The sequence below is a fragment of the Clytia hemisphaerica genome, unplaced genomic scaffold (assembly GCF_902728285.1).
Source record: "Clytia hemisphaerica strain Z4C2 unplaced genomic scaffold, Clytia hemisphaerica genome assembly, whole genome shotgun sequence".
Lineage (NCBI taxonomy): Eukaryota > Metazoa > Cnidaria > Hydrozoa > Leptothecata > Clytiidae > Clytia > Clytia hemisphaerica.
Window position 1 is genome coordinate 620103 of NW_027104471.1, and position 72089 is coordinate 692191.

The 72089-nt window shown below is 35.0% G+C and overlaps 3 protein-coding genes and 1 long non-coding RNA gene across 5 annotated transcripts; 3 read left to right on the top strand and 1 right to left on the bottom strand.

The window, feature by feature from the left end:
- Nucleotides 1-7173: 7173 nt before the first annotated feature.
- Nucleotides 7174-7712, bottom strand: LOC136821200 (uncharacterized). Its single transcript, XR_010848706.1, has 2 exons — nucleotides 7620-7712; nucleotides 7174-7211 (listed from the first exon to the last, which is right to left on the bottom strand). It is a non-coding gene; the product is annotated as an uncharacterized lncRNA (long non-coding RNA).
- A 5630-nt stretch (nucleotides 7713-13342) lies between these two features.
- LOC136821290 (protein FAM47E-like) lies at nucleotides 13343-32577 on the top strand. 2 transcript variants are annotated; one of them, XM_067077522.1, is made up of 14 exons: nucleotides 13343-13477; nucleotides 17743-17878; nucleotides 18361-18470; nucleotides 18949-19060; nucleotides 20523-20588; nucleotides 21175-21237; nucleotides 21454-21503; nucleotides 22339-22432; nucleotides 24560-24616; nucleotides 25319-25387; nucleotides 26511-26621; nucleotides 27092-27253; nucleotides 27925-28002; nucleotides 31922-32577. In XM_067077522.1, exons 1-14 carry the CDS (start codon nucleotides 13401-13403, stop codon nucleotides 32033-32035), a joined length of 1299 nt encoding a protein of 432 aa, XP_066933623.1. In that variant the 5' UTR covers nucleotides 13343-13400; the 3' UTR covers nucleotides 32036-32577. The 2 variants fall into 2 exon arrangements, with proteins under 2 accessions (XP_066933623.1, XP_066933624.1); XM_067077523.1 differs by having other exon boundaries at nucleotides 24563-24616; nucleotides 31922-32137.
- Nucleotides 15512-16579, top strand: LOC136821171 (ADP-ribosylation factor-like protein 3). The gene has a single exon (XM_067077402.1). It carries the CDS (start codon nucleotides 15607-15609, stop codon nucleotides 16231-16233), a length of 627 nt encoding a protein of 208 aa, XP_066933503.1. The 5' UTR covers nucleotides 15512-15606; the 3' UTR covers nucleotides 16234-16579.
- An 8179-nt stretch (nucleotides 32578-40756) lies between the features above and the next one.
- Nucleotides 40757-49254, top strand: LOC136821248 (paired box protein Pax-6-like). The gene is made up of 5 exons (XM_067077477.1): nucleotides 40757-40829; nucleotides 44198-44536; nucleotides 45175-45714; nucleotides 46176-46876; nucleotides 48608-49254. The coding sequence occupies exons 1-5, from the start codon at nucleotides 40811-40813 to the stop codon at nucleotides 48818-48820; spliced, it is 1812 nt and encodes a 603-aa protein (XP_066933578.1). The 5' UTR covers nucleotides 40757-40810; the 3' UTR covers nucleotides 48821-49254.
- The last annotated feature ends 22835 nt before the right edge of the window (nucleotides 49255-72089 follow it).

Genomic DNA, 72089 nt, shown 5'->3' on the forward strand with positions numbered 1-72089 from the left:
GAAATATGAATATTATGAGTTGTTTGAAATCGTTTATCCATAAAGTTCTGTAAAGAAAAGGTAAAGCAATGATTTTGGACCATTTCAGGTGGTTTCCGGACCAAAAAAGGCGAAAAAACCCGGAAAATTACCATTCAGGGTTCCCAGCGGTCAGGGAAAACCTGGAAAACCTGGAAAAAGTAGCTTTTTTGGAAAAAGTCAGGGAAAACCTGGAAAAGTCAGGGAAAATTTAGAAAAAGTAGTGAAAGTCAGGGAAAAGTCAGGGAACTTTTTTTGGAATAGTCAGGGAAAGTCAGGGAATTCCAAAATCAGTCAACTCCAAATTACAAATGATAATTGAAATGATATTATCCTTTTCATCTTTCATTTTTGCAGGTATTTTATCAGCCAGTAAGTATTGGTGTATTGTAAGCTCTGTGATATTTATTTATTCCACAGTTCTGACAGTTTGTTTTACTTATCTCTTCATTAGTTTCTTTTTATTTCGTTTTAGTGGTAGAAAAATGATCCGGGGGGGGGGGGGCACTCAAGGTAAATGACCCCCCCTACCAGACGTTCGGCCCTTAAGGGTAGGTTTTTCATAGTTCAGGAAGGGTAGGAAATTACAAAACTGCACTGAACTGGACTGTAAGGGTAGGAAATTGTTTTAAAGGCCAATTTTTGGTAAAATTGGCACAAAATTGGTCAATTTTGGAGGGGAAAAAATTTCACATTTTCTTGGGAAAATTGCAAAAAAATTTTTGCCCTTTGAAAAAGTGCACTGTAAGGGTATGATTTTTCATGGGAAATTCACTGCACTCTAAGAGTTCGCTTTTAGATAGAAGCCCAATTTTGAAGAAAATCTTTTTAGAAAGGAGGAAAGAGGAAAGTTTTTCATTCAAATGATAGCACGTTATCTTTACATACATACGACGGTACCCCTTTTGTATCCTGGTTTTAGTGGAGTTTTAGTAGACTCACTTTTTAAAAAATATATGTATTGAAATTTTGTTAAGTTTTATTTTTTTATCTCAATATGGTGTTTTTCAAAATACCGTTGGGGTGAACGGTCAGGGAAAAAGACCCAATATTCTGCTCTGGTCAGGGAAAAAGGCACCTTGGTCAATCTAAAAGTCATGGAAAAGGGCCTTTTTTTGGAAAAAGTCAGGGAAAAATATTTCTCTTAAGTGCTGGGAACCCTGCCATTTTTGACCCATTTTAGTCTTATTTTCAAATTTAATCCCTGTGAAGTACGAATATTATGAGTTGTGTGAAATCGTTAATCTATAACACTCAATAGTGAATGGGTTAAGAGATGATTTAGGATTATTTCAGGTGGTTTCCGGACCCAAAAAAGTCGGGAAAAAACAAAATAGCCATTTTTGATTTTTTTAGCTTAGATAATGTTTTAGCTCAATATTAGGTATAAGTGCAGCTAAATAATCTTCATAATGTATTTTTAAAGAATAGGGATGATTTAGTCCCAGAAAAGCAATTCTAGAAGGTCCTAAAATCTTCACAAGCCTAAGGGCACATTCATAACCAAACTGAAAACAGCGGCAGTCAAAACCAAAGGAGGTCAGCGAGCAAAGCACTATCTTTGGCAAAATTGCAGTAATTCAGCAGACACAATCACCCGACCTGAAAGAAGTTTTCCACTATCCGTTGGGACCAGTACCTTAGTCTTTATCGAGCAGTACTGGTGAGCTGGTCAAAACCAACAAAGCCACATTCATGCACGAATCGAAAAAGAAACAACACCTCAACAAGTGCACCCGAAGCCATATTCAACAATCATTGACGGAATAGCACTTGTTAGGAAGCAAAAAACCAAGGGCAAGACGTACCAACAGTTTGCAGATGAAATGATGTAGTCCATCATCGAACACAACCCTGCATCCCAAAGAATGATATAGTTTGCGATGTATATTTGGACTCATCTATCAAGAATGCTGAAAGAGTTCAACGTGCTGTTGGTAAACTGCAATTCAAAAAGATCATTGGAAGTCAGTTGATCAAACAATAGGGTGCCTTCCTGTTGAGTAGCAACAACAAAAAAGCTTTGATCGAGTACCTTGTCAAGTAATGGGACCAATATGATATAGGCGATCGAATCATTTACGTTGCATACGAAGGCATATGTGTAAAAGCTGATGTCCAATCTCACAGCTGAAAATGTGCCAGAGCTATCATGCAACCATGAAGAGGCCGACACCCGCATGCTTCTTCATGCTAACCACATGAGTCAAGCTGGATTCGGGAACATCATCATACATACTCAGGATACAGATGTTTTCTTGATTACCATCGCAGCATCGACAGAAATTCAGGCGAACATGTTCATCCAAACAGGGACAAAGGAAAAAGCCCGAACAATCTCCATTCAGAGAATAAGATCCTCCCTGAAGAAACGTTTCCCTGATCAAGACCTAGATCTCCCAAGTCAAGCTCCTCTAGGAATTCACGCTTTCACTGGCTGCGATACAGGTAGCGTCTTTACTGGTAAAGGAAAGACCAAACCATTCAAATTAATGGCGAAGAAGAAAGAGTATGTGGAACTATTTTCACGCTTGGGAGAAAGGAAATATGCACGAAAACATCCAAAAGTTTGTTTGCGACATGTACGGTCATGCCGAGGATAGCAGCACTGATGACGTCAGGTATAAGCTCTATACAGCAAAGCTGAGGCGAAATCCCTACCCCCTGCTCCGATAGCTTGAAGCTTCATACAATGAGACCAGCTTATCAAATTTACGTATGGAGATCGTGTTTGAAGAATCGTAAAAATTTACCACATCCTGCTAACTTTGGTGGGGGGAGGTTCATGGTTGGCGGAGGAGCGGAATCGGCTCTTTTTTCGGACGGAGTGGCGGAATTTGGCGAATATTTAGACGGAATTACGGAAATTGGGTTCTCTGACGGAGACGGAAAATTAGACAATTTTAGTGCGGAAAAACGGAATTTATCAAAAAAATTTGCGGAATTTCGGAATTGGTAAAAAATATTCAAAATTTGCGGAATTTTCGACAGAAATATTGAATTTCAAAGGAATTTTCGGTGCCGGAATTTTGGTTCAATTTAAGACGGTTTGACGGAAATTGGAGAAAAATTGGCGGAATTACGGAATCGGGTACCCCCTGAAACCCCCCCTTTGGTTGGAAAGAAGATGACGATGGTAATCTTGAGATAAGATGGAATACTGTTCTTCCAGTTCAGAAGAAATCTTGGAACTGATGTTTTGTAGCTGCACGAAGCAGGTGTAGCTGGAAAGTGCCCTTGCATTGACAACGGTCTTTTCTGCGCAGACGCTTGCAAGAAGAAGAATTGCGATAACTTCCCTGACGAAGATATTATCGATCTGAATGAGTATGTTGATGAGGAGGGTTTTGATGAAAATAATGAAGACTTTGGATTTTTTTGAGCCCCTTTGAAGTTTTAGTCGAGGGTTTAATGAACTGATTTAATGTAGAACTGTTGTATAATTTGAAATAGTTTACTACGAATCAAACACATCATTGAAGGGGTTAACTGGAAATCATATGAAAAAATGCCAACATTCGCATTTTAGATATTTTAATTACAAAATTGAGGCAACAAAGTGTTAAAAATAGCTATTTTCCGGGGTTTTTCCGCTTCATTGTGTCCGGAAATGGAGTAAAATCGTTGCTTTACCTTTTCTTTACAGAACTTTATGGATAAACGATTTAACACAACTCATAATATTCGTATTTCAGGGATTAAATTTGAAAGTAAGGCTAAAATGGGTCAAAAATGGCCATTTTCCGGGTTTTTTTCGCATTGTTTGGGTCCGGAAACCACCTGAAATAGTCCTAAATCATCTCTTAACCCATTCACTATTGAGTGTTATAGATTAACGATTTCACACAACTCATAATATTCGTACTTCACAGGGATTAAATTTGAAAATAAGACTAAAATGGGTCAAAAATGGCAATTTTCCGGGTTTTTCGCCTTTTTTGGTCCGGAAACCACCTGAAATGGTCCAAAATCATTGCTTTACCTTTTCTTTACAGAACTTTATGGATAAACGATTTCACACAACTCATAATATTCATATTTCAGGGACCAAATATGAAAGTAAGACTAAAATGGGTCAAAAATGGCCATTTTCCGGAGTTTTTCGCCGTTTTTTGGTCCGGACACCCCAAGTCGAACCCAAACCTACCATTTTTCTCGTATTTCTAATATATTTATGTAAAGAAACCCAAATAACACTGTTTAGAGATGAAATGTGATAATTAACTAAGGAAATAATTCCAAAAAATGCAAACAATGGCTAAAATTCCGGTTTTTCGGTAATTTTCTCCGGTACAAACCCCCTAGAAAATTATTTTTCAATTTTTTTTTCAGTTTAAAAAAAATTAGTATATTAGGAGTAATTCTTGAAAATTTGGTGCATTTTTGAACATTATTGACCGAGATTTACTATTTTAAAGATGACATGGTAATTTCATTTCCTAAGGAAATCCAAGCAAATATGAAAATTTAGCGTTTACCACCCCCTAAAAAAGTTGAAAATTTCGGTCAAAAGCTGTAAGTTTGAAAAAAGCACCCTGATTTTTCTTAAAATATAGTACTTAAGGCTTCCGAAAATCATAGTTAGGCTTCCTCCGTCGAGTGAGCCCCAAAAAGTGTCTAGCTCATGGGCTATTCCACCTTTTAGCGAGTTTAGTTCGATTTTCCTTTGAGTTCAAGCTGCAAAAATATCTTTATAATGTTTCGATGTTTTTCCATTCGATGTAATTTTTACTTAGAAAGGACGTGAGAATTTCGGTACGGTTTGCCTTTTAATTACCTTAAATTTCCATTTGATGAGATAGGGATATGAAGGCCAAGTAGAAATAAAGAGCATTGAGAAATGGGAACTTTCATCGGGTAAAATTTTGACAGGCTCGGAGATGCTTCGGTCGAGGGCTTGAAAAGGCTGAAAGATGCTTATAACGATACTAACGGTGTATTTTACCTTTTTCATAGTCCTCCTGGTAGATTTCAAAACTTCACCGAGACAGGGGTGTATAAGTCTTACATTTTACTTTAAGGAGACGGGGGTGTATAAATGTTAACTATTCCCAGGTTTACAGATGTTTTTTTCTGTCTATAAACTTTCGCGAATGGCCCTTAAAGAATTTTCAAAAAATGCCGTGGCGAAGGAATTTGTCCGCGCAGCCATACTTTCGATTTTCAGATGCGGAACATACGAAACTTAGAATACGGGCATTGTGAGATAACAATGGTCAGAACCCTGATTTGCCACTCCCTGCTATTACTAGGTCTCCAGTGGTCTAGATTGGATGAATCACAACAATTCTTCTCTCGTGCTATTTTCTTTTTTTCTTTTTCTTTTCAGTCATTTTCATTTATTATGGGAACACAATTGCAATATCATTTATCCAGATGATACGTATATTTTCCACATTTTCCACTGTCGTAATATCAGAATGATACACATTCGTTGGTGAAGGCAAGAATCTGGAAACCTTCTGGGGAATACCTATGTGTCAGAGATCCGGTGGAATTTTCATCCACACTGAAGGAAAAAGCTCCACCGGGGCGGCATTGAGACAGTGGTGCGTGTGCGCGAGAGAATGAAAAGAACGCCCAGAAAGAAAAGAAAGACCAACGAGTACAGTCTCTATTCTATTATAACCTTGATTGTAATGATTCGTGACCTCATTTTTAATTTTCGCCACTTTTTTCCTGTTTTATGTATTTCGTAACGTATATTATTTTATGAATTGTTAAATTTAATAAAAAAGGTGGTTCTTATTTTCTTCTTCACGACTCTCAAGCATCACGCTCTCCCTGAACAGCTCATAATGGTAACAATCGGTAACTAAATAAAGAAGAAAAATTTAATAGTATTATCATTCATATGACTATTAGAAGATCAATGGTACTGTAGATTTTTTAGGCTTGAAACTATAGGCAAATTGACAGTCGCTCCAAAGTCGGTAGATAAACTGCCGTTACGTGACAGAACAACGTACACTAATGATGAGAAGCACAAAAAAACAATCTAGATTTCAACATAGATAGATAATTGCTTAACTAACAATTTAACTTACACTGTCTCGGACACTTCTGAGTTAGGAGAGCGTCCGCACTGATTGTGATATTGACAAATCGTCTCCGCTTCATTTGATCCGTTTTTCCTGAATAAAAAGAAAGTAAAAACATTATTTGAACTTGAACTTTCAAAGTATGAAATCCCGGCTTGTCAGTCGCTTTTGTTAGCAGTGAAGCAAGTAAGTCTAATCTTTGGGAAGAGAATACGGATATGAATTTGATGCAGGGGTGTATTTGGGATTGTTAGGTATCACTGAATAGTATTCTATATGATATAAAAAAGATTGAATGGGTGGAATTTCTTTCAATGGGCACAATCCTTATTAAATCAAAGACTTTGATTACATTTAAAGAATGAAGAATCTTGTAAAGAAAAAATGAAAGCCTCGTTCATCTTCATTCCCCCCGTTTTCACTTTAAAGTTGAAATTGGCGTATTTGCCTGACACGTTCTAGCTCATTTGCACAGGGTCGGGAAAACCCCTTGGGGTATGTGCCACCCTTAAAGGTACCTTTTTTGGGTAAAGTCCCGGTAAGGGTCGGAAAATTCACAAAATTTTCCTTTGTTTTCTCCTTTTTAGTCCCGTTAAGGGTTTGAGGGTCGAATATCGGGCGGCACCCCCCCCCCTCGCCAGATCGCAACCCTAGTATCCTCCCCCGGGGGGAAACCCATTAAGGATTTGCCTGACTGCCAAATATAGTCTATCTAAAATAGATGCAAATGTATGCCAAATTCATTCCATAAGTCATTTTGACATTAAGTTTTTCGAATACAGTCGCCTGGTATTCAACTTTTATAGCTTAAAAAGTCACTCACGCATTAAATGTAATGTGCCGTTTTTAATTCTCCTTTGGGAAAACGAAACCTGTTATGCCGGTTACGATTGATTCGTTTTTTATACTACTTAATTGACAAGGAATTTACGATGTTCTCTACCGTTTTGACTTTCTCGACGTCACGACTAGGTGTAAGTACTTTCGTTTACATAATGAAAACACACGGGTTTTACCAAGCTGCTAGAGGAAAAGAAGTTATGATTAAAAGGAGTTCTTTATATACCTACCGTTTTTCTACTGAGTTTCCTTATGAAAACCAAATTTTTACCTACCGTTTTTTTACGCTCTCCCCCGTAATTTCCACGATCACTAAAATCAAAGAAAATTGTTTGAACGCGTGCGCAGTCGACACTACTAAACGGTGTATTAGGAATTTTTTTCTTCCTAATTAGGAATATATATATTGATTCCTAATATTAGGAATACTAGTAAAAGTAAGAATAATTAGGAATACTAGTAAAAGTAAGAATAATTAGGAATAGTAGTAAAAGTAAGAAAAATGTTCCTAATTTGGCTAAAGGTAATGACTGGCTATTTACCTGTTTTTCCGGCTTTTTTTGGGGTGGGAAAATGAATCTTAGGGGCAGAGTTTTAAGAAGTTGCAAATTTTCCTTGAGGGCAACCATGACATGCTCTGCAAATTGGCCTTTAACTGCTACTAAAGTCACTTGAAAGAAATTTATCCAAGAAATAATTTGAAATAAAAAAACCGCTTACAAATCACAAGTTTCAAAAAGTTTTATCGATGAAATTTTGACTCTTTCTGTCTGGTTTCCATGTTTCCATGAAAATTTTTGCCAGCGTGTTTCCTCGACCTGAGTCAGAGTGTATGAAATAGCCATTTTCGAAACTATCAGTTCAGTCAGGTTCAGTACGTTTTAGTTCAAAGCAAGGCTGATTAAATGAGCTCCCTTTCGACTATTTTTTTAGTAGAACCAGAGAAAATAAGGGATAAATAATTAAAGATTTATTTTTCCAAATAATATATTCAAACTTTATTTATTCACTTCATGTATTATCATTTGCCTTTTTTTCTATATTGATGGAAGGGTGGGAACTAAGGTAACATTTAGGAGACGCCCACCCTAGCAACACGATGTTTATTGGAATGGTCATAGCCTGGAACAACTGGAGTATTTAGAATTATAGAGGGAACCAGAGGGTACAGTCGACAATAAAACTCTGGTACTGTTGTACTACTACCTTCTTTTATCAAACAGCCTAAATTGTGTACTACTTTATTTAAGGTAAAGCAAGGTAGGGTAGATGGCTGGATCGGAGAAAAGGTTTAGATCTATTCTGAAAGATTTTATAGATTTTGGGGCTTTTGCTAATTTGCTTTTCATTCATCTTTTGAAATTTTTATTGTTATTGTTATTGTTTATGGCCTATTTCACTACTCTTAGGTTCCAAATAAATGGGGGGGGTTCAAATAAACGGGGGGGGGGGGGTTAGAAATTTCTAGATTTCAAAAAAACGGGGGGTGGGGGCCACTTTAGGCGTAGAAACTTTCGCAAGCCGAAACTTTTGCGATTTTCGCGAATTTTGGCCCTTTTCGCGAAAGTAAATGTCTTTAAAAATTCTAGGAAAGGCCATTCGCGAAAGTTTATGCTCGTGAAAAATTCTTGACGGAATAGAAAATCTGTAAAACTTCAAACTTTGAATAAAATGTAACTTTTATGGCACTTTTTAGCCTGTTAAAAGAATAATAAGTCAAAGGACAAATGTTTCAAGCCAACCGAAGAAGTATTTGTGTCTCTATTCCATTTTTTCATGTGAAAATTCTCAATTTTACGTCTTGATCGCGAAAGTTTATGCTCGCGAAAAATATTTTTCCGTTAAATTCGCGAAAGTAAATGTCGTGAATTTCGCGATTTTTCGTCCTCGCGAAAGTTTCTGCTCGCGAAAGTTTGTACGCCTAAAGTAATTGCCGGGGGGGTTGGAAATTGTACTTCTGAAACCCAAAAATAAGGTAAAAATAGGCTAATAAAATCAGGCTATTTAGAGCAAAATAAGGGGCCAAGCCTTTAAAAGGCTTGGAAAGGCTTAAAAATTGGCGAAAATTGGTCAAAATGGGAAAAAATAACCTCCTTTGGGTACCACCGTGGACGGCTGCTGGAGGTCCCGGCCGGGATTCCGGGGAGTTTGATCGGTGCCCACTGGTCAGGGGGGATGTGAGGGTACACGCCTGCACCGGTGGGGGTCCTTCAAAGTTCCTCAAAGCGTTGTTAAAAGCCGGCAAAAATTGGAAAATTGGGAAAAATGACCTCATTTGGGTACCACCGTGGACGGCCCCTGGGGGTCCCGGCCGGGGTTCCGGGGAGTTTGATTGGTGCCCACTGGTCATGGGGATGTGAGGGTACACGCCTGCACCAGCAGGGGTGCCTTAAAGTGTTGTCAAAGGCCGGCAAAAAGTGTGATCGAATTACACGCAAGTAGAGCGGCCTTCAGTTGCTTGGGTTTTCTCAAATTTTTATTTGATTAAACTTGACAAAGTTCAATTAAGTTCGATTAATGTAATCGAACTAATCGAACTGTCAATATCTCTTTAAAAAAAGTTTGATTAAGTTCGATTTCAGTAATCGAACCTAATCGAACTTTGTATTTTGAGAAATTTGTGAGTATTCGATTAAAGTTCGACAACCGAACTTAGTCGAACATTAATCGGCCAACAAAGTTCGATTAAGTTTGACAAAGTTCGATTAAAAATACCGTTCGATTGGTTCGATTAATTTCGTCTGGATAAAAGGAAGTTCATTCTATGATGGCCTATCTTGAAGTGAAGGTGGTTGAACAAAATTTTTTTGGCATATTGATGTAACTGATTGAGTGGATATTATGTCAATAAGTGGAAGTACTTCAATTTGTGAATGAAGCGTCTTTACGCCACATAGAACAAAAAAAAAGAAGCAAAGAAGAAAGGAATTACCCATAGCCACCACTTTGCAACCATGGAGGCAGGGAATTGCGATTTTATGGAAATGTGGGAATCCTCATATACAGACAGTACTAATCGAACGTTTGATTGTGATCGAAGTAATCAATAATGATCGATAATAATCTAAGGTGATCAGTGACTACCTACCGTGAGTGGTCCTAAATCCGACAGCCCTGCCTAAATCCGATGGGGTCTTTCAAAGATACAAACTAAAATAAAAACAAACTTTTTGCTGTGACGCAATGAAGATACCAAAGTGTCAACTAAACTGAGAGATTTGATACACTGAACCATAATTGAACCAAAACATTAATTTCTTCTTATACAAAACATAATTTTTTATTAAAAAATTGTTTTTTAAAAACGTTTTAAACACGAGCAACGGATTCAGAATAATAGAGGTAATTATTTTTACAACTCGCACATTTTTTATCACATCAGCCCTGCCTAAATCTGACCCCCCAAATAACTACTATGAAAAAAATGCTGCAAAATGCTGTTTACAAAAATTTCCTCTCCAAGTTGAGTAATAAACTATTGCAAGAACTCTGGAAAAAAAACATCTAACAAAATGACTATAATGTCAAGATGTTAATTAATGTGATCAATAAAATGTGAGTTGTAAAAATAATTACCTCTATTATTCTGAATCCATTGCTCGTTGGATCTTGTAAAAACTCCAAGGCATCTCTCCTGAAGTTGTTAAAAAGTTATATGTCATTTTATCTTAACAATTTCGTAAACTATGTCACAAGGAGCGCTGACTTTTAGTTTTATGACTTGTTCTCACTCGTTTGGTTTCCGTAATAAAAAGAAAGTCATTACATTATTACATTATTGTGAACTTTGGACATATAAATATGCTTAAAATTGAGGTACTTCCATTCCCACGTGTGAATTTTGTGAATTGAAAAAACTTTGTGAATGTGAAAATCCACTTTTTGATTGCCTGAATGTGTTAAAACACCTTTCCCGTAATTTGTAAAACTAATGTGCGCGCATTATTTTGATGCTCTCCACTATTTGGTTTCTGGAGGTAAACAAACCTGTTTTTGCCTGCGTTTCCTTAGGGAAAATTGTTTTTTTTAGCTTTTCTTAAGTTCTGTTGAACAAAGTCCCCTCAAATTTTAGTATGTTCAATCTATTCATGATATTATACCTCCATGAAAATCTTTTGCCAAAAGAAGATCGCTATCGAAAGTTATTTCAGCTGAAAACCCACTTTCCCTAACCCCTCGCAGGCAAAAATGCGTTCGTTTACCTCCCAAATAATTTAATACACAACAGTGGAGCACACATTTTCCCAAGCCATTTCTGAGAAGTTTGAATTACGGGAAAGGTGTATCAGCATTCTTTTTCCACCCTTTATTGTATATATATGTGCAAACTTCCAGATTTTCAAATGTTTCCCTGATTTTTCAAGAAACCAAAAAAAATTAAAAATTGAGTTTGTATAGCATGAGACTCAAAGGAAAATTTACATGATTGTTGAATTTTGAAAAAGGAAATGCACAAATGTTTGAAATTTGGGTCTGCTGGGTGTCATTACATATAGGAATAGGGTCAGAAATGATGGCTCTGATGAAAAGATCATTTTCTAATATTAAAGAAAGCAAAGGAATATTTTTATTAACCAGGCAATGTCAATCAAACTGTTCGATTAGTACCGAACTAATCGAACTTAATCAAACGATAGGTGTTCTATTACCAAACCTAATTGAACAGTCATCGAACCGAGAAATTCCGGTAAAGTTCGATTAGTTTGATTGATGTTCGATGTGTTTGTTTTACGGTTTTCGTTAACAAATCATTCTCGAAGCGCATAAACAACTCTTTTCTGATAATCCAATGATTGCTGAGGATTGTTTACTGATGCGCTAGCAATACCTTGAACCATTTGAGCTACAAGAACACTGATCAAACTTAATCAAACTTTTATCGAACTGAAGATTTTCTGGTAAAGTTCAGGTTTGGTAATCGAACACCTATCGTTCGATTTCGTTCGATGAAATTGCTGGATGGTTTGATTACGAAATTCGGTTCGATAGGGTTATGTTGACATCGCCTCTGGCATTAAGCTTATTTTTGGACCTACCTGGAGGTCCTATAAATTAACCTTTGTCCGTCCGTCCGTCCGTCTGTTACCAGCTTTTCTCGAGATTGGCTCATTAGTTTTTTCTGATTTTTGGCACAAAGATGCAAAATGACAATACCTAAAATGTGACGGACCCAATTTTCGAAAAACATTTTTTTCCGGCCGAAAATGCCGGAAATATGCCGGAAAAACCGGTTTTTTGACATTTTCTCGAATTTTGATCCTTAGTTTTTTCTGATTTTTTGCAGAAAGATATGCGTATTCGCAATGCTCAAAACATGACAGAGTTCGATTTTTTGAGAAAATTTTTTTTCCGGCCGAAAATGCCGGAAATATGCCGGAAATCGCCGATTTTACAGATTTTCATTGGGCTCTTTCCTAACATTTCTTTATTTTTTCTCCAAAAATAAACATCATTGATAGCAATTCCCACCATCAATCATGATTTGATTGTCAATAAAACTGATTTTTTTCTCAAAGAAGAAAATGTCACTGTAGAGCGCGATGGTTTGAGTTTTCTAGAAACCTTATTTATTAAGCTGTATATTTTTCTGAAAGTGGATTGTTTTTATAAAGAAAAGCGTTTAATAGTTTTATTTTTTAGCTTTTTCAATAGGGTTGATAATTTCTCCCAATAGACATGCTTTCATTATATATTTTTTATTTTGTCCAGTCATGTCTTATGTGTTTCATTGTTTCAATGTTCATTGATTAGTTTTGATAACCAGGTAGGTCCATAAAAGTATCACTTGTTTTCTCTAAGAAATTTTGCCCTGTTAAAGAATAACGAAATTTGATTGACTGTGTTTTCAACTGGAGAAGGGAAATTCAAACTTGGATAGCCAAAAGTTATATTTGTTTTGCCATCAGTATACCTAAAGGGGGTTAATTTTTGTGAGAAGTTATTTTTGCGAGGCAATATTTTTGCAAAATAGTATAATTTTAAGCAAGATGATGCCTTTTTTTACTATTTTCTTTCAAATTTCTTAGGTTTTTTGACATTTTAAGAGACAAACCTGGAAAAACTAAGAAAGATTAATTTTCGCAAGGATATGGATCTCCAGGCTACAAAAAATACAGGAATGAAAAAGCTGTGTTGAATTTATTTAGAAAATATGCAAAACATGCAAATTTATGTACACAAAGATTACAAAAGCTAACAAGAAAGCATTTTATAAAGAAAATATAACACTTTATGGATAGTAACAATAAAAGTTCAAATTTTACCATTTCAAAAGAAATACTTTAAAATAACATTAACGACCTTTAACAATTTGTCCTTTTATTAAAAGACATATACCATGTTCTGTTTACATTTAATTTTGTTGTTGAAATATCCATAATACATAAAGGCTGCCTACCATCTGTCAGTGCAATTTATTAGTTTATTTGCTTATTTTTACAGAGGAGATACTTTAATATACAAGATGTAGAGGATTGTTTGTGACTGCTAAATCAGTCAAAAATGGCTGAAAATAAATATGAAATGTTGGTTCGGCCAAGGAGACTTGATAGTAACTTCAAAATACAACAACAGCCTTGGTAATTCTGCTAATATCATTAATTTACTTTTTATTGACTCTCACTCTCAAGTGCAAACATATTCCCATGGTTGTTAATTTTTTTAAATATTTTCAATTGTGAAAAGTAATAGCCTCATTTTATTTTAAGTAGGCTGTTTTGTTCTATATCTACCTTTTTTTCGATTCATGAATACCATACATTTCAAATATTGGCCAAGGCTAAGCAAAAACTAAGCTTCGTTGTTGCATTGAACAAGGGCAACATTTTCACTAGACCCACATTTTCACTAGACCCCTCACTATCTGGTCATTATTGTATTCATAACCATTTCCTTTAGCTTTGTTTGAAGTTTTTATTGATAATTACTGCTTCATGAAACTAACCAGTTAAAAATTAAATCGATAGTCTCTAAAGTACTAACTATTCAGGAAAGGGATTTAAAATTTTGGTAAAAAAAAGTGAATTCAAAAGCTCTAACAAAACCTCTATATTGTTGTTTATCAATGTAGATCAATTTGGTTAAATTATTTAAATTAATAAAATTTAGGATTTGATTGATTATGACTACAGCAAATTCTAACATCACAACAGCAGAACAGCTATGTATCATTGTCAAAATTGTATTGTGAAATTATAAATTCATCAGGTTTATCTGCTGCTTCATTCAAGTGTTAAAAGCAAACTTTAATTTTAAAATGAATCAACTTATATAGTAAATTTTAAAGATATCATTATCAATGAATTTTTTCGACAGTGTGGTGGCTACCCAACCTCTTTCCCTGCACATTATCCGCTTTTTGATGCTTATATTGATAACCAGATAATACCCTGGCATTGTCTATTTTTTAACGTTTAAGATAGCGTAGTTCAATTAAACAAAACATCAGATTACATTAATTGTTCTTCTATTTTGAAGCCCTTGCACTGCAGTGTAACTTTGTAACGTCCGATTTTTTATGACGTATTGTTTTAAGAAGTTCCCCCGAACTCGCCATTGAGTTTAAAGCCAGAAGGGCTATATTAGAATCTCTAACCTTTCCCAGGCAAGAAAAAGTGAAGCGACTTATAAATAATTCCTATCCAGAACACGCCTATAACACACAGATGAGATGGTCATTTGAAGTAATAAGAATGACGCGTTCTTTAGAAAAAGTAACAAAATTGTTTTATACTTGTTAAACGACCAACCAAATCAAATAAGAGCTTGTAAAAACTTTATCTTGTCCCAGAACGCGCCGTAATCATGAGGACGGATTGTATCTAGCGGTTTCTTTGTTTTTGAGGACTGCATTTTTTTAAATCTAGCGATTGATTTTTACTTTCAATCCAGCATTTTTGTAAAGCCGCACATTGGTGTTCTGGATGGGAAAAGTGGCTTCATTTCCCATCCAGGAGTCTAGAGTCCAGCCCTTCAGGCTTGGAAGTCACTAGAACTCGAATCAGCCTACACCAGGGTATTCTCTGGCGTCAGTAACATAAATAAAGCCTGGAATACATGGGGACGAGGTTAAGGGCTACCTCCATACATTTTTCGAAAAAACTAAGTTATAGTGAACTTATAAAAACGATTCTTTGATTTAAAAAAAGCTCCAAAATCACCTGCACTGGTCCTTTTTCTTGACTGATCTATTTTGGGATGAGATAATGATGTAATTTTAATATCTGGGCTTCTCTAATCTAATTTAACTTTCTATTGCCTTAAGGTAAGAAATTTTGGCAGGAATTTAATTTGGTGGATGGTCGAAAAAGTTTTTTTCAGAGGGAATCAATTTGATTTAGCAGATGGCTTGAAAAATTGAACTTGACAGGAAATTGATTTGGCAGATGAAGGATATTTTTGGCCAAAAAAACCCTATTGAATAGAAAAACATGTTTTAATGCCTGAAATAGCACACATTTGGGGAATGAATACAAAAATTCAAATTTTGTGGGGAATTTAATTTTGCAGATGGCAGGAAAAATTAAATTTGGTGGGAACTTAAGATTTTCTTTCTGCCGAAATTTCTTCCCTTAAAGTACTTTTTCCTTATAATTATAAAAAGAATCTTAATCTTTAAAATTACTTTTTATTGTAGGTGTAACATATTTATTAAAATCAAATAAACAAACAAAGATAATACCAACAAATAAAGTATCAAATACGTAAAATGTCTGGTAGATGTCTTCAATGTCAATTATGCTGTGCTGTATCTCGGATACTATGCTATCAGTTTTGTTGTTGTTGTATGCATGAGAAAACAGATCCAAAACAAGAAATTGATATTTTGATGTTGGGTCATCAAAATGTTGGTAAAACCCATCTGTTGGCAACTTTATGCAATGAAGCCACTGATGAAATTGAGTCTACTAATGGGTTTTCTATGAAAGATATCGTGCTAGAAAAAACTATTTTGCATGTCAAAGAGCTTGGTGGCTCACCTAAGATTATTCCCTATTGGGAACACTACTTCAGTACAAAACAGTCTGGTATAATTTATATCATTGATGGCAAAACTTTAGAGAAGAAACAAAAATGTGATGAAAATTGTGATACACTGAAGAAAATTTTATCCAATCATAATCTTCAAAATATACCGTTGATTGTCTTTGTCAGTAAGCTTGAATCAAACACCACAGAATCTTTAGAAGAGATTACAGCAATTTTAGAATTAAAAGACATTTGTAATGAACCAAAAAGAGACTTTCTTGTGGAATTTGCTTTTGATACAGATCATACACGAGTAGCTCTTGAACGTTTTGTGAGTTTGATTGTTGGTACAGGAGAGGATGAATGATTTTAAACCATAATATGTCAATGGCAAAGTTCTCAATGAAAATAATCTAACCAAGTCATTCCCAATAATTACTTGTTGTTAAAGACACCGAAATATGAACAACATAAATAAAATAAAACATAAATATTGAGATTCATTAAAAACACTATTAGCTGCTGTATCCATGCTGAGGAAGGAGCTATGCTTTGTTTCTTTTTGTAATTCTTAGATTGGACTATTCCAGAAAATGTTTGTACACCCCGGGTGGAGGATATTATTGTCCGGGGTAGCGAAAAATCATCAAAATTTGCCTTGTTCAGGGGTAATTTACTCTTAGGTGCCAAATAAACGGGGGGTTCGAATAAACGGGGGGGGGGTTGGAAAAATTTTTCAAATCAAATAAACGGGGGGGGCTAATTACCGGGGGGTTGGAAAATGGACTTTCAAAAACCCTAAAAAGGGTCAAAATAGACTAAATTTAGGCTTTTTAGAGTAAAACAAGAAACTTTCCTTTTGGGAGCTGGGAATTTTTTCAAAAATTAATAAACGGGGGGGTCCTAATAACGTCCGGGGGGGGTTTGGAAAAAAACCGAAAAATTAACAAGCGGGGGGGCCCGTTTATTTGGCACCTAAGCAGACCTAAGAGTAGGTTGTCCGGGGGTAAAGCCCATTGTCCGGGGGCCAAAAGTCACTTTGTCCGGAGGGTAAATCACTGAAAATTGTTATATCCTCCACCCCCCCCCCATGTATAAATTTTTTCTGAAAGAGCCCATTAACTCATTTTTTAGCCTTACCTTGCGAGGATTGCTTTATTGAAAGCCTTAATGTATAATATATATATTCAACATTTTTAGTAGGAGATGTTTTTCTCATTCAAAAAATATTTAGTAACTTTTTATTTTCTGCATTCAAAATAATATGATACAACACATCCACTTTATAGACCTACCTTTCCGTCAAAATTTTCCATGCATTTTTTGGCTTTACAAAATTGTCTTTGTGACCAAAGCAAAAGATAACTAAATATAATTTTGGGGACAAGATCCTCGATATAGTTTTTTAATAGTAATGATTAGCGGGGGGGGGGGTTAGAAGACTTAATATTATATTTTGAACGACTCAAACCCCTCCCCATTATTTCTTACCCTATAATAACACCACCTAACCCAAGTAGATTTAAACCTCTTCCTTCTTAGCCTACAGTAGATACTAGCATATCAAGATATTATGGATACTATATAACCACATGTAACTACTCCTTATAATGAATTTAACAAGTATTGTTTTTACTGATTACAATTTTGGCATTATTACTGAGGTTAAGCATACCAGGATAATCACGACGACGGACGAAAAATGTAATAGGCTAGTGAAAATACGAAATTTGATTGGTTGAAACTCACTAGCCTGTTAAATTTTCGTTCGTCGTCGTGATTTTACCGATATAATTAACTTCACTATTGTACACATTTTAGCAACAAAATTAACTAATCATTCATTCGTGCAAATTCTTTTGATAATATATTATAGGTACAAAGAGAGGTTGACTGGCAAATACGAGAAAAAGCCAACCTTGTTGACTTCATCATGGACTTTCGTCAAAGATGGAATGGATGATTTTCGAAATGGTATCATACCAAAGCTAGACTCTTCAATTGTTCTGAAGGTGAGTAGAGTTTTGCTTCCCATGTGGCAGGGGGGTAGTGTTGATTGATTTTAATTACAAAGATTACTGAAATTTGTTATGCTTTACTGTACAATTTCCGACCATGGCTGTCATTGACTTTTTTGCAGGAGTCTTTTTTGCTAGGGTCTGATTTTCACTGTGTTGAGCTGTAATCCAACGGTTTGTGAATGTCTCTTTGAACGGACAAACCTTGTCATGTCATGGGAGGGGATTTATGTACCATTTCTCTGATATTAGAGTAGTATGGAAGAGTATACCAGTCAATGTACCTCAAATGGATTAATTTTCGCGTGGACTAAATTTCGCGAATCACCTTTCGTCTCTTTTTCACCGTATTTTTTTTCATTTAGGGGTTTTGGGCAAGATTCTGGTTTTAAATTTTTGTGCAAGGACTTTTTTCGCGAAAACGGCCAAAATTCGCGAAAATAGCGAAAATTAATCGTTCTTTTGTTTTGTTTTAGGGCAGTAAAGGAATTCAACCTAGCATATTTGGTTCAAGTTCATCAGTGAACAAATTACAAAATCAAGAACTATTGAAACACTTGTCGAAAAAGGAAGCTGCGTATACCAGGTAAATGCTGATCCATACATAAGAACTAGCTTCTTACTTTTAAAGAGCTTCTTTAGAATAAGATTTGAGTTGAAAAACATAACCACACGCTCCACATATCTATGATGTATATCCTTCTTGTTTTTTTATTGTGTTATTTTGATAAACTGATTTGCTGAGAAAGAAGACGGGTTTCTGTGAATATCAGTCTTTATTATGACAAGGATGAATGTATCAGAATAAACTTAACGTTGGCCCTCAATATTATACAAATCTTATCGTTCCACTCGAATATAACAACTGTGCTGTATCAACCTTAAACTCCTTGGTCTACGGTAATGCTAATGCTAATGCATGATGTTAGCTTTAAAGCAAGTTTTCCTGCTGAAACGTTTTTGAGGTCGTAAAGAAATAAAATTAAGGTCCCTTCCGGTAAGGTTCCTTAGTTAATGTTAATAAACAACTTTCGCCTTATTTGAAAATATATTTTTTTCTTCAGAACATTACCAAGTCAGCAACGTAAACAGAAGAAAGTGAACGAAGTTGAACAGAAACTGTTAGCTCATCCTTTAGCTTTGTATCCGCACATCGAAGATTCAGTACCTCCTGATGTAAGTTTCAAAAAACACTTGTTTTGGCTTCTAAAGGCCGGTCTCCACTTGCGCGCGCTTAGATCGCACTTCTTCAAGCAATGCTTCCACGCTATTGGTCAAAAGGGAAATGAAGCAATTCCATTGGCGTGATCTGACATAACGGTTGAAAAAAGTTGAAATGTGTTCAACTTTTTTTTCGAGCGCCCGCTACATTTTTATGACGTAATCTTTTTTCCAAGCAAAAAGGATTGAAGCCAAAAAGTGCGATCGCAGCCACTGACCTTTATATAAAGGTCAGTGATCGCATTGCGCGCAAAGTGGAGACCGCCGGCCTTAACTAAGCAAAACTGTCTGAATGAGTTTGACCTCTTGTGATGATCCTTATGCCTTTTTGGTATTACTCAGTAATCAACACATACGACCTCATAAATTGCGATCATACACATATAAACTCTAACGTCACAAGTTGATTAGTTTTGTGTTTAGATCACTGACCTTTATATACCCTGGCTTATATCCGCCATCTGTGATCGTAGTTTTCTTAAAAACTTCTTCGCAAAGAAGCCATTGCTTCGTTAAAAATTAACGTCTAATGGCGCTACATAATCGAAAATTCTTAAGGAAAAGAAGATCTAGAGCTCTCGATGTATGGTACTCACGTTTTAAAAAAAGTGGCGTTTAACAGTAGTCGCACGCGTCTAGTGTTAAACGCACGTGACTAGTGATAAACGCCACTGTTTTAAATACGTGAGTACCAAGCTAACGATCAAAGATTTTGCTTAGCCGATATTGAGAAACTTTGTCCAGGGTATATTAAAGGTCAATGGTTTAGATGGTTGGAATGACGTCAAAATGCAATGGGTCAATGCAATGGCTTCAGAAGTTTTACATCAGTTAATCCTAGTAAACTCGAACACAATCCCTTTTATGCTGCTTTTGATAAGACCATGTTCAGACGTTACGGTTCCGTTCCGTTTCGAAACGGTTACGAAACAAGTGTGAACGTCAAAATTCGAAACGTCAAAAATGAAGACGTTACAAAGCAAAACAGATCGAAACGGTTTCGCTCTTCTTTTTTCATCGGAACGGAACTGCTCCGTTTTCTTGCTTCGAAACGTTCAGAAACCAATATGAACACACTCGATCCTTAACAAAAATCATACCGGAGCGAAACGGAACAGTAACGTGTGAACATGGTCTAAAAGAGTTGATAGGAGGTAGCCATCATTTGCTCAAAATCATTGTAAGTTTTTAATGTGGCATAACAGGCATATTTCCACATTCCAGGTTTTTCTGCTACCGGATAACGCTAGTAAAAACTCGATTTTTTAAACTCAGACACGTCTAACTGCTTTTCATCGTGCCTCCGGCACATTTATAACTCAATCTTCATCTCAAAAACGGTGGCAGCCTCAAATTCTGGAAATTTCTTGATTCAGGATGTCTAAATATAATCACACTTACTGATTCCTCGTTACAGCTTTTCGAAGAGATTGTTGATTTGCTTGACCCATCAATGACTCTGGCTAATGACATGTCCGACCAAGTAAGAAAGTGTTTTGAATAGTTTTGAAGTTGTGCTATTAATCTATTAGGCCGTGGTCAGTGGATGGTTAAATGTTCAAAAATAAAGAAAAAATTCAAAATCTCTGTGACCAAGCTTTGGCAATTGATGGAAAACAGGGAATTTCCCCACAATCTGCATAATTTATGCAAAATTAAACACCTTTTTTGACCACAAAATATGCCCATAACTTTTGATCTAGAGAAGTTGGGCCTTGATGTAATATATTTTTTGCTCAGTTTGAAGAGCTCTATCGCGTGGTATAGGTCTTTTTTTAATATTAAGACCCCTCAAAAATCATTTCAGGCCTTGCAATTTTGCCTGGAAAAGAAAAAATTGAAAATTACGCAGAAACTGCGGGTCAGCACCCTCAAATTGACCAAAATCAATTCTAAAAGCTTGGTCACGGACATTTTGAAAAAAAAGTGAAACGTTTTGGTGGCACTGGCCATGGCCTATATTATGTAAAACATTGAGATGTGAAATTTAGAAGGAATAGCTTTTTTATGCTGTTACAGAAGAAAGTTTTAACCTTCGCAAATTATATTGAAATTTTCACGTCTTACAGGGAAGCGAATCAAGTGTAGATGGACTGTCAAACCTGAACAGTAATGAACAAAATTTGAAAGAGGTATTTATAAATTTTTCATTCCATACCTAACTTAAACAGATTCAAAGAGATAACTTTATGATCCTGAATCATGATAATTAATTTAAAAAATGTACCTCTTAAAAAACGAGTATATCCGGTCTATCTAATTTGGCAAATGCTATGGTTTAATATATATTTTAAAGTTGTTTTTTGTTAAATCAGTAAATGGGAGGATTTCTACTAAATTTCTTTCAGATCAACATCAACGCAAAGGCTCAAGCAACCCCTTCATCAGTTGATAATAGGTAAATGGTAATCATAGTATTGATCTATGTCGTTCAGTTGGTTTTTTACCAGCAGCTTTAGATGCTACACACTTAGTTTTATATATAGACGCTGGAGGCAGTTTCTCAATAGCGATGTAATTGCATCGAGAACGATATGCAATAATAGCAAATACTGAGATGTTTTAGACCATGTTCAGACGTTACGGTTCCGTTCCGAAACGAAACGAAACGAAACGAAACGAAACGGTTCCGAAACCAGTGAAAACGTCAAAATTCGAAACGTCAAAAAAGAAGACGTTATAAAGCAAAACAGATCGAAACGGTTTTGCTCCACTTTTTTCATCGGAACGGAACTACTCCATTTTCTTGCTTCGAAACGTTCCGAAACCAATATGAACACACTCGATCCCTAACGAAAATCATACCGGAGCGAAACGGAACAGTAACGTGTGAACATGGTCTTAGCGTCTTTTGACCAGATTTGACGTTAATTTTTTACACTACAATGGCTTCTTTGCGGGTAAAACTCAAAGTTTACCGATATAGATCAATATAAACTAGACATTTCTCGTCAAAACTTTAGAACAAACCTAAATCTATCTGAGCAAAAGCGTAGCCAGGGAGGAGGAATTCTAACCTTTTTTTGAAATTTTTAAAAACCAATTTTATTATTGTTGTAGTGAATTTAACGCTGCATTATGGGACTGATGAGAGCGCCCTGTATAGTCTTTTATTATCACTGAAACCCGAGATCATGCTAAATATACTTCTTGGTCAAACAAAGATTTCGTGTACTTTGATGAAATGGACACATAATAATGGGCCATCCAATTGAATGCTTTTTATGTTTTAGCTATTCCAATGCTTTTCGAAGGCTACCCAATAAGAAAACACTAAATAACGAAGAAGATGAACGAAATTCAAGAAAGAAAGGAAAACAAACGCAGGTATCATCATACAAAGGGTCATTCCATTTTGTATTACAGCTATTTTTATTGTTTTGCGATTTCCTGTGTTAAAATCTGCGTATAGCCATTTCCTTTTCTGATTATAATTATTTGAAGCTTAGAAAATCAGAAATCGAAGTGTTGTCATTTAAATCATGGCGGGAAATCCACAATGGTGGATTTGAAAACCACCCAGGCTAAAGTTTAATATTTTTCACTTTGTATATAGGCTTATCATTGTATCAATCGATCGGAAATTCGATACTGGTCATTTTTGATATATATATATATAGTATGAAAATATAAATGTTTTCTCCTGTCAGATCTACAAACAACAAAGAGTGGCCGAATTCTTTTTCCTCTTAGAGAGACGATGTTACGATGAAAGGGTAATTAGTCCTCTCTGGGTCCCTCTGTCTTTATCCTGGCTTGGGACAGGCTGACTGGCATTTAAGACAGTCAGGCGACATTACCCCGGCGGCCTGTACAAGATGACAACAAACTCCAGGTAGACTGACAGGAGAAGAAAACAAAAAATGAATCAACAAAGGTGTAAACACCTTAGACTCCTTTGGAGCCGACTGCACTAGACACCAGGCAGGGGACATCCTCGCACATCCTGATGTACTAGGCAAATATATATAGTATGAAAATTTAAATGTTTTCTCCTGTCAGATCTACAAACAACAAAGAGTGGCCGAATTCTTTTTCCTCTTAGAGAGACGATGTTACAATGAAAGGGTAATTAGTCCTCTCTGGGTCCCTCTGTCTTTATCCTGGCTTGGGACAGGCTAACTGGCATTTAAGACAGTCAGGCGACATTTCTTTTTCCTCTTAGAGAGACGATGTTACAATGAAAGGGTAATTAGTCCTCTCTGGGTCCCTCTGTCTTTATCCTGGCTTGGGACAGGCTGACTGGCATTTAAGACAGTCAGGCGACATTTTATATATTTTATATATATATCTAGAAATTTACTTATCTTAAGATACAGTATGAAGCACTTTTGTTTTCTCTGATTTCCTGCACAAAAATAATCTTAAAGTTACACATCGATTAGAGTTCCATCGCCTGTTATGGAACACTATATTTTTGGCTATGGCTAAAGAATAAAAAATATAAAAGATTTTTGCCCATCTGCTAAAGCAATTCTCCTCGTAGTTCGAGAAAACTGCATTTTAAATTAGTTTCATTTTGTTGATTGAGGGCCATGCTTGTTATTTGCTATATTTGAATCACAGCTTGTCATTTTCGGTTCGTTCCCAAATCCTGATTTATGGCCTATTATGCGTAGGGATTTTGTAGCATCTGGCATATTTTAATTTTGCTGTCAATCATTTTTTGTGTTCTTTTATTGTTGTTTTTCATGCGAGGGAATTTATCTTTTATTTCAAGTAGGTAGTAGTCTAGCAAGCTAGACGATTAATTCAGACATATTAGAAATAAAGCAAAAAAGTAAATTCTAGTCGTCTAGAAACCTTTGTGCACTAACTCCAAACAAAAAAAAGTGTCAATATCGCAATTAAAATTTTTTCCCGCTCAAAAAAAATTCTTGAAAATAAAATGTGTGTGGATTTGTGTGTTAAAAATGTTTCATTTGAGTTGATTTTATTTTGAGAGTTTGTTGTTGCTTAATAAATTGTTTTCTCGCTACGCAAGTTTCTGCGTAGGTAGGCCCGGTATCTATAAGGCTGGAACACCGGATTCTTCCAGTCGTTTATACAAACTAAATCCCGTATCATTATTTGTGTTTATTATTAGTATTACATGCATTATAAACGACTCCAGTCTAAGTAGGTAGCAGTAAATACCCTTGAAAATTTATTCCCCCTTTGGCATTTGTGCATAGTAATGGGAGGAGGGGAGTCAAATTTTAGGAAAATCATTTCAGAGCATTTTTAACCCCCCCCCCTTTTTTCATTTGAAGATTTGTTGTCCAAGAAATGCAAAACCTTCACAAAGACCACGCCCAATTCTTGTCTGAATTTATTCTACCTCTGACAGTTCCTCAGACTGCTAGGTCTTTTTAGATTATCATCCCCAAACCAAGAGGTCCCCAACCAAGATCTCGAAACTTAAAGTTTAAAATACAGTGTATCAAAATATTAATTTTCTTCTTTTTGTTTTAGCAGTTAACTAAAATCGAAACCGTGACTAAAGAGTTTTGTGGGTGGATCCGTGATTTGGTAAATATTATTATTTCTTCTTTAAATAATTTTATTAACCAACCCTCTGTGTAGATTCATCTCGTTCTCAAGCAAACCAAAGTTTGTTCATTCATATCTTTCTAACAAATTTGATTAAATTTATTGCTCGCACCTTTACTTACAACTTATTACATTGAAAAATCTTCAAAAGTACTTTTGATTTTCTCCAAATTATTTTTAAAGATTACTTTTTATTGTTGCCCCTTTACGGTTTTGAAAGCCTTTTAAGACGTTAATACTCGCGGCCCAATATTTCAGTGAATACCTGGATACTTATAATCACACACTTTACTAATGGACCGTAACTGAATAAATTACCCATTGGTTCCTTGAAGGGTGTGTCTGTTAGAAAAAAAAATCTTACACAGGCCATTTCCCTAATATCAGTTTGGGTCCTGAGATAAATGAATATATATGTCCAACAAAACTATCATTGGTTATGCTATACTAACACTCCTCTGCTTTCCCTTAATTTTCACGCCCCCCCCCCCAGCAGGCACACAACGTTGTTTCAACGTTTATCTAACGTTCACAACGTCCATATAACGTTACATGAACGTTGAAACAACGTTGTGTGCCTGCTGGGGCTGTTATCTTGACGGTGTTACGAATAAGAATCGTATAATCTACTCTAAATATTTATTTCAAAGTTATATTTTCTTTACATTTCAAATTTTGTAGGGCGGAGACACAAACAATATTGAAGAAGCTACAATTAAGAATTTATTTGCAACAGGCTACGAAAGCAAAGTAATGAATGTTCTTTTATTTACGCATTCTCATTTTCCCTCTACTTTTTTCTCATGGGTATTATTTAGACAAATCCCAATTACGTAACTTATCTTTGCCTGCCTTAAAGGTTTTATTTTTACATAAGTGTTCCCGTTTCATATCAGACACATATTTCATATCAGGACAGTGTCTGCCTATTGTTATATTCTGCTGATATAAGCAAAAAATGTCTTTCTTTTCTTTTTTCTGACCAATCTTGCTCCACACCCGTGTTAATCCAATGTGAAAAAGCTTGTGAATTAAAAATGATGAGTAAGCAAACGATATCACTCCTATTTATAAAACAAACCTTTAAGATGTCTCTCGCGAGGTCACTCATTTTATCTTGAATCCGAGAGTTCTTATAAATTGTCAACTTTTTTTATGAATTTTATCAAACAATAACCTACGCGGATTAGCCTCACTGTTAAAAATTTCTGAAATATAAGAAAAGCTTTCTCGAAAAGTAACTCGAGGACTAACAAAGGACATATAGTTTTTTCAAATACTTACATAACTTTGCGGGATTCAGGTAATTGACATTTTACTGAACTTTTTTTCCGATGCTTTTTCGGGAATATACTTTCAGGTAAAAAATGCTGTGACAAATTCGCAGTCCTTCTTTAGAATAAAAAAAAATTTGGGGGGACCCCTCAAATGTGATTGATATTCGCTTGGTCTTCTACCAGTGTACACGAAAACTTTTTAAGTCTTTGGTGTTTAAAATAGTTTTAGAATCTGCAAAGTCTTATATAGAATGTTCTTAGATTTTTGTTTAATTCCTTAAAACCTTTTTTTTTGTAATTTTAATGACGATTTCGTCCGCTTTTTTGGACTTTCTGGGACACTTGGGGATTCATCGTAAACTTTTTGCTGTAGATGAATATCACCTGAAGTAAAGTGAATTTAATGTGGACTAAATATAAATTGTTGTTGAACATTAATTAGAGAGTGCTCCATACTGTGTAGAGCGAATTCAAACATCGTACGTACAAAATCTTTAGCCAAATTGAAAGGAGTTGTGTGATTATTTTGTCAAAACAAAAATTTCATGTTTCGAAATAATTTGATGTTTTCATTATATTTGTTTTCGTTGACCCAGCCAGCACTTTCAGTACCTGTACACGTTGTGGAATTGACAAGTGTCCCTGCTGAATTGCGTCTTGAAGATAAAGAAGACCGCAAGGAGGAAAACATTCTTCCTGCAATCAAAGTAAGATTATTTTTCATAATATCATTTAGACTGGATCCGTTTATTATCCATGTTATACATAGTTATATGGGTGTTTTATGATAATACGATCATTATTACGGGATAACATCAGTCTATTATGGGATAACATAAGTCAAAAACCTTATTTGCAACCCTATTTTTCGTCAAAAGTAGATAATTCTCACCTAGTTGTAGTAGGTCAAGGAAGGTCCCCAAAACGTTATATGTAATATAAACCCCGTTTATCACAGTGGAATTCCACTAGAAAAATATCATATATGGTCAAAATATCGTCCCCAAATAAATCTATACTATTGTGCTATACATACACGGAAATATCAATCTCCATCGAATTTCACTCAGTTATTTTTACCCCCACAAGCTGAAAAATACTACCTGGTCTGTGAGAAGGACAATGTAATATGCGCAAATGATTTTAAAATGCCCTATTTTCCTTACTGAATCTTCAGAAGAAAGCAGATTACACGCCAAGTTGGGTGAAAGTGAAGTACGGTGCTTGGTATCTTGATCCAAAAACCTGGAAAGCCAGAGAAGCAGATAAACCTCTTCGCGATCCACGTGAAATCAACGAGAAACAAATGACTGATGCTAAAAAGAAAACCAAAACATTGGTAATTATACACGCTTTTTTATAAGAATAGTGTACTTTGGCTGAGGGTGAGCATTATTCTTATTTTTCTATTGTTCTAAACAATAGGCCTATTGTTCTAACTCTGAATTCTCACCCTGATATTCTTATAGAAGTTATTCTTTTAAAAAAAAGCGTGTAGTGGTATTTCGAAACTGTTCATGTTGTGACAGACTTTTCAGATGATATGTATCACGTTGAACGTGGTAGATACTAATAAAACCTCGGAATACCTTATGTCGCTTATAAAACACCTCAAGTATTACACGCGGGTAAAAAGAGTGCGATAATGTATTAATGCGAAAGGAAGTGTTTTTGAAAAAATCCCTTAGCTCAAATCGTGTTAGACCCTTAGACCCTTTCGTATCAGACACATTTTTCATACCAGGACAGTGTCTGCCTATTGTTATATTGTGCTGAATAAACAAAGAAATGTTTTTCTTTTCCTCTTTCTGACCAATCTTGCTTCACATCTGTGTCAATTCAATGTGAAAAAGCTTGTAAATTAAAATTGATGAGTAAGCAAACGATACTACTCTTGTTTAAAAACAAAACCTTTAACACGAAATGGGTCGATTCACGTTAATAACATGACTAGTAAATTTTGTGTAGTAACTACTTTTTTTCTAAGTATCTTCCCATTGCTTTTAACAGGACAAAACATTGACAATGCTACACGGTGCCCAAGCTTTCAAGGAATTCGTTGAGTCCAAAGGAACAAGAAAACCTGAGGTATATGGAAAGATAATCTCCTGTATGCAAAAATACCAGTGGCGTTGTGGCAGGGGGGCGGGAGCTTTTTTGAAGGGGCGCCGAAGAGCAATGGGTGCCAAAAGAGATTTTTTAAACGCCCAATCTTAAAAATCATATTTTATGCGCCTTAAATTGCGCCCCAGGACCAATCCTACTGAGATAATTTTAAATTACTTGCAATATTTTTCGCTCGCAATAAAGTTAATTGGTAACTTCTTTGCAATCTAGCTAATTTACAAGTTTTTTTGTGTACAATATAGCATTATTAAATGAAAATCTAACTGCGCCCCACGACGAATTTGCTGACAACAATATTGAAATCATGAAACATCAATTTTTCGCTCGCTTCGCTCGCATTACACATTGTTTCTTTCTTTTCAATAAATTTGTTGTAAAGATTTTTGAAACAGAAGAAAAAAATCAAGGTGGCCAGTGTACAATGCATACTGTAAAATCTCCTAATATTCTCAAGAACCCAAAAAAAATTTTTGAATTAAAAAAAAGATTTTAATTTTTGGACCTACCTCCGGGTACCCCGGTGGATGTCCTTTAAATTAACCCATGTTCGTTCGTTCGTTCGTCTGTTACCAGCTTTTCTCGGGATTGGCTCATTACTTTTTTCTGTTTTTTGGCACAATGATGCAAAATGATGATTCCTAAAAAGTGACGGAGCCCGATTTTCGAAAAAAAAAATTTGGGGGCAAATTTTGGCCAAAAACTACCTAAAAATAGGGTTTTTTGGATTTTGTGCAAAATCCTGTAGTGGTTTTTCCCAGAAAATTCTTATTCGCCTTAAAAAACGGATTTTCGTATTTTTGGGAAATTCTTTTAACCAAATAAGAAAATATAGCTTTTCTCAATGTTGACTCATAATTTTTTTCTGATTTTTTGCACAATGATGCAAAATGGCAATGCCCAAAATGTGACGGAGCCAGATTTTTAAGGATTTGTAATTGTAGTTTCTTGTCATTTTTCCAAACTGAGGCTGGGCATGTTCTTAAGATGTTCTTAATTTTTCGACGAATTTCAGCCTATATGTTCTTATAAACTAGGTTCTAATAAAAAAAAAACGTGTATTCAACACACAAGCTTTATTTTTCCATTCTGAATTTTTGTACAATTATTGTCACTCTTTTCTTATTTTCATCTGATGTTAATCATTAGGTAGGTCCATTCAGCATGTTGCTTGTTTTTTTCTTGTTTTTTTTATCTTTGTTTTTTTGAAAATCAAAAAATTATCGTTAAATTTCTCTGAATTTTGAAAAACTTCGAGATAAAATTGCACAAAATTCTTATTTCGTCTATCTTTTTCACTTCGTATATTATTTAGTACACAAAATACAAAATAGGCGGGCCTTACGATTTTAGGGAAAATGGTAGAATCTCTAAGGACTTTCTTAACATAAGATTTTCTTCTTCCGAACAGTTTTATTAATAAGGGCCTACACAGGAAACATTTTAATCAACTTAGAATTGAACCTCCCTCTTTAATAATATGTGTGAAAATTTTTTTGGGCAAATTTGGGCCAAAAACTGCTTAAAAATAGGTTTTTTGGGCCTGAATGGTTTAAGTGATTTTCGTATTTGGGGAAATTCCTTTTTACCATTTTACATTACACGTTTTTTTTTTTATTAGAACACCTAAAATTTGGCTGAGCCTGGATGTGCTTATTTTTTTTAGCAATTTTCAGCCTAAAATGTTCTTAAATGCGTTCTTAATTTTTCAGACTACTCTAAATCGATACAATGTCTAATATGATACAAAATAAAGAGCACTTAAATTTGGCAAAATTTTGACAATATTTGACTCTCGAATTTTGAAGATCCACCCCTAAATTCGGTTAAAACTGCTTAAAAAGAGGAAAAAATTGTAGTTTCTTGTCATTTTTCCAAACTGAGGCTGGGCATGTTCTTAAGATGTTCTTAATTTTTCGACGAATTTCAGCCTATATGTTCTTATAAACTAGGTTCTAATAAAAAAAAAACGTGTATTCAACACACAAGCTTTATTTTTCCATTCTGAATTTTTGTACAATTATTGTCACTCTTTTCTTACTTTCATCTGATGTTAATCATTAGGTAGGTCCATTCAGCATGTTGCTTGTTTTTTTCTTGTTTTTTTTATCTTTGTTTTTTTGAAAATCAAAAAATTATCGTTAAATTTCTCTGAATTTTGAAAAACTTCGAGATAAAATTGCACAAAATTCTTATTTCATCTATCTTTTTCACTTCGTATATTATTTAGTACACAAAATACAAAATAGGCGGGCCTTACAATTTTAGGGAAAATGGTAGAATCTCTAAGGACTTTCTTAACATAAGATTTTCTTCTTCCGAACAGTTTTATTAATAAGGGCCTACACAGGAAACATTTTAATCAACTTAGAATTGAACCTCCCTCTTTAATAATATGTGTGGAGCAATTACAGTTTCTTTTTAGGTTTTCCCTTTTTTCATGGTCTATCCTTTTTCTTGTTCCCTTGCAATCGATTTGATTCTTGAAAATTTAATGATTATTATATTATTATTGATGGTTCATCATAAAAGGAACCCGCTGATTGGGCACTAATTAGGGTATAATTACCCAAACGAAAGACTTTGCTTGGTGAAAAGTTTAAGACAGAATTTATAGAAAGGGCAATTATCTGGCGGCAAAATTAGTTTGATCAATATGATGATTGTAATTATATACAATTTTATGCTTTGGTTGGTTATGGACCAAAAACTTCAGATAATTTATTAGCTATTCCTTTTTCTTTTATGATGTGAGACTAAAGAATGATTGATTTGCGCGGCTAAATCTGTTTGATCTAGATAATCGATGATGTGCGCAAGAGAAGATTATGTATTTTCCTTTCTGCATCATTTTCATTGTAAAGTACCTTCCTTTTATTGAATGTACAGTAAGACCAAAAACCGCTTTGTATTTTGAAAGTACAGTAGAGGCGAACCTCTTTTTCTCTAATGATTTTACTCGTCCTTTCAGTGACAATGCCTTATAAACTTTACTCCATAGCTCGGAATTTCCTTAACTCGAACAAATTTGTGTCCCTCGTACGTGTTCGAGTTACGCAACTGTATATTTTGAAAGTATTTATCGAAAACCTTATGGCTCACCAACAACAGTTTGATAGTGTTAGTTAAACCTTCATGATTGCTTCATTTATATTCGATTATTATCTGTCACTTTTCACCTAGCAATCACAAAATAATTCCCATTTTAAACTTATAAGCAAGTACACGTTTTGTTTATAAGAACAAACTTTATAAAAACATAAGGCTTCGATGGCCAAAATGTTAAGATTATTTTAAGAACATTTTATGGCTTTGTGGTCTAAAAACACCCTTTTTCTTAGAAAAATGGCCAAAATACGTACAAAATTGTCAAAATAAGAACATGCTAAGAACATTTTTAGGCTTAACACTCAAAAAGTTAAGAACATCCGAAAGCTTCAAAACTTTGATGTTCTTATAATAAAACGGGTACAGCTCCTTAATAAACAAGCTCAGATTTACTTACATTAGAAAAAAGTCCTACTCTTGAAGGAGTTGTTTTTTTTAATTGGGCTTTATTCTATCTTTTATTCGGAAATTTATTTTCGTTTGTCAGAAATTTCGAAGTAAGCTATGAATTAGGCAATGACCTTATAAGTTTATGCTTCTTTAAAGAAAGTTTGAAACTTCCCTGTTCTGTTTTTTTTCGATTTTTTACCGACCTCTAGGGCCCCCACCCCGTTTATTAATTTTATTAAATATTTCTAAAAGAAAAGTCCCATGCGTTGCTATAGCAGAAGATTATAGTCTGCATTTTACTATATTTCAGTATATTCAGACTGCAGACTCTCCCGTTTAGTATCTAAGGCATTTTCATCATTGCAGTTTGTGTTATTTATTTTAGTTTTTGGAAAACGTTGTGACAACCATAGATCGGGATAGCATGGAACCAAGTACAATGGCTACCTCCAAGGCCACCAACAACCAAAACCGAGTAAAGGGGCCCGAAAACAAGTAATTTATTTTTTTAAAGATGGTTATTTTGAATTTATAAGGCGAGACCAAATTAATTTGTTGTTCTACGGACAGATCGTTAGAAAAATAAGGGTCGGTCGGTCGGCAAAATAAGAATAAATTTTTCATTTATCAGGGTTGGTATGGTACGGAGAAATTTTTCCAAAAAGTATCTAATTCAAAAATTCACTTTAATTTTTATCTTTGATGAAGATCGTACTAAAATTTTATTGTATGGAATGCTTTTTATGATTTTTCAATTTCTTGAATTAATTTTCATCTTTATTCAAGTTAAATTCCTACAATTAACTAGTGTTTAAAATATATTGTAGTGGAAATTCGATATTATTATTTTTTTGATTTTAGCAAAAATAGGGTCGGTCGGGCCCGTAGAACAACAAATTAAATTGGTCTCGCCTAATGTAACATTTTAAATGATGTGCTAGTTATCTTTATTTTATTATCTTTTTAATTTGTAAATATATCACTTGAAATGTCCTTCGATTATTCTGGTACTAAATATAACATAATGTGTTTCTTTTAAAACTATAATTCGTAAGTTTATAGGCTATGTTTCCACAAAACTAGCCAACACTATTTACAAGTATTTTTATAAGAAAAAAAATATATAAGAACGAACATAAGGCTTCAACGGCCAAAATACAAACAAGTTAAGAACACTTTAAGGCTTTTGCGGACTCCAAAACACCCGATCTTTGTGGAAATAGCACAAAAATACTCACGAAATGGCGAAAATGAAAACATTTTTAGAACATTTTTTGGCTTTGAACCCAAACTTAATTCAAAGACTTTGAAAATGATGGACCATCAATGGTTGGACGTTTTTATAAAAACCGTGTAAAGGGGGTAATGTCATTTTTTCAATTTGCACGTAGGCAGTAACGCCATTGAAATCAAAGCACCGAAGGCTACACTTAAAATTTTAGGATGCGGGAAATGAAGCCACTAATTTCCCATCTAAAAGTCCCCCAACCTGCGTGGTTTTCACACAAACGCCAGATTGAAAGTAAAACCCATTGCAAGATTTCAAAATATATACTACTTTAAAAAAAAAAGTCTTCGATCATTCTAAGTACGGCGCAAAGCAAAAGGTTTTGTTTTTACTTGCTCGAGAAAGATCGAAGATTATCCTCTCTAAGCCCCTAAACTCAATAAGTAAAGCTTCCATTAGGGCATAGACTGATGGAATAAAGTGGAAAGATCGAGGGTTCAAATTATTTTCGGGTATATATCACTCAAAGGAATCGCTAGATTCAATCCGTGATCAAAAATACTTTTTCTCACTTTTTCTTGCCTGAGAAAGGTTAAAAGTTAGATTCTAGCCCTTCGGGCTAATACTTCATTGCTGGAGGTGCACGCAGTCTATGTGATGGCCTGTGATTTGGTATGGTGTATTTAATTTAAACATCTCCTTCAAAAGGCTGCATCAAGGAAAACGTGTCAAAAAGAGAAAAATTAACTAGAGAGAAGAAATAGCAAGAAATTGTTTTGAGCAAAATAATAATGAAAACTTAACCATGAAATCAAAAGTGTGAGTTACACAGATGTACAATTCACATACTCATGCATCGTTTTGGCCCCATTTACAGAGCTTCGTCAAAAAAGGAAACCGATTAACTTTTTTAATTCATATAAATGACGTACATACGGCAAAAACAAAATTCTTCGTTCAGTATTACGTAAGTCTCTCAAAGGGTCCCAAAACATTAAAATTTACCTCTCAAAGGGTCACGGTTTTCTAAAATTTTGACTAAATTTTTGGAAAAATCTGGAAAGATTTCGATCTCAAAGGGGCTAAAAATGTGATTGATTTTCGATATTTGGCTACTACAACCCGTACGTCACCTCGCTCGCAGACCTAAGTATCCCCCACCACGCCTTTAATTTCTTCAGCCACCAACTTCATGTTATCTAAGCGTCTTGTAAACAAAAATTTTGAACCTCTATAAAACCATTATTGTGTTTCAAAATAAAGGCTTGAAACAATCTATACCCAATTTGCTGGAAATCTTGCACATAAACACTTTATTTAAGTTCATTTAAATCAAACCGCAACCGAATGAGTGAGAATCATAGTCAAAAAATTTAGTTTTTTTTCATTTTATAAAGTATGTTCTTCTGAAAAAAAAAGCGTGTAGAGCTTGCTTAATTGTCCTCAACCGAGATCTCGTGACAAATTTGAAAGTTTTTGATGCGTTGTTCTTTTTTAGAGCATTTGCATCAATTTTGGAATCATAATGGTACTAGAACCTATCAAGCTGTCTAAATATCATTTCTAATTGTGAAGAAAAAACCAAAAAGCCTAGAAAACGTCAAAATTCGATAAATAAATTTTTTATTGACATGCTAAAAAAGCTATAATAAGCAAATGCTTAATCAAAAACAATAGTGCGGTTCGTCAAAATAGAAAAAAACAATGAAAATTACGGGTGCTTAGGAATAACGATTTATTTTGAAAATTCGTAGTTTTATTTTTCCGACTGTCTGTAAATATTTGCCCGTAAATAAGATGAAAGTTCACTATCAAAAACTACAGAAGAGCGAAATGAGTTGTCTGGGGTTTACTGGCTGGTTACACTCAACTAATTGGTGTCTTTCTGCACTTTGTATAGCCCGGGGTTAAAGCTTAAAGCTTTTTTTATAGACTGGATGGCGCGATTAAGTCACCCGGTAATACGCTTTTGCTTACAGTCCGCCAGATTTTAGTTGATTTTGGAAGGTAAAAAACGTTATGAAGCAATGTTTTTATTTGGGAATAAGGGATTGCAAATCTGTTATTGATGTTAAACAAACTTTGTTTCTCATTTTTGATTATAGTATATCGAATCCAAGTAGTTTTATTGTTATTTGGATTTTAAAGATTTTCTCTCAAAATGGCGACCTCACCAAACGCTCCTAGTCTACTTTACTGGACTCAGCGTCATAAAAAATTATCAAAAAGCAAAGTTCAGCCAAAAGTAGACTCTAGTCTACAATTTGTATGGTGTTCGTCAATTCTGAGTTCTGAGCTCTTCTGAGTAAGCCTAGAAGGTATCAATCATCAATTTTATCTTGCCAATACACGTTTTTCATAAGAACATCCAAAATTTTTAAAGCCTCCGGGTGTTCTTCTTAACATGTTATTATTTCCACCATTTTTTTGTGGGTATTTTGTCTGTTTTCCTAAGAAATCGAACTTTGAGTCCACAAAAGCCTTCAAAAAAATTTTTATAATTTGTTCTTAACATTTTGGCCATCAAAGCCTTATGTTCTTATATAGTTTGTTCTTATTAAAGTAGGTACCAATCTAATCATTAATTTTATTTGCCGATAACAAGAAGACTGGTTAGGGTTAGTGCGCCTTTTTGATCAAATTACTTTTATGTCCGAATTTCTTATCTGAAGACCTTATTTCGGCCTTCCCGTTATACACTATTACTCCTCCACACCCTTGATTTCTCTCTCGCTATGCCATGTCAATTTTAGTCTCTTATCTGGTAGTTAACGTTAACCTATTGGACTTCATCATTTCATTACTCTAAATTTTAGAAGAAAATAATGGCCACTTTCAACATTTTGAAGTTTACAGCCTGTTATGTACCCCTAGAAATTCGGGTAATTTTGTGACGTCACTGGCATTTGGCACTTAGCGGAAAATGAAAAACTCACCCCCTCCCTCCCGTGGCCCCTAGTTGCACAACTTATCAGGCCATCTTAATCATGGAAATCGCAAAAAAAAAGTTCCCTATTCAAAAAAGGCAAAAATAGGCCAAATCACGCCTCACATTTTTACCCTATCACATGTAAGAAAAAACTCTTCACTTTAATCGCTTATGGGGACCTCTTTAAAGTGCTGGTACAATCATTTATACTGACCCTAATGTTTTTTCTTAGTTTCTTTCCTGTTATTTGCTTCTTCTTAGATGAAATACCATATTGCCCTTGATTGGTTGGTAAAGGATATCGAAATCTAATTTTGATGGTCTGTTTTCTTATTCATTATTTTCTGGTTACTCGGGTAAGAAAAAGCAACGCTTTATCGAATGTTCTGGCCGAACAATCAGGTCATATCGTCACATTCACCATGTTCCTTTACAAGCAGAGCGTGCTGCACGTTTTTTTCCAAAACAAACTGTATAAGAACATAATGCTTCGATGGCCAAAATGTTAGGAACAAGTTAAGAATATTTCGAGGCTTTAGGGACTCAATTACACCCAATTACTTAGAAAAATGGACAAAAATGCTCAAAAAATGGTGAAAATAAGAACATGTTAAGAATATTCAAACGGTTCAAAAAATTTGGATGTTCTTTATAACAAATAACGCGTATGCGCAGAATGAATGATCCGTTATTAGATTAGTAAATACTAAGAAGCTATTTTGCTCTGTGCAATTAGGTATTGATAATACATCTTGTAAAAAAACTCCATCTTACACTTTGTGGCCATCTTTATTCACTAAATACAATCATTCGCTTTTTCAGCAAGTTGCCTTAACCACAAAGCTTGTTTTTGTTTTTCTTTTGTCAAAAATTTCGCAATTCTCAATAAGTCTCTCGGACAGTAGCATGGTGGCAGGTGGGGCAGTGGCCGATTTTCTGGGGGTGACCAAAATATAAAGGGCGCAAAATACGCCTCTGATTAATAATTTCGGCACCCCCTTTGCTCTTTTACACCTTAGATTTGGCAGTCTTCGGCCTTAATTAAATAGAGAAAATACCCCCAATTTTCGTGCTCGCTTCGCTCTCGTAATCTTTACAAACATATTTTCTTTTCATAGAGAGAGGTGGGCCAAAATCTACATCTTATAAAATTGCCTCCCCAGTTTGCCCGAATTTTAGTCGACCCATCACGCTACTGCTCTTGGATTCATCATTCTGGAGGAAAGCGAGCGAGAACGAGAGGAGCTTTTCATTTTTTAAAGATTTTCAAACTTTTTTTTGGAAATTGGGAAACTCGAATGGGATACAGTTGACTCTCTCTAAATCGATCTTCAAGGGACTAAAAATTGTATTATCGAATTAGAGAAAGTTTCGAATTACAGAGAGTACTTTAAACCACTTTTCACCTGAGCAGGGGACCAATATTTTAGTTCGAATTACAGAAAGGTTCGAATTAGAGAGAGTTAGACTGTATGTACATTTTTTTTATGCCCGTAAACTATATTTCTTGAAAATTTATGGATGAAAAGATTGCAGGGAAGTTGTTTATATCTCGAGTCCTTTAGTCCATCAATGTTTCCCAATTTCCTAGGATAAGACTCAATTTTTTTTTTGAAATTCCGTCACTTCATTAAAGAAGAACGACCATCCCACCCTGTCCACCTGCATTTTCACAAAATTTGCAATTAGCCCGATGTGGAAATATATTCAAACAAACTAAATGGCATTCTCGGACTCAAATTAAAAAACAAAATATCTTGCAAAACCATTTTAAGTCTTTACAAATTTATATTTAGTAATATTCAAACAAAACGGTATCAATTTTTCTTAGACAGTAAAGTATAGTATCAAATTATGATAATGAAAAATAATAGAGACATTATTTGCATAACAGGCGTCGCGCATCTGCAATTATACAGGGTTTCTTGAGAGGGTAACGCGTGTTATGGTATACTATTACACTATAATTTACTATTACATTATAATTTCACACACGACTATAAGAACTATGAAGTTGCCTATTGATTTTTAAAGTAAGTAGGCAAGGTTTGAATTTTTCAAAACATTAGCAACCTCAAGGCTATTACTTTTCTACATTTTTACTTCACAGTTAAATTTTGTCAAGAATTTATAATGTGAAAGCTATATCGTACTTATTACTGCTTTAGTCCAATTTAGGTAAAATGTTCTTCTATTTTTCGGTGAAAATATGGCCTCGAACCATAGTTGTCAAAAAAATTTTGATTTAAGAGGCCAATTTTATACTTGCATTATGCATATCGCTACTTCCCATAGCTGTTGAAATCTAAATCAATAACTGGAAAATTGGAAATTTCAACAGCTATGGTTAGTGCCATTTTTCTAAACGTTCACTATCAATGAGAACCAGGGAATTTTTCTCTTTCATTGGTATAAAACTGCTTCATTTTATCACAATGCGCCAAGAAAGTTTTGGAGTATCAACGAGACAGGGGTGTAGTTTCATGATTCCTTCTTCGATTCAAAAAGTAAAATCGGAGTCAGAAAAAAACTTTTTTCGAAATACCTTTTTATACAAGAATTTTTCTTCAACAAAATTCTTAAATTTAAAGAAAAATTATCATTGATAGCTAAGATGGGTTAATTTGACTCTTTGACAATATTTAACGGCATGAGTTTAAATTGACTTCCAACTGAAACCAATCTACATAATCAAGTCCTGGCTAAGCAAACTGTTATTTTAACGTAATGAAAAAACGTTATCTAATTTTGAGATTTTCTAGCCTGTACCATCCCGCCCACGGGTGTTTTTTATATTTTGGAAAACTTGCCGTTTGTCGTTGTCGAAAATCGTTTCAATAAATTGACATTTATCTTTCAGAAATCAAACATTTGATTTTATCAGCAAGTTTTCTAAACAAGAAATTACATTAAATGTAGGCTTACCCTTTCTTCTTGAGAGTTGGACCCTTTAACCTTTAAAACTTCAAAACATTTCATCATTCTTCAAAAGGAAAATAGAAATTTTTAAAGTCTAATAACTTAGTCACTAACCTTTTTCATTTTGTATTGATGAAATAAACAAGTCAAAAACTCAGCCACCAACCATATTTTTATTTTTTGCTTCCGTCAGCGGCCGAAACCCGAAATCTGTTTTGAAATCAGTTTTCAATGAAACGCTCTACACTTCTTTTTTACAAGAACAATTTCATAAGAGCAATAAGGCTCAAAAACGCCAAAAAATTAGAACCATTTTATACACGTTTTTTTTTATTAGAACACCTAAAATTTGGCTGAGTCTGGATGTGCTTATTCTTTTAGCAATTTCAGCCTGAAATGTTCTTAGATGCGTTCTTAAATTTTCAGACTACTCTAAATCGACAATATCATGCAAAATAAAGAGAACTTAAAATTGGTAAAATTTGGACAATATTTGACTCTCGATTTAGAAAATCCATTCCTAAGTTTGTTTTAAACTGTTTGAAAAGAGGAAAAAATTGTAGTTTCTTGTCATTTTTTTCCAAACTGAGGCTGGGCATGTTCTCACGATGTTCTTAATTTTTCGACGAATTTCAGCCTCAATGTCCTTATAAACTGGGTTCTAATAAAAGAAAAAAACTATCTACTTTTCACGCTGAATCCGTTGGTATTTTCAGATATTTGATTTTCAGACTTCGAAAAAACCGTTAGTAAAGGGGGGACCCTTGATAAGTTCTATCGATTAACTAAAAATCGATTCACTCGAAAACTGCAGGAGATTCGAAGGGCAAATTTTTTTTGTCAATTCTACACCCTATTAGGAGCATAATATCAAAAATTTGCCCTGATCTAAGGGGTGCCCTACGAAGTGACACAATCCACTGCCTCGGCCGCTGGTCTAATACCTTAGCTCGAGCTTTAGCTGCCACACACCGTTGTTTTAACGTTCATCTAACGTTATATGGACATTGTGAACGTTATTTGAATGTTAAAACAACGTTGTGTGCCAGCTGGGACAGTATCCTATAACAAATCGTACGGGTTACATGGGATCTAAAGTGTTAAACTTCAATGAGATCTTCTTTTGATAATTTTTTCAAAAATTCATCACACCCCCTCCCCCGGGATAAAGTTTGTTGATTTCTTCTTTAAATTTGCCTTATTTCTTTATGCACCGTAATTAGTAATTGTCTACAATCCAGGAAATAATCAAATACGATTTATTTTTAACAGGGTCATAAGATTCATCAACAACGTTATTTGTTTAATCTTATTTTTGTAAAAGAAAAAATCTATTTATTTTATGATTAAACATATTTTTTTCAAATTAGCGAGTAAAATCAATAGCGACACCTGTGAACAGCCATAAAAATTCACATCAATTTTCCCCTCTTTTATTTGACTAAGAAATAGAGTACCAATTTTTATTTGCAATTTATCAATTTTAAAATGAACAACCTAACACTTTAACACTTGCACTTTGGGCCCAAAAACATTGAATCTTTGAAACAAAATAACGAAAGAAAAGCATACATAAAAACGTGTCATTACCGCTATTAAACCCCCCTGAAACAAATTAAAAAAACGCCTTAAAATTGGTTTGTGCAAAGGTTCCATTCTATTCTCTTCACACTTTCTTTTCATTATTATTTTTTCATAGTAATCTATTTACTTTAACATTATTTAAATGAAAATAATATTTACTAAACCCGCGAACGAATTACAGTCTTAGAGTCATCAAATACTGAGTTTTTATCATTTTTTCCTTTGTCTTTTGGTGGAAAATTAACCAGATGTGCATCACAGGCTGTATCTATAAAAGTGCAATCGAACCATTTTTCTCTTTTCTTCTTAATTTTCTTTCTTCTTCTGTTATCTCGCTCATTATTCTTCTTATTATTGGACTTATTACAAGTCTCTGATTTGTTAAAAAAAAGGAAGAAACAAAGAAAACAATGGTATTCATTATTTCTCTATTGTTTTCTTAAAGAAAAGAAAAGAATAGACCTTAAACAATTAAGATTGAAACGAAGGGATCGAGCGATTGTTTATTAGCAAGACCATACTCTTCCAAAATTTATTTTTAGTTTTCTCCTTAATAAAAAGGTATTCCATTCTAAGCCGACGAGCACTTGCATCTAATCAACCAATGAATCAAGATGGACATTTCTCATAATGGTAAGTAGATATCATATCAATCCTCTACGGGTATTGTCGTTACCAATCCAAGAGAGTCTTTTTCAATACAGTTGCCAATGCAATTTTCAAGGGGCGTCGGATTTTAAAGCGTCGAATGGTAGAGCGTTATTTACCAGAATTTCTATTCTTATGAGGCCCCCCATCGGACCTTCAATTCACGCAATCACGCAATTTTTTTCTCCCAAATTTACACATTCACGCAATGTTTTTTTGCAATTCACGCAATTTTTGTTCGCGCAAAGTTTTCCAATTCACGCATCCGCGTGATTCTGCAAATTTACAACCTCCACTTTCGATATCAATCTAAAAGTTCTAATACCGCGTTCTGTCTCTTAGTACCAAAACTCAAAAGATAAAAAATTATGCGCATTCCCACTGGGTAATGGTTGCCAGAAATTACTTTCAAAGCTGTATTTGGTGCGCCTGCGCAATTTGAAAAAAGAAGAAGACGAGAGGATCCTTCGAGTGTTACCCCCCCCGGTTTACTTGAACATGTAAAGAGTACGAATTAACCCAATAATAGTCTAGCATGCTAGACGACTTAACTCAGTAAAAAATATGAAGTAGAAAACTTGACAGGAGCATCAATATAGTCGTCTAGAATATTTTGTGCACAACAAACTTTTCATAAAAATTCTCTTTTTCATGTTTTTGGATAACATTTTCAGGGGGTCTTGTTGGTTTGTTTTGGTTTGTTTTTTTTCTTTCACTTAGAAATTCAAATTGGCTGAAATTTTTATTTGTTGTATATGATTTTTTTCTCACCCCGCAGAAATCTGCGGGCCCTGCTGGAACTCCCGTAAGCTACGGAAACCACCTTAGCCCAGTCGTTTATTTTAACCATATCCCGACATAAAAATTTCTCGCTTTCCACAAAAACGTTATACCTTAAGGGAAGAAATTTTCGCGAGAAGAAATTTTCGCGGAAGAAATTTTCGCGGAATTTAATTTCGCGAATTTGGGTGTAATTCGCGAAATTAAATTCCGCGAAACACACCAAAATTGTTAAATCGTGAAATTAAATTCCGCGAAATTTGTTTTTTTTTCTTCTTCTTTTGTTTTGTTGTTTTTGACCAGGTATTACCAAAAAAGATGGACACGATTGATTTTTAAGCATTATAACGTGTATTTTTTATCAAATATAAACAAATATAAACACCTCCGTGATATGCTTCAAAGTTAATCTAAAATGATAAATTCTTCTCAATCGCGAAATTAAATTCCGTAAAACTTTTAGACTGGAGTCGTTTATAATGCATGTAATACTAATAATAAACACAAATAATGATACGGGATTTAGTTTGTATAAACGACTGGAAGAATCCGGTGTTCCAGCCTTATAGATACCGGGCCTAGCTACGCAGAAACTTGCGTAGCGAGAAAACAATTTATTAAGCAACAACAAACTCTCAAAATAAAATCAACTCAAATGAAACATTTTTAACACACAAATCCACACACATTTTATTTTCAAGAATTTTTTTTGAGCAGGAAAAAAATTTTAATTGCGATATTGACACTTTTTTTTTGTTTGGAGTTAGTGCACAAAGGTTTCTAGACGACTAAAATTTACTTTTTTGCTTTATTTCTAATATGTCTGAATTAGTCGTCTAGCTTGCTAGACTATGAAACTTTTAAAATCGGCTCATTCGCGAAATTAAATTCCGCGAAATTTGCCATTTTGAGACTCTGATTCGCGAAATTAAATTCCGCGAAAATTTCTCCTCGCGAAAAATTCTTCCCTTAAGGTAAACGACTGGATTCCCAGTCTAACCCAATAACTACTTTGATCTCAAACAATTGGTATAGATAAATAGATTCAATATCTTTTGATTTTGATAGCCCTGTAATCCATGACTCTTCTGATAGCCGTTTGATTGTTTTTATGGGGTCGACGACCAACCCCGGCTAAGTTATCTATGAACTGAATGTAAAGTGAGGATCTTAGCCGGGATTCCCCTGTTTACGACAATGGCACTGGTTTTGACCACTCGGTTATACTAAAAAAAGCGATACTGTATTACACGCGGCATAGACTTACACTGTGAAATGGTAACGTTAATAAAACAACATTTGCAAACTACTAGGAGGTTCGAGGGGTAAAAAGGTGTACAAGGTTTTTAGAGCTTTTGATTTTCATGCTTTTTTTGTTATTTTTTTTACTTTTGTTTTGATTTTTTTTTTTTGAGAAAAAGGTGTTCAAGATTTTTGAGTGATTTACCAATTGACTAAGTTAAAAGTTATTTTCTTGCTTGTTGTGAAACCTATATCAGAACCAATTTTAAGTCCACCTAAAAGTTATCGTCACTGGCTGAAAGTGCTGAGCAGGCCAACAACGACCAACTTTTGATTGCTTTACCTCGACAGATGATTTGATATTCTTGTTCAAAAATAAAGGAGGAATCTAATAATTATGACCAGAAATATTTCTCTACCATCTGTTATGTTGGACTAGAAACCTTAAGGAAAGAACCTCCGTAAAACAAGTGATTTTAATCCCCTAAAAAACGTTAGTATTTAGTATTTTTTTGTAGAAAAAGTGCGCACGAAAAGTAAGTAAATGCGCAATAAAAACAAGCTAAGCTCCAGCACTTGTGAGTGAAATTTTAAGTTATTTTTGTAAATATTCCATTAATTTCCCACGGAGCGTAGGCTGAAGATTGTTTTTCGAAAATCAAGTTTTACATTAAAAAAAACTTCGTACTTAAGGTTAAGCTGATATGAGCATTAGCTGCATTTATGTTCTACTAACTTCATTGCGAATGAGCTGAATTTTTTACAACTTTGGCCATGATTTCTGAAGTGTATTTAACAGAACGAAATCACAGAATAACTATCCGAAAAAATAAAATTCACCAACCCTGGGTCCCGAGGTCCCGAGGTCCCGAATTGAAATATATCAAAATTCTATCAGAATAAAGATTTTACACTAACCTAAAGAACTTGGGATTTTTGATTTGTGCAATATTTTTTTTTCAGGAATTTTGATATATTCCATTCGGGACTTCGGGAATTCGGGGACAAAATTTGTTTTATAGAATTTTGATACCTTATTACACGAATATTACTAGGCAAGTATTCAACGACCTTGAAATTAACATGCAAAAATTTAGCACGAAGTTTATTTGCTTTTTCAAGGACACCACGGCTGGTTTTAAATAAGGGGGTTTTTATTAGGACGAAATTTTTCAATTCGTGTTAATAAAATGACTAGTAATATTCGTGTAATAAGGTAGGTTATAATTCGGGACTTCGGGACTTAGTAACAAGACCTCGGGTTTTGTGATTTTTTTCAGATAGAACTTTTATAGACAGATAGTCTCTTTTATTGACTGTCTTTCTTGTAGAACCAACAACCATGGTATCAATGGGACATCGCAATTACAACCATCACCATCACCATGCACCTTCATTGAAACTTATCAAACCTGTACCAAGATCTCTCAATACATCAGATATTCAATATCATCAATATCACCAAAGATCATCATCGCCTCCCTCGAGATCAAGATCACCGCCTTATAAATCTCTACCCATACCTTCAAAGAGTTTAATCCATTCTTCTCCTAAACATAGTACATATGACCGTGAAGGACCACCGTCTCTGGCACTCAATTCAAACAAACATTCAATCTATTCCAATTCAACTCCAATCGTGGTGCCACACCCTACCTATAAAAGCTATGGTAAGTTATATAACACAAAACCCACTCAAAAAAGGTTTCATTAGTAGAAACCTTCGCAAGTTTTCACTAGAAATTTACCTCTCTATATCCCACTGTTTTTTTATAATTCAAATAGAGCTAAATGTGTCAAAGGGGGTATTTAAGTTCATTTAAGACTCCTTAACCAAGCCAAGAATATGTTTATTTTTGATTTATTTATTCCCTTTGACTCTTGAGTTGTGTAATTTATAGTAGGACTAAATGCGTGAAAGGGGTATATAAGTCCATCTAAGAGCCCTTTAACCAGGAATATATATCTAACGAGGTTAATAATAATGGAGATAACTTTATTCTATACACCATACCATCTTCTCTGTTATGTTCGAGTTGCATAATTTTCTAATCTAGAGATAAACGTATGGTAGTTTAAAGTCTATCTAAAGCAGAGCAGAATACAATCGTAAATTTCTTTCTTATGCTAGTAGAGGAAGGAATGATGAGAATAGATTTACTATATAGAGGTTTCGCCATTATCGAAGCAGAGGATCTGTAAAGGCGATTTCTTACGCAAATCGAACGTTTGCTTCCATAATGACAGAAATTACGTAACTTAACAAAGCATGATAAATCTCTATATACATAATCTATCTTTTCAATAGCAAACGGAGGGAGCAGTGGTAGTTCCCCTTATTTTCATATGAACCGTTCAAGACCAAGTTGGGTTGGTGGTAGTAAACCCAAGGTCGCTACACCTGAGGTTGTTGCAAAGATCGAACAATACAAACGAGAGAACCCTACCATCTTTGCTTGGGAAATACGTGAAAAATTAATGAAATCAAACGTATGTAAAACAACCAATTGTCCAAGTGTCAGTTCAATCAATCGTATTTTACGAAACCGTGCGGCTGAGCGTGTCGCCCAGAAAGCCTTTTTGGAAAGAGAACGCGAGTATTCATTGCTGCGTTCGAGCACTGGCACTACTCACGCGCCATTATATCCTTTGGCGGAAAGTGACGTAAGGATTATGTCATCTTCGGCTGCTGCCTATCACCGGTTACGCTATGGCTCCGCACAGTGTGCTCACAGATTCTGTTCGGGTGGTGCACCGTCTTCTATTATACCGCCCTCCTTTGGAATGAGAAGATTGGAAAGTCTTGAATCACTTTATAGAAAAGAGCATTATAGAAACAGCTGGAAAGGTATAAACTTTTTTTTGCTTTTTACTGCCTCATTTCTTTCCTCACTTTTCTAGTTTTTAAGACTATATTATCTATTGGTTTAGAGTGAAATTTTTAGGCCAATTTCTCTCTAAATAAAGCCCATGAAGCATTGAAGAAAACAACTTGTTCCAATACAACAGAGAAACCTCTTATTAAAGACACAAATTTAATCATATTTTTCTAACTCTTCTATGTGCTCTATTTAAGTGGAGCCTCTGTATAATAGACCTTGTTTTCAGTAATGCAACTTACCCCATCTGTAGTCGGAAATTCGTCCAACTGAAGGTTTATTTGTCCTCTAGTAATCCTTGAATGAAGAAAATTACTTGAAAATTTCCCCTGATTTTCAAGTTTCCATGTATATTCACTAAAGCTGGCAACAACACTGTCATTTAAATATTGTTAAAAAATTATTTTATTATAATTTCTAATCTCTCTAGATCACTTTATCAGTCGTAAGCGAATTGCTTCAGCACTAGCACCTTACCACACACGAACAAGCCAGTTCGAATATCTATCACCTTCATATCAAAGTGAAAACACATTAAAATATCAATGGAAAAATCTATCACCAGCCACCATAAATATTGATCAAAGATACACTGATGAAGCTTTTGTTGAAGACGGTCAACTTTCAAGAACGTATCTATCACCAAAAGAACGTAAAATGTCACACGAAGAGCAACGGCAGCTTGATAGTACTGGTAATAGTGAAGAGCGTGATACGTACACTGATTACCCATCCGTAGATAAAGATGAAATAAGACCACGGATACTGAGCAGTGAACATGACGTGACGCTATCTCCACCGGACAGATATCGAAACTGTGACGACAACAACAACGAGAATCTTCCGGATACCGAACAAACGACGTTAGAGAAACAATCAAATAAATCATTACACGGTGAAATTGAAGTTTATTACAGTGATAATTCTTCTGTAAACTCAGATTGTCTAAGTGATTCACCGATGGAAAAATTATCACGCTCTGAAGCACGAAAGCTGCGAAGAAGTCGTACGACATTCACGACGTCACAATTGAAGCTATTGGAACGCGAATTCCAGAATTTTCAATATCCTGACGTAACAACAAGAGAAGAGTTGGCAACAAAAATCAATATGTCGGAAGCAAGAGTACAGGTCAGTGTGGATAACTTTTTTTCTGGATTCTCAATTGTCCATCTAGATATAGCTAGACTTTAAATAACGAATAATTCTATTTACACTAAATTTTACACAAAATTTGATTTTTTCAACAACAACTTATTTTTGAGTCAAACAACACAAGAAAGCCTGTGCGGCGTAAAGGCCCAGCAGTGTTGATAGCATCAACATATTTTCCCGTTGCAGAGCCGCCATACAGCTTAATTTACAGAAGTTAATTGTTTCGATTTAATAGAGCAACTCGAGTTGGGCGAGCAATGAAGAATTAATTACTTTTATTTTTATGTGATAACAAGAGTATCTCACCATCAAAATAAGAAATATTTGAGCATATCACTGGGAGGTTTTAATTATATGTGACTTTTCCTTACGCATGTGCACAATAACAAGTTGCAGATAATTCAATTTTTAGCCTGGACTCGTACATTGATAATTACGCGCATAGGCTTGGACAAAGTCAAATCTTTTCGAACTATAGTTGTATTTTAGGAAAAAAAAGGAAAAACAACCACAGTTTCTCATTTCCCACACCATTGATGTTCTCCAAAACCACAAAACCATCAAACGGCATCAAAACAAGTCCTCAGTCAGAAAAACATCCTCCTCTGCACCGAAAAAAAACTAAAGTTAATTTTCAACGCGGGTAAAAAATGGCATGAGAAAATTGAAATTCTTAGTTAGCGCACATCTCTACTTAAACCACAAAACTATCTGTTTCGACTTCAACTAACAAGTAAACAACCTTCATTTAGAATCTTTTTCTTAGTTTGAACATAAACAATAGGAAGTCTAAACAAGACGACTTGAAGTCGAAAATTTCGCCTAAAGTTTAAACTGCATGGGAAAAAACAAGAAGTAGAGATGGAAGTTAATCTGAAGTCTTCTTTACATCGAGCCTTGATGAAACAAATTTATATGACCAACGAGGCTCAAAATCGCTAAAAAGATAAGATCAATTTACGAACAATGGTTGTTTAATTCTTAAGAACTAATAACTGAAGGGCATACTACCATCTATAAAGAATTATTAATTTGACTCTTATAGAGTATATGCTTACAAGAAAAATACCTTATCATGGAAAACATCGTCGGAGAAAAGTGACGAAATTTTGGCCAAGTGACGAATATTTTTCTTATTATTTTTCTTAAAGCTTATTTGCTGCAAAATCTTGAAAATCTTGAAAATCTTGCTTTTTGACCAATTTTCCATCCCAATTTAAAACAGTTCAATTCTTTGTGGACAGTTTGAAAAAACTTCGAAACAAAAAAGTTAATTACTTAGCACTTTTTATAAAAGAAGGTAATGCAACGGCTTTTTAACCCTTTAAGTGCCAACTTCGTATATATCAGACGTGGGCTGTGTAGGAGGGCGAAGTCCTCCTGTAATGCCCAGTTTGAGTAAGAAATCGTCATTATTGGTCTAATTCGTAGGAATCGGATTGGGCTTCGTGGCCAAGCAAAATCATGGTAATTACGATTCAAAAGTGAGTCTTTTCAGCGAGATTTTAAGCTAAAAAGTCAATAAAGTGCAAAAATTTGACAAAAATCCACTTTTTTAAGATTTTGACCGTTTTTTGATCACATCAGGAGGTGCTTAATAGATATTCAAGAATATCGAGGTTTTATGGCTTAATAGTTATGAACATACCTTAATCTATAATACAATCAACGGATTTTAATTTTCCTGTTTCTTTATTGATGAAATAGGTTTGGTTTTCAAATCGCCGTGCAAAATGGCGACGTCAACAGAACGGTGAAGATTATGACCCAATGGAGGAGTATACATCATATCACTGCGAAGACCATGTCTCTCCTTCGCAGATGCAAATTAATGAACGACGAAGAGACTCAATTGAAATCTTAGAGGAGAGAGAATACGAAGTGTTTCCGTTATCGGATGAAGATGACAAGGCGAACTAAGAAAGAAGGAAACACATCTAACATTCATGACAGGCGTTGAAAGAATGTCAACACAAGATTGCCAGTCAGATTTTATCAAGCGAACTAAGACATTGGATAAAGTACCTAGGTGGTCAAAAATACGTCCTCTGACATATCATAACATACGATTTTCGTTTGAGGATAAACTTTTTAGTGTTTTTAAGATGATCTAGTTTTATTAAAAATAAATTCATTTCGTTAACTCTTATACATCAAGGTACCAGGTAGATCATTTTTACTTGATAGCGAATACTTTTTTTAATAGCCTAAATATTCTAACGAACCGATATTTTAGTTTTTCGAAGTTTTACTATCCAATTCTAATCCTTAAAACCTTTTTGAATTAATTGTACATATCATAATAAAGTTTTATTGTTTTAAGTGTTTTTGAAATAAAAAAAATGATAACCTTATAAGCATTACAACCAAAATCTTATTTCTACAACTCTTTCAAAGACTTTACCAAGCTGGTACAGCGCACATTAGTTTAACGTCACAACATTTTAATGTCACATGGACGTTGTTTTGACGTTGTGTGTCATCTGGGTAACAACCAGAGATGAGAATTGAGTTGAGAGACATAACCCTCATGATATCAAGGTTTTCGGTCCATTTATAATCACAATTAGAAATCTGTATGTGTTTTATCATCCCTCTCCAGCTGGCACACAACATCGTTTCAACGTTCGACGTTGTGAACGTTATATAAACGTTGAAACAACGTTGTGTGCTGCCAGTCTACTGAATATTTGCCAAGAGCTTTTTGAAAATCATCTTAAACATGACACTATCCTAAAATTGAAAGTTCTAAAAAAATTTGCTCACGCCAAAATCAATAGGGGGGGGGTTCAGGGAGTACCCGATTCCGCAATTCCACCAATTTCTTCTCCAATTTCCGTCATACCGTCTAAAAATGAACCGAAATTCCGCCACCGAAAATTCCTTTGAAAATTCAAGTAATCTCAAGATCGGCCAAAAACCGATTTTGAAGTTATGAAATAAATATTTTCGAAAAAGTATTTACTAGATTTTTTTGAAGTGCTTGGAAATTAGCTGGCTTTCTGGATTTTACTCCAAAACTCCCTCTCCTGAAAAAAATAAGAACATTATTTTGAAAAGTTCCGCCAACTCAACACCAAATTTTACATTACAATCATTAATATTATTACGATCATGATTTGTTTACGAAAATTATTTTATTTGAATTTATTTCAAGATAAATTTTTTAATATAATGATCCATGTTTTGTCGGCCATACGGTAGCATGTGTATGTGTACGCCCTTCTATACACTTTAAGGTGGCCATCCACTGAGTTTGAAAATAGTGATACTTTTTTGGTGGTTTTTTATTTTTTTTATGGCTTAAAGTCAAGTATAACTTTTCTGGAACAACCTCTGAAAATTTCAATTCATAAAAGTAATGAATAAGCAGAAAATTTTAGGTTTTAAAATACCTACCTTTAAGCTTTTGATGCTTCGCCCATGGACGCCCTGTTTCCCGCCCGTTAGTAAAACAGCAATACACGGGTTTCGAATTAAATTTTTGCTTAGCTTTAGCTTTGATCCCATGTAAATTTACACGAAAAATATCAAGTAAACAGAACGAAAATTGGCCGTGTATCAAGCAATTTTAGCTCATTTTTCCATTTTGACAGACTTTATGGGTCATTATGAAAACAATCAATGTTTAGAAAAAGGGGTTACGCGCGCTCCAGAACGCTTAAGTACGTTCCTCCACTCTGTTTGCATAGCAAAGACATGTGAGAGTGACAAAAAAAGCCGTAAATGTCACGAATTTAAGTTGCGAAGCGACCCAGAACCTCCTCGATTTACAAGTTGCAAACAAAAAAATTGAATGACAAACAAACGCCGTATATTAAAGTAAGATGAAAACACTAGACACTCTCAGAGGATCTTCAATTTAAAGAGTTGTCGCAATAAACAGACTGTACCCTTATAATCATAAAGGTTGGTGAGTCCAGTCAAAACACAGATTTGATCTATAGCGTCATGCTTCACCTTACACCTTTACTTTACAAAATGGAGAAAGTTTTACAATAAACCAAGGAAAATATCAAAATTTCTGAGAGATGAATTTTTTGGAATACTATCATGTGTAAAAATGCTGAAAAAAGGAAGAAAAGTTTAGTACAGACCTTTTGCTATCCGCAATGTCATGTCTGAATGAATAAAAAACTCAAGCAGACTTATGATAATATTTAAAATCCACTTTAACTAATTATACATTAGTGAATAATGTTTAAATGTTGAGTTTTTAATTATTTAATATGAAATCGTAAATAGCAAAAGGTCTATTTCCAAAATATAATTTTTTTAAATAAGGGACCACAAATACAGGAAGGCCTTCTGAAGAATATGGGTCATACCTGGTCAGCAAGTCAGTATATAATAAAAGTAAATCTCTGAAAATCTAGGATCAGAAGGTCAAGATCTAAAAAATTTGTGACATTTTAAAGTACCAGACTTCCTCTTTATTGATGAATGATATTTGTGTCATTTTCATTGTGATATTTTGAATTCATTCAAGTTTTGAGATGAATTTACAAATACATTTTAAAATTTTCAACTTGTTCAGTTGCAAATTCAATACTATTACTTTTCTATTTTGAAAAAATAGGGTCGGTCAGGCCTGCAGAACCATTAAGAGCCATTTTTTTTAAGAGTCTTCAGGGTGTGATACCTCACCCTCTTGGATTTTGATGAAATTTTGACCAAATGATCCATCACACAAGAAAATAAGACCCTGAAAATTTCACCTTGATATCTCATATAGTTTTGAAGATACAGCGTCTCAAAGATAGGCTACTAAGCGGAAATTGACCCCTAAAAATCATGAACTCTGGTGGGGAGCAGATTTTGAAAGCCAATGAATTTTTATTCAAGTACATTAGAAAGCTGATTTACAGTGGATTTCAAGAACTTTTTGTAGGGAATCAGAAAAAATCAAATTGAGTCTCCAAAATTTTCCCCAAAAATCTCTAGCACCTCCTGTAGAGGGCTTCAAACTTTGTGTAATCTGGGTTTGGAAGCACTTTTAGCTGTCTGCTGATGGTCCTTGGAGACTTTTTTGAAGCAAACTTTTGACCTGGAGTGGTTTACTGGTGGGTTTTGGCCACAAAAATAACATTTTCAGGATTTCTATTTTTGCGTAAGCGTCAAAAATGGCCGAAAAAATTGCTATTTTGGCTGATCTGGAGCAAAATTCAAGATGGCGTATCTTTTTGAACCCCCTACAAATTTTTTTGAAACTTTCAGTAATGCTTCCTTAGTAGGTCTAGTTTATAACCTCAAAAAATCTCAGTGGGGCCTTGAAGTCTCTTAAAGATATGATCAATTGAAAATTTGCTTAACTTCGTTGTTTTTTCCCTCCTAAAATGCTAAATCAGGCCCACTTAAGGCCTCTAAAGGTAAATTCTTGTCAAAATATTGGTTGATCTTCTCTAGCCAACTAATCATTGGCATTAAGGGAACAACTGTAAAAAAATTCAGGTCATTTCCATTAACAGATGACATTTTATGACTGTTTCTTTATTTTTAATTATAGAATATGTAAAAAAATGAGACTGACATCTGGCCTTTCCTACCATTCCAGGGCCTATATTTTCAGGAAAAGCCTCAACCTTTCACAGTTTGGTAAATATTATTCCTAAATATAAGCAGGTTACTTCAACTAAATGGGTTTAACAGTACTTAATTCCTATTCAAAAACTTTTTAGACTCATTCAGAAATCCTACTTTGACAATAATTTGCGCTTTACCGCAAAATTTCTAAGTCCAAGTGTCGTGATTAACTTTGGACTGTCCAATATTTCTTGTCCAGATGATTTAAACATCATTGTTTGCAGTATCTCATAAAATATCACCCTAGTAATATTGCTTAGTTATTTAAGAATCAACAAGTAAGGCTGTCAGTGTACACAAATATAGAGATATTGGACAGTCTAAAGTTAATCACGACACTTGGACTTAGAAATTTTGCGGTAAAGCGCAAATTATTGTCAAAGTAGGATTTCTGAATGAGTCTAAAAAGTTTTTGAATAGGAATTAAGTACTGTTAAACCCATTTAGTTGAAGTAACCTGCTTATGTTTAAGAATAATATTCACCAAACTGTAAAAGGTTGAGGCTTTTCCTGAAAATATAGGCCCTGGAATGGTAGGAAAGGCCAGATGTCAGTCTCATTTTTTTACATATTCTATAATTAAAAATAAAGAAACAGTCATAAAATGTCATCTGTTAATGGAAATGACCTGAATTTTTTTACAGTTGTTCCCTTAATGCCAATGATTAGTTGGCTAGAGAAGATCAACCAATATTTTGACAAGAATTTACCTTTAGAGGCCTTAAGTGGGCCTGATTTAGCATTTTAGGAGGGAAAAAACAACGAAGTTAAGCAAATTTTCAATTGATCATATCTTTAAGAGACTTCAAGGCCCCACTGAGATTTTTTGAGGTTATAAACTAGACCTACTAAGGAAGCATTACTGAAAGTTTCAAAAAAATTTGTAGGGGGTTCAAAAAGATACGCCATCTTGAATTTTGCTCCAGATCAGCCAAAATAGCAATTTTTTCGGCCATTTTTGACGCTTACGCAAAAATAGAAATCCTGAAAATGTTATTTTTGTGGCCAAAACCCACCAGTAAACCACTCCAGGTCAAAAGTTTGCTTCAAAAAAGTCTCCAAGGACCATCAGCAGACAGCTAAAAGTGCTTCCAAACCCAGATTACACAAAGTTTGAAGCCCTCTACAGGAGGTGCTAGAGATTTTCGGGGAAAATTTTTTGAGACTCAATTTGATTTTTTCTGATTCCCTACAAAAAGTTCTTGAAATCCACTGTAAATCAGCTTTCTAATGTACTTGAATAAAAATTCATTGGCTTTCAAAATCTGCTCCCCACCAGAGTTCATGATTTTTAGGGGTCAATTTCCGCTTAGTAGCCTATCTTTGAGACTCTGTATCTTCAAAACTACTTGAGATATCAAGGTGAAATTTTCATGGTCTTATTTTCTTGTGTGATGGATCATTTGGTCAAAATTTCATCAAAATCTAAGAGGGTGAGGTATCACACTTTCTTTATTCTGAAGATTTTTAAAAAAAATGGCTCTTAATTTGGTCTCACCTAATGCCAAAAAGAAAAAAACTTTCAAACCAGGGAAACGATTTCATTCTTCCAAAAAAATGCAAAAAAGGACAATTCATGACAAAAGTATTACAGTAAACCACATTTTAGATGCATGCGAAGGAAAGGTCATAAGGCGTCAATCACATATAAGTTGTTATCGCGTCATTTCCAGCCCCAAAAAGTGAGTCGGTCGGTCGGTCGGTTGGTCGGCACTAAAATCGTCGGAAAAGTGCGCTCTGAACCTAGGCAGTCGGTCAGCACTTAGAATCATCGGAAAAATGCGCCCTGAACATAGGTTTGTTCGCGCGGCAAGAATTTTCAAACGCACTAGTTGCATTATGATCTTTGTTACATATCACGATTGCAAAAAACAGTCGCATAGCGCTTTTTAACGCAAACAATCTTTGAAAAATTACGGACGGAAAGCTTCTTTGAACTAACACTGGATGATCCAATCGGCGACTAACGATGAATGTATAAAATGCTTTGAAAAATATTGGTAAAAAATCCGATAGATTTCCCACTTTCCGACTGAAAAGTGTCGGATTTTTAAGATAGAAAGTGAGTCGGTCGGACGACGCGAACACAACTTATATTTGTGATCTACGCCTAAGTCATAATTTACGACAAAAGTTTTCCAAGTTTTAAACGCACTTTGAAAGAAATCACCAAATTCATGACAAAAGTTTTCCCCATTTTAAACGCATGCGAAGGAAAGTTCATAGTTCACGACAAAAGTTTTCCCCATTTAAAACGCATGCAAAATAAAAGTTAATAGTTACGACAAAAGTTTTCCCCATTTTAAACACGCATGCAAAGGAAAAGTTCATAGTTCACGACAAAAGTGTTCCCCATTTTAAACGCATGCAAAGGAAAAGTTCATAGTTCACGACAAAAGTGTTCCCCATTTTAAACGCATGCAAAGGAAAAGTTCATAGTTCACGACAAAAGTTTTCCCCATTTGAAACTCGTGCGAAGGAAAAGTTAATAGTCCACCACAAAAGTTTACCCCATTTTAAACGCATACAAAGGAAAAGTTAATAGTTCACGTTAATAGTTTTCCACATTTAAACGCTTATGTTAGCTAATAAATTCAAATACAACTATTATGCGTTTTATAACTGAGAGTGATGATACAGCTACAGGTAAATATTCAAAATATATTTTGTATAAATCCCTTTTTTGCTTTTATTTGTTAGTTGTACAGTATACTGGTCTTTTGGGTGTTGCTAGCGCTAGCCTAGCTAAGGTAAGTTAAGGCCAACAACCCTCAAGTTGGAAAATCAAGGGGCAATGTTGTAGATGAATATAGCTATACAAAATGTTATACTTCCCTTTGTACTGCCCTGTCTATCTGTTTGTTTGGTGCTGTCTACTGTTGATGAGGTATGAAGAAATTTGACTTGAATACAAGCTTCTTTGCATTGATACTCAAAATTCTATATTCAATTATAACATGGTCCTTGTGGAAATTTCTCGGAGGAGAAAATTCCACAAATTTCAACAGAAATTGCTTCGGTCATTGGTCATCATCGGTCCGCAACCAGTCATCTTTACGTAACTAATGGTAACGAATGAGCATTTTTGAGCAATCTCATTATTTAAAATATAAAGCACTGAGGATCCTTTCACTTGCGATCGGAGTGATCTGAGGATTTAAAAATTGATACGAAAATTGATGTCATGTAGTCATACACGAAGTCTGAATTTTGAAAGTGGTTGAGCGATATATAGGAACTTAGTCGACCGCGCGCACATTATACCAAATATTTCTTTTATTGAATTTAAAATAGAATCAATGTTTAGAAAAAGGGGTTACGCACGCTCCAGAACGCTTAAGTACGTTCCTCCACTCTGTTTGCATAGCAAAGACATGTGAGAGTGACAAAAACAAGCCGTAAATGTCACGAATTTAAGTTGCGAAGCGACCCAGAACCTCCTCGATTTGCAAGTTGCAAACAAAAAAATTGAATGACAAACAAACGCCGTATATTAAACGGCAGGCTCAAAATGCATAAAACATAATGCATATTGCATAATGCATAATGCATAATATTTGAAAAATGTCAATTTTAGAGGCTATAATAAGGAGAATTTGAAAGATAATACTTTCAACAAAACATATATACCATTTTCTACCAGAAAATAAAGGGTAGAAAGCTGTAAATTTGAATTTTGGATGATGAAGAAAATCCATGATCCATTGAAAATACTTGTCGCCATTTTAATTTTCATAGTTTTATTTTACAGAACGTAGTATAGTGTAGAAAAACACGAAAGTATCTCCTCCGTATATTACTTTTATAGCAAGATCTTTATTCTGGGTTTTCTCAGAGATCTTTTCGAACAATTGCTAATAAATTTCAACGGGGTTTCCATCTTAAATACAAAGCATTAACCATGTGAATGCTTTTTGCTAGATAAGCCATAATATCTATCCAGCCAATATGAATTAAAGAGCTTCATGCGAAAGCTAGATCAAAGAAAATAGACTCCTAATCTTTTTACAATCGAATGTTTATGTGTTTACCTTTTTTTTTTCAGAAAGAAGAAGGGGGAAACCCTTTGATGTTATGATTCGAATGTTTTCTCTTACTTTCGTTCGGATTGGAAAAGTAAATATCATGTATGGGGAAATCCCTGAAATGTTTACTTAAGAAACTCTTCTAAAAAGGTTTTCGCGGTTTTAGCCTCTACAAAGGAGAGTTTTAGAAAAATCGTTCTGTAAATTACACAATACTATTATGCATTATGCAATATGCATTATGTTTTATGCATTTTGTACCTGCCGGTATATTAAAGTAAGATGAAAACACTCTCAGATGATCTTGAATTTAAAGAGTTGTCGCAATAAACAGACTGTACCCTTATAATCATAAAGGTTGGTGAGTCCAGTCAAAACACAGATTTGATCTGTAGCGTCATGCTTCACCTTACACCTTTACTTTACAAAATGGAGAAAGTTTTACAATAAACCAAGGAAAATATCAAAATTTCTGAGAGATGAATTTTTTTGAATACTATCATGTGTAAAAATGCTGAAAAAAGGAAGAAAAGTTTAGTACAGACCTTTTGCTATCCACAATGTCATGTCTGAATGAATAAAAAACTCAAGCAGACTTATGATAATATTTAAAATCCACTTTAACTAATTATACATTAGTGAATTAATGTTTTAATGTTGAGTTTTTAATTATTTAATATGAAATCGTAAATAGCAAAAGGTCTATTTCCAAAATATAATTTTTTTAAATAAGGGACCACAAATACAGGAAGGCCTTCTGGAGAATATGGGTCATACCTGGTCAGCAAGTCAGTATATAATAAAACTAAATCTCTGAAAATCTAGGATCAGAACGTCAAGATCTAAAAAATTTGTGACATTTTAAAGCACCAGACTTTTTCCTCTTTATTGATAAATGATATTTGTGTCATTTTCATTGTGATATTTTGAATTCATATAAGTTTTGAGATGAACTTACAAATACATTTTAAAATTTTCAACTTGTTCAGTTGCAAATTCAATATTATCTATATACTAAAAGTCTAATTCTCTATGAGCCGTGGGGGAGCCATTATGGATTTTTGAGATGGGGGTTCGAGAGTTACGTGACCGAATTTTTGGTTGGATGGTTGGGTGGGTGGTCGAAAACGAAAGCGAAAGTGGTCAGGGGAAGAGTGTGAAAATTAGCGTTTTTGCGAAGAAGTCGTTGCAGTGCAAATCTTTCGCAAATTTAAAAACCCACTTTCCCGTGGAAATAATTGACGTTTTTTGTTTTTTTGGGACCCTTGGGGCATAAGCTACCTGTTGACCGCAAAAATTCTAAAATTCGCGAATTGACCGTTGACAACATTAGGGGTAAAGGGACCCAATGACGTCACAGATTTGGGAAAAACTTCAAAATGCGATATCTCGAGTTTGAAAAGGAGTTGGGAGGTCGGCGACCCCTCATTCGATCGAGAATTTTTTGGAGAATAAGATGGAAGGGGTTATGAGGCTTGAGTGTGACTTTAAAATTTGGCTGAATTTTTAGGCGTTTTCAGTTGATGACGTCATCAAAAAAGTAAAAATGCGATATCTCGAGATTGGATAGGAGTTAGGAAATGGTTGACCCCTCATTTGATCGAAAATTTGATGGATAATAAGTTGGGAGGGGTGATAGTTGGTATATAGAAACTTTTAAAAATAAATATATTTAAATTGAGGCTTTTTTGGTCCGATGACGTCATCAAAATCTTAAATATACAATATCTCGAGTTTGAGAAGGATTTCAGTAATGATTGACCCCTCATCGGATCGGAAATCATCGAGACAATCTTTTCAGTCAATGAAGAAATACTTTCAGTGAAGTGAAAAGTTTATTAACCTCTCGATGACGTCACTTAGGTCCCAAATGACGTCACCAAACATTGAATATGCGATTTTTCAAGCTTCGATTATTGATAAGTGGTAATATTTCGTTTTTTCGGCTTAGAATTCAAGCTTATTACCCTCTCCCACCATCCACAAAGGGCTTTTGATGTGTTCAACAACACTCTACTCGGCGGGTGCGACGCCGGGTGACGGCTAGTCTATATACTAAAAGTCTAATTCTCTATGAGCCGTGGGGGAGCCATTATGGATTTTTGAGATGGGGGTTCGAGAGTTACGTGACCGATTTTTTGGTTGGATGGTTGGGTGGTTGGGTGGTTGGTTGAAAACGAAAGCGAAAGTGTTCAAGGGAAGAGTGTGAAAATTAGCGTTTTTTTAAGAAGTCGTTGCAGTGCAAATCTTTCGCAAATTTAAAAACCCACTTTCCCGTGGAAATAATTGACGTTTTTTGGTTTTTTGGGACCCTTGGGGCATAAGCTACCTGTTCGCCGCAAAAATTCCAAAATTCGCGAATTGACCGTTGACAACATTAGGGGTAAAGGGACCCAATGACGTCACAGATTTGGGAAAAACTTGAAAATGCGATATCTCGAGTTTGAAAAGGAGTTGGGAGGTCGGTGACCCCTCATTGGATCGAGAATTTTATGGAGAATACGATAGGAGGGTTTATATGGCTTGAGTATGACTTTAAAATTTGGCTGAAAATTCAGGCGTTTTCAGTTGATGACGTCATCAAAACAGAAAAAATGCGATATCTCGAGATTGGAAAGGAGTTTGGAGGTCATTGACCCCTCATTGGATCGGGAATTTAATGGAGAATAAGTTGGGAGGGGTAAAAGTGGGTATATAGAAACTTTAGAAAATAAATATATTCAAATTGGGGCATTTTGGGTCCGATGACGTCATCAAAACCTAAAAAATACAATATCTCGAGTTTGAGAAGGATTTATGCAATGATTGACCCCTCATTGGATCGGAAATCATCAAGAGAATCTTTTGGATGAATGACAAATTGATTTCAGTGAAGTGAAAAGTTTATTACCCTTTCGATGACGTCACTCAGGGCCAAAATGACGTCATCAAACATGAAATATGCGGTTTTCCGAGTTTTGATCAGTGAAAAGTGGTAATATTTCGTTCTTTGGGCTTACAATATACAAATAAGATCTTTTTATACTCCCCCACCATCCAAAGGGCTTTTGATGTGTTCAACAACACTCTACTCGGCGGGTGCGACGCCGGGTGACGGCTAGTTACTTTTCTATTTTGAAAAAATAGAGTCGGTCAGGCCTGCAGAACAACTAATTTGGTCCTCACCTAATGCCAAAAAGAAAAAAACTTTCAAACCAGGGAAACGATTTCATTCTTCCAAAAAAATGCAAAAAAGGAAAATTCATGACAAAAGTATTACAGTAGACCACATTTTAGATGCATGCGAAGGAAAGGTCATAAGGCGTCAATCACATATAAGTTGTGTTCGCGTCATTTCCAGCCCCAAAAAGTGAGTCGGTCGGTCGGTCGGTCGGCACTAGAATCGTCGGAAAAGTGCACTCTGAACCTAGGCAGTCGGTCAGCACTAGAATCATCGGAAAAATGCGCCCTGAACATGGGTTTGTTCGCGCGGCAAGAATTTTCAAGCGCACTAGTTTAATAAAAAAAAAACTAGCTGCATTATGATCTTTGTAGTGGGGTCGTTTAGCATAATTTACAGGAAAAAAATAATATATAGCTGAAACTTTCTCCAGACCTTCTCTATAGGATGCTTATGCCTCAGGAAAAAAATCCCCTAGAATCTCACTGGTGGAACATTCCCTTTTTGGGCAATTTCTTTTTTCCCCAGGCAAAACCCTAAGGGAGAAATTTTTTGAAAATTTCAAACTCATTTTCAGACAATATCAGGTATACTGTACAGTACCATTCGAAAGCTCTCAAAAAACTATACAGAAGACTTTTAAACGGGTATGGCCGATTTCATTACCTAACTCGAGATATTTCATGCGCAAGTTCCACTTTTCGCCACATTTTGGTCTAAAATTGACCAAAAATTGCATCTTCTGCAATAATAATGTATAAAATGCTTTGAAAAATATTGGTAAAAAATCCGATAGATTTCCCACTTTCCGACTGAAAAGTGTTGGATTTTTAAGATAGAAAGTGAGTCGGTCAGACAACGCAAACACAACTTATTTGTGATCTACGCCTAAGTCATAATTCACGACAAAAGTTTTCCAAGTTTTAAACGCACGTTGAAAGAAATCACCAAATTCATGACAAAAGTTTTCCCCATTTTAAACTCATGCAAAATAAAAGTTAATAGTTACAACAAAAGTTTTCCCCATTTTAAACGCATGAAAAGGAAAAGTTCATAGTTCACGACAAAAGTGTTCCCCATTTTAAACGCATGCAAAGGAAAAGTTCATAGTTCACGACAAAAGTTTTCCCCATTTGAAACTCATGCGAAGGAAAAGTTAATTAGCTAAGTCCACCACAAAAGTTTTCCCCATTTTAAACGCGCATGCAAAGGAAAAGTTAATAGTTCACGACAAAAGTTTTCCCCATTTTAAACGCATGCAAAGGAAAAGTTAATAGTTCACGACAAAAGTTTTCCCCATTTGAAACTCATGCGAAGGAAAAGTTAATTAGCTAAGTCCACCACAAAAGTTTTCCCCATTTTAAACGCATGTGAAGGAAAAGTTTATAGTTTGCAATAAAATTTTGGTGTATGTGCGGTGATTTCTAATTGTCTACATCCATATTCAATGGGATTAGCTAACTTTTTCAGAAGTTAACGTTCTTCGTTGGTCATGTCCTGTGCTGTGAGCGTGATGTATATTGAAGTTCAAGTTTCAAGTTTATTTTCGTTTTACGAGCTTATGTACAGGGTTGTCGCACCACTTCAAAAATTGGAAATTGGCCGCTATAGAATTTCCCTCACAAAGAGGTTTCACTTACCAGATGAGTGCCTATTGTCAATTGTTGCAGAAGAAGCATAAAGCCAGACGATGTCAATCGAACGAATCGAACGCAGAATCAATTGAACGCAATTGAACACAATCGAATAATAGACCTTTTTTCAAAGAGGCCACCCTGTTGAATAATTATGTAGTCCAGCAGAAAAACAATGATAAAACCATGCATAATTATTACAATATGCATGATACAGTAATTATGCATGGCTCTATCATTGTTTTTATGGCTGGACTACATAATTATTCAACAGGACATCCTCTTTGAAAAAAGGTCTATTGCAATTAATTCGATTGTCGAACGCAATCGAATTGCAATCGAATATTACCCAGGATTTGCCATTCGATTGCTTCAATTACGTTCGACTGTATTCGATTGCGTTCGGTTGTATTCGATTATGTTCGATTACGTTCGACTGATTCAATAGTACTAGATTTTATTCACTTTTCGTACGGTACTAAAGCGCTCGGCCGCCCACGCTAAAAAGCTCTAACAGGGTAATCCAATTTAATTTAATCGCAATCAAACTCATCGAACATAATCGTAATCGAACGAAATCGAATGTAATTGACAATCAATCGAACCAATTGAACATTCAACTATCAATCGAACCAATCTAACCTTACTCGAACGCAATCGAACACAATCGAATATTACCCAGGATTCGGTCGTTCGATTAAGATTCGATTGCGTTCGACAATCGAATCGCAATTATTCGATCGCGTTCGATTACGTTCGATTGGTTCGATTGCGATTTTTGTTCGAAGTTGTTCGATTGACACCGTCTGGATAAAGTAACAGCCAATTCGATTGACTTCAAAATATGCCAATTTTGCCCTGTTTGCCAATTATTTTGCAATTCAATATTGATCATCATTCAGTCAATTTTGCTCCAGGTTCATATTTTTATACCTCCAAACAAACCACAACAAAAAAAGTTCCAAACTTTTTCTGATACTGACAGTCGGACAGTGTTTCTTTTTCAGGAATATTTGTGGATATAAAATCTAACCATGATCATCATCAACCATTTCTTGTGACAATCACACAAAAGTCATGATCCAATTCAACTCTTTAACTAAGCATAAAAACCAAAGAAAAATTGCTAAAGAGCAACATGCCAGGCAGGGTGATCCAAATCAATGTCGTTCCAATCCTTCGGTCATTGGTCATCGGTCCGCAACCAGTCATCTTTACGTAACTAATGGTAACGGATGAGCATTTTTGAGCAATCTCATTATTTAAAATATAAAGCACTGAGGATCCTTACCTTGCGATCGGAGTGATCTGAGGATTTAAAAATTGATACGAAAATTGATGTCATGTAGTCATACACGAAGTCTGAATTTTGAAAGTGGTTGAGCGATATATAGGAACTTAGTCGACCGCGCGCACATTATACCAAAGGAGACGCGCTGCGCGCGTAAAAACATCTTTTGAATGAACACCTGGCTTTCAAAAGAGAAGAAAGGAAATCTATCAACCTTTTATAAGGCATTTCCCCTTATCGCTCCTTTTATTTACTTGATTTTTTCTCTCGCGCCAGATTTAATTCGAAACGCGTGTATTCTACCTTCTCTAGAGCTGCTCAAACGGCTTGAAATTCTTTACGGGTCGTCTTCAAGTCGCTAGAAACATTTCTAGAAGGTTTGAAGTCGCTTGGTGTACCCATATTCAGTTTTCAAACTTTGTAAACAATGACCGCCCTCGAATTTTAAAGATGGTTTTTGGACAATTTTGGAGGATGAAGCTCACTGACTTTTGCTGAGTGTTTCATCCACATTTGTTGCTGTAAATGATGTTTTATGGTTCTCTTATTATACAAGGAGGTTTGTAAAGCTCTAAGGAATATTTAATTATGATGTAACTTGAGATTTCTTTTGATTAAGAGCACGGTCGGTTGTTGTGTAGTCCAGTGGCAGTGTAGTGCGCCAAAGGTATGTAGAACTTTTGTTTGCTTGTTTATTCTTTTTTGGGTGCTATTTTAATGTTTTTTTGCCAGGAATCTCTTAGAAAACAACACAATCATCTTCAAATTACTTTTTCAACTGTGTGGGATTAAATTTTGGCGGTTTCATTATGCTTTCAGCGATGGCATGAAAGTGAAAGTGCCCTGTAACACGATAATGAGTCTTCAGTTCCAGAGCTTTTTGAATGAATATTTTAACTTAATTGATTTAGTTTTTAATCCCTGCTGATAGGAATAGTCCAAAATAGTCTTACAATGAATGTGGGCATTGTTTTTTACATTTCGGGGTGGTTTTCGTGGTGAAAATGAGTTTTGCGGTCTTTTTTCAAAGTTTTGCGGTTTTCTGGAAATGATCAAAATGTCACTCAAATTGGCCAAAATTTTCACTGTAAATAATTTTAAATCCTTATTTCCTTTGAAATAATGTAGAAAACTCCCTTATAGGCTCAAATCATAAAAAAATCCCTATTGAAAACTATAATCTTTTCATTTAACCGCAATTTATGTTTTAAAAGCACGTTTTCTCAAAACGCAAATCCGGGGGTTCCCGATCACTGTGGCGGAAAAATCTCAGGATCTAGTTGTCCGATTGGTCTGATTTTTTCAGGGTATTTGCACATCTATGAGGGCTGTGGAATGAGCGAAGGATTTTTCAGATTTCACTAATTCCAGATCTCATATTTTGAAAAAACTGTTTTTTTGGTTTTTACCCCCGGATTTTAGATTTTTCAAAAAAAAATTTCGCTCATTCCATGCTTTGTCCGAAAGTGCATCTACATACCAAAAATCATCAACCAATTATTTGTAGTTTTCTCTAAAACGTTGACACAAGATTATTTTGATTTTTCTGAAAAGTCGTACCAAACCCCCGTCTTCCAATTTTTTTTTTTAATTTTTTTTTTAATATTAACTTTAGGTCATAAACAACAATACCTGGAAGTTTCAAGCCCATATCATTTTTAGTTATTGAGTAATCAACATTTAAAGTTAAAAGGTCGATTTTTCAATTTCCAGTGGATGGCCACCTTAATCATAGTTATAAGAGAATAGATGTTTTCCTAAATTACGTCACGAACATCACTTGCCTCGTATTCAAACAATTGCCATGGTGAATATGAGTGAGAGATTAAATGATTCTTTTTTTATGAATATAGAGAAAGTAGTTTTGTTTTTTTAAATCCGCTGGGATTACCATATGGCATAATGATTTCAAAACGTAACGAGTCAAGTGATGTTCGTAACGTAACTTATAAAAAAGTCTATTCTGTATTATAACTATGCTTGTTGTTAAACAGTCAAGGACTATTGCAAACTAGGATAAATGCGAGTGCCTAAATAGGATAAATTATCCTAACTAGGATATAATCTATATCCTAATTAGGATAAAAGGAAGAAGAATTATACTTGATTTATTGAATAAACTTTGACATCCGCGTCGACCATCATAGCCTAATTTGCAATAGTTCCTGACTGGCTAAAGTTAACCTTCTTTATGTGTATAATTGAGTAAAGAAAACGCGGACCTGTGTATCATATATCATTCTTCCAATATCTTAATAGTTTGAATTTTTCACATAGCTTAACTAACTAGGAGGATAAATTTATCCTAATTAGGCTTTTTATCCTAAATAGGCTAGAATATTTATCCTAGCTAGGAAAATTTATCCTCCTAGTTAATTAAGCTATGTGAAAAATTCAAACTTCATCCTAGTTTGCAATAGTCCTTGACTGTTAAATGGTACTCGGAGTCCATTCCACAGATGTATGTAAAGCCCGAAGGGCTAGATAGGCAACTTTAAGCTTTCTCCAGCAAAAAAAAGTGAAGCAAAAATTTTATCTGGTACCAGATCCGGAAATATGCTACGATATTCGATAAAAGCCGCAAATCTACAGAAGCAGCCAACGAGCCCATTTCCCCGAAATATCTGTTTAACTTTTCCAGGAGAGAGCTTTTTTTGAAAAATGGGGAAACAGATCCGATTTTCTAGGAGGGACCTTTTCCTTAAAACAATCTGTTTCCCCGTTCCAGCTATTGACGTCACAGAGAGAAACAGATCAATCTTTCTAGGAGATGACATAATAAATTGGGAAACAGATCCATAATTCTAGGAGACGATGTAATTGGCGGGAAACAGATCCATTTTTCCAGGGATGATCTCGTTTGGGAAACAGATCAATATTTCCAGGAAGTGATGTAAACTGAAGAAACAGATCAAATTTTGAGAAGATAACCCAGGTTGCCCTAAAAGTACGAACGCAGGTATATGATTTCAATTTCAAAGTTATGCAGTGATTTTAGGGATTTAAGGGACCTTAAATTATAGGAAGAAATTTTCGCAACATTCAATTTGACGGTTCGGACCTCGAAAATTAAGAATTTCGCGATTGATTGAGGACATTTTTGGTCCAAAATATAAGCTAATTCAGCCATAGGAGTAAATCACTCAAAATTAGCTAAACGATTCCAGTGCCCTTTCCCAGTGAAGATAAGCAGGGTCAGTGTATTTTTCCTGAGTGTTTCTCTCATTTCGTACTAATTTTTCATAATGGAGAATAACCGAAATGTTTTTTCGAAGGAAATGTTATATTTGGTGGATAGCGAAAAAGGATTGAAGTGATAGCGAAACCAGTTAAAAAACGTAGTTATTGTAGTCAAAACGATAGAATAACAAGCATTTTCACATCCTGTTTGAAAATTTATACTAATTTAATGGGATAAACTTTCGCGGGGATTAAATTTCGCGGATTTGGGTGTCATCCGCGAAAATCCGCGAAATTAAGTCCCAATGGAAATTTGGAAGGGCATCAACGAAATATTTCTAAACAAAACTCAAAATGTGTCAAATATATAACTATTTGGATGGTTACTTGCATCAAAGAGGCGCAAATAATGTGTATTTCAACAACCAACATGCATGATTTGACAGTAAAAGTCACAAAATCGTCAAAATATTGCCACCCGCGAAATTAAGTCCCCGCGAAATTTTTGAATTGAATTGAAACCACGAAATTTAATCCCCGCGAAAGTTTATCCCATTAAAGTATTATCTATGGGTTTTAATGCACCCTCAAAAGGCAAAAGACTAACTTTTAATCATTAATGAATAACGTACTACGAATTCAGTTTTATCAAACGTTCTTCGGTAATTATTTAATACTGGTCATATTACAAAAATTCATTGAAAATTTAAAAATTTAAAAGAGTCTGGTTTAGAATTCAAATCAGTTGGTACAGTAGTATAAATAGAAAATCTCAAAAAGTAGACTAAAGTTCGAAAACAGTTCAATTGCAGAACTAAAATCACAGATATCTGTAAAGCCCGAAGGGCTATATAGGCAACTTTAAGCTTTCTCCAGCAAAAAAAGTGAAGCAAAAATTTGACTTTTTATATTTCGTGCCGATGGATAGGATCTAGCATTTTAATTGTTTTCGGAGCGCGAGATCAAAAAAAGTAGGCGGCAAACGCTATTTCACATCTCTTACCGGTGAAATTGCATATTTTAGTCACGTGACTTTGGTAGGAAATCCTTCCAAACCTAGGCTTCACTTTTCGATAAAAGCCGCAAATCTAGCCCTTCGGGCTTTACAGATCTGTGACTAAAATGAGTCTAGGTAATGTTCTAGTTAGTGAGTTGGGGAGTTGCTAGTTTCGAGTTGGGGAGTTCGTAAAAATTTACGGCGACCGAAAATTTTCTAATTTAAGAAATTTGCAGAGATTGCTTATAGAGTTAGAAAAATAATGACACTTTCTTTTGTCATTTTATCATTGGGATTGATACACTTTTTAATAAAAATTTTGATCACATTATAAAATACAGTTACTCAATGTGATACAGGAAATATAAATGGATATTAATTGACAGTAGAAAATAGCTTTCCATGCTCTCAGCGCACATGTTTAAGGCAAATAAGCATATTACAGGTGGTATATGTATTATACATATTATATGTGTTATATATTACTCACATATTACATTTACTTTCAAAATCGTACTTTTGATGTATGTTATTCTTTTTCGCTAGCCGGTAATTTTTTAACTCCCCAACTCGAAACTAGCAACGTACTCCCTAACTCACGACTAGAATAGTTTCCAAACTCGACTAAAATTCCTTATCGACGGAATATTCTCTCTCGTCACTATTCTCGTCGGTTGAAAATTTTGTTGAAAGCGGTTGAAAGCGATTTTTGAACTTTGTAGCAAATCTCCAGCGTTCTAATATCGGAGGAAAGTTAAAGGTGCTCTCGATAGTCGGTCGTTATATGATGTATATTCCCACTCCAGTTGCCAGAGAACCCAGATGATCGATAGCTGAAAGGTAAAAAAAAATGAATCAACATTCTGCCCACAATTTCTTTACTTACACTCAAGATTCCAGAAGAGAGAAATCGTACCAACTTTTATGCCATACCATAAAACCGCGAAGTTTACAACAAAATTTCGCGAATTAAAAACTAACAAAAATTATTTTAAAAGCCACTTACTAAAGATACTTTAGGCGTACAAACTTTCGCGAGCAGAAACTTTCGCGAGGACGAAAAATCGCGAAATTCACGACATTTACTTTCGCGAATTTAACGGAAAAATATTTTTCGCGAGCATAAACTTTCGCGAATCAAGACGTAAAATTTAGAATTTTCACATGAAAAAAATGGCTTAGAGGAACAAATACTTCTTGGATTGGCTTGAAACATTTGTTCTTTGACTTATTAGTCTTTTAGCAGGATAAAAAGTGCCATAAAAGTTACATTTTATTCAAAGTTTGAAGTTTTACAGATTTTCTATTTTGTCAAGAATTTTTCGCGAGCATAAAATTTCGCGAATGGCCCTTCCTACAATTTTTAAAGACATTTACTTTCGCGAAAAGGGCCAAAATTCGCGAAAATCGCGAAAGTTTCTGCTCGCGAAAGTTTGTACGCGTAAAGTAACTGATAGAATCTTGCCACATACGGGTTTTGTACAGCCAGAAGCTTAAAGAAAAGAAAAGCAAAATAGAGTACACACACTCAGGCACAATGAATTAAGCCGAAGGCTAGAAACGAATCTTCCAAAGTTGCGCGACCCACATGGTTATCATACAAATGCAAAGATTGAAAAAAGCGTTTACCGCTAGATTTTGAAAATATGACAGTTCGGAAAAAATATCATTTCTATTCAATTCTTCATCCGTTATTTGGTGAAAATTGTTGAAGCATCACTTGGTTTTGTCCGGGAAAGACTTGAGATTCACTTCTAGCCCTTCAGGCTTTAAATTCAGGCTTACTTTCAGCGTAAAATTCTGAGAGCAAGAGATAGAAAAGGGGAACAAATCGAAAACTCTTGAATTCGAGGAGAACACATTGTAAAGACGTTCTTAAAAAGCTGTGTCGGAATTTACGGACGGAAATTTAGGTACAAATTGACGCACGGAATCAGGGAACCCATTCCACCCCCCTCCCCTTGAACCGCCGTCCCCCAACTAATTAGACGAATATTGAACAAAAACAATTTATGATCTTATTCCTATTTTAATGAGACATGAATTATGACGGTTTTAGTTTGCAGTAAAAAGTAACCGTTCTTATTCATGACCAATAGTAGAATCCTTTATATTTGGAGTAGAAGGCGCCCCACACTCGCGCCTTGCCATGACCCAAAAATTGGGTCAGGCTGGTCCACCACACCAACAGAACGTTACCTTTGAATTACGATACTCGGTTTACTATAATCGATTCAGTCAACTCCATGAACAATTGAAACAAAACCCCACTCCCCAAAAATATTTGGATGCTGGATCAAAGTAACAAGCTGCAACTCTGATCTTCTGTTGACTGTATATTACATCAATAAATATGAACGAAAAGATAAATTTCAACCACTCCCAAAAAAATTGACAACTGGATCAAACAGGCTGTCTTCTGTTGACTGTACATGCATTAATACGAACGAAAAGATAAATTTCAACCACTCCCGAAAAATTTGACAACTGGATCAAACAAGCTGTCTTCTGTTGACTATACATGAATTAATACGAACGAAAAAGATAAGATTTAACCACTCCCCGAAATATTCGATTACTGGTTTGAAGTAGTGAGATTTAATTATGAACACTAACTATGTTTGATTAAAACAAAAATTCCAAAAGACTATTATTAACCTGAAAACCGCTACTATATACAAAATAATCAAAATCCAAAGTGATGCGGGATTGTCATCTGAAAACAGAATAATTCAAAGGTAACATTCCGTCCTACTGGTGGTCCCGAGTTAACAAGATTATGTACCTTTGATTCTATGAATTGGAATTATACACCTTTTTCAAATCTGCGGTGGTAATTCAGACTCTTCGGATAAAAAACTCGTTTACCCAATGAAACAGGCATGTTTTAACCGCTTTAGTTGCGTAAGCCAATTATGAGAAAAAACCGTGAAGCCCACTTCAATTTCATAGAATCTTAATAATTTGCATCTCATCATTCAATATTGTACTTCATCTAACTCCTCCAAAACTGGTATCCTCGCCACACACGAACTCTGCAATCAAACTGTTATAAAAAGTAAAAGAAAGAATCAAGTCACGCAAGACCAAAGATCTATAAACAAGATAAGAAACCACGACCCAATACATTCAGGAACGGCTGTAGCTGCCAGGTCATTCAGGAACACCATAGTTGCCAACACAACCAATTCAGGAACACCATAGTTGCCAGCACAACCAATTCAGGAACACCATAGTTGCAAGCACAACCAATTCAGGAACACCATAGTTGCCAGCTCATTCAGTAACAAAACTGCAACCTCATCCATAAAAACTAACTGTCAGCCACCCGCAAATAACAAAAATGTAATCCCATCTAACAGCACTGAAACCCCCACCCACCTGCAAACAACTAAACTGCAAGCCAACCCCATCTAGCAGCACTGAAATTGTCGGCCACCCACAAACAGCAATACTAGAACCCCATCTGGCAACACTGAAACTATCACCCACCCGCAAACAGCAATGCTGGAACTCCCCATCTAGCAGCACTGAAAATGTCAGCCACCCACAAACAGCAATGATGGAACCCCATCTGGCAACACTGAAACTATCACCCACCAACAAACAACAAAACTGCAACCCTACCCAGAAACAACAAAACTGCAACTCCATCTGGAAAAACCAAACCATTACCAATCTACAAAAAAATCGAACTGTACACCAACCCAGGAAAAGCAAAGCCCAAAGCAAGCCAATCGGGTAAACTCAAACCACTAACCCACCATACATTATTAAAACTGCCATACATCTAAGGAACAGTGAAGTGCAATTGATTCGGTACATAATCGTGTTTTCTTAAATGTTTTGGTCTACTTGATCATAAATACTGAACAAATTTTAGTATATGAATTATCATTGAGAACAACTGGAAAATGTGAAAAAGACCTTCTATTAATGCAAGTCGAAAGATGTGCTCTCATGGTAAACTGGTTATAAATGATTTTTTCAGGGGATCTCCCACTGGCAATATCGAAAGCATAAGCAATGACGAAAATACCACAATCTGTTGAACCAGCCTGTTTTGAAACTGGTTTATATTGAACTTTTAACTGACCATCTTTCATAAAGTTTTTATAGCATAGCAATAACTGTAGTTTCAAATCATCTGTAGGTTCATCATAAAGGCTATCGTATACAAAAACGTTGCCCTCTTTTGACGATGACAAAACCCAGTGGCAACCACCAGCATGATGAACTTGGATGCTATCAACCTCGAAATCTACTGCTTTGAACTTTGACAATTGACTTTTGGATTTCAAAGTTTCTTGGAGCCCTTGAAGATGAGGAAATTGTGTTTTCAACATATCAGTAGCTTTCTTGACAATAACACCACTAACCCATTCACCGTTCCTTAACTTTTTCATGGCATCCTGAAAGATCTTTTCGTCGCTACGGTCAGCACTTCTCTCTTCAGTGTCAGAAGAAATTACAACATCGACATCAACCGCAGCAGAACCTTCCTTTTTATTCAAAGACGGTGTTTTATCAAATGAAAATGCCTTAAGTATGGATTTCGACTTTGCAGAAACAGAGACAGGTTCCTTTGTTCGCTTTCTTTTAGAAGGGATTGGTGTCAGGGTTGGATTAGATGATTTTCGCTTTGCAGAAGAAGAAGTTTGATGAGAAGACTTTCCGTCTTTCAAAGCGAACTCCATAAAAGATGAGTTTTGAGAGGCAAATACCTTTTCGCTACATTTGAAGCCCATTCTCTTACTAAAGTGGATTTTACGATCAAAACAAGATTAGTTGAGCCACACTGGGGAGTCTTCTTTCCCCTTGATATTCACAAGATACAAATACTCTTCACTTTTTGGATCTATCTTCTTATCAATGATATCCTTCTACCTCGTAAAATTCTGCAGGTAGCAGGTTTTTCGAAACACTTTGAGCAAATTTACGATCAGCAGCTTCCTTGAGAGTTTGTTCAGCCTCTTCCAAAACACTAAGCGATTTTTCCAGTATACTAAATTGGTTGGATTTGTTACAAGACATTTTGACCTCTCCTAAAATTTTGCAAACATTTATCCAACTGCTAACAAGGATTTTCTGAGGCAACACATACAAATTTTGTTCCGACTTTTTATGTTACACCGTAATCCAAATTAGAAGCACTCTTGACACTTTTGCCACTCGAATTTAAAGCTGCGACTTTGCAAATGGTGATCTTTCCTGAAATCTTTGCAACAACAAACCTGAAAAGAATGACATTGTCAACAAGCTGGTCTGGTACGAGTTCTGACCCCCCTATAGAGCCTTTCCATGAACTTTTCAGAACTT

Bases quoted from the DNA above. Each gene is read 5' to 3' on its own strand.
- LOC136821290 (XM_067077522.1), top strand. From the start codon at position 13,401: ATGGCTGAAAATAAATATGAAATGTTGGTTCGGCCAAGGAGACTTGAT. The intron at 21,504-22,338 runs GTAAATGGTAAT...TTTATGTTTTAG, and splicing joins CCTTCATCAGTTGATAATAG to CTATTCCAATGCTTTTCGAA. The intron at 28,003-31,921 runs GTATATGGAAAG...TATTTATTTTAG, and splicing joins AAGGAACAAGAAAACCTGAG to TTTTTGGAAAACGTTGTGAC.
- LOC136821171 (XM_067077402.1), top strand. From the start codon at position 15,607: ATGTCTGGTAGATGTCTTCAATGTCAATTATGCTGTGCTGTATCTCGG.
- LOC136821248 (XM_067077477.1), top strand. The intron at 44,537-45,174 runs GTAAGTTATATA...TCTTTTCAATAG, and splicing joins CCCTACCTATAAAAGCTATG to CAAACGGAGGGAGCAGTGGT. The intron at 46,877-48,607 runs GTCAGTGTGGAT...TTGATGAAATAG, and splicing joins TGTCGGAAGCAAGAGTACAG to GTTTGGTTTTCAAATCGCCG.